The sequence below is a fragment of the Zingiber officinale genome, chromosome 4B, assembly GCF_018446385.1.
Source record: "Zingiber officinale cultivar Zhangliang chromosome 4B, Zo_v1.1, whole genome shotgun sequence".
Taxonomy (NCBI): Eukaryota; Viridiplantae; Streptophyta; class Magnoliopsida; order Zingiberales; family Zingiberaceae; genus Zingiber; species Zingiber officinale.
In genome coordinates this window covers 131,312,218-131,384,306 of record NC_055993.1, presented here as the reverse complement: position 1 = coordinate 131,384,306, position 72,089 = coordinate 131,312,218, and the positions used below count along the sequence as shown (strand labels likewise).

Below are 72,089 nucleotides of genomic sequence, written 5' to 3'. Positions count from 1 at the left end.
AGGAAGTTCGCCGAGTGGCGGCCGGAAAAAGCTACGTCGACGAGGGGGACCTTCTGCGGCTCAGCTACCTGCACGCCGTCGTGAAGGAGATCCTCCGACTCCACCCGGTCGCCCCTCTGATGCCCCACGAGTGCCAACAGCACTGCAAGGTCGGTGGCTACGACGTCGCCGCCGGCACTAGAATCTACGTCAACGCATGGAGCATCGGACGAGATGCAGACGCATGGGATAAGCCTGAGGAGTTCCGGCCCGAGCGGTTCGAGGGTAGCTCTGTCGACTACCTTGGGCAGTGCTTCGAGCTGGTGCCGTTCGGCAGCGGCCGGAGGATCTGTCCCGGGATATCGTTGGCACAGTCAGTTATGTGGCTTACACTGGGCAATCTCTTGCACAGCTTCGACTGGACATTGCCGGAGGGAGTGAGAAGGGAGGATCTGGACATGAGCGAGGTGTTTGGGCTCGTCGTTAGCAAGAAGGAGCCGCTAGTGCTGATGACAACTCCGGTGAAGTTACTTTAATTGTATTACGTCTTAAATAATTAAATAAATATATAAACATATGTATTACGCTAGAATTTACTGACAGAATTTCAATTCCGTCAGAGTTTAAAAAAAAATAGACATGTAGCGGCTTGAATTACGCTAGATCTTGTTTACAATTTTCATATATAAATAAACCATCATAGTTGATCTTAGAATTAATTCTAAACTCTTCAGCAGCTATAGTGAGTCGTGTCTTGTTCCTTTCACTCGTCTTATATTCACTTGATTCAGGACATGATCTATATGTCTGTCCTCACTAGACTAACTATGTCACACCTAGCCCAAGTAATACTTCCTCGTTCTACGAATTCAAATTACTCGTACATGTATATAAGAGTCTCGTACTCTTAACATGTGATGTTTTGGCGAAAATTTTTTGAGTAATAATCCTAACGAGTGACCATAGGGTATACCTCTCCTCACAAGGAGCGTTGAATCCTATGTGAGCTATCCAAACATCTTCGATATTTTGACTTATACCCAATCATCCTGGGTCCACACCTCAATGAGGTGCTTGCTTAAGAAGTCAAAGTATAAGGCTTCATGACCAAAATGACTTGTATACATCAAGTTGAAGGAAACTTATACTCGAACTGCAGTAAGAGCTTCATAAATATATCCATATATATAAATAATCATATGAAGTCTTATAGCGATTCACTCTAATGAATTAGTTGCCATAACTAGCATCCCCATTTAACTCTCGACATCCCAATATCTCCAGCCAGTGAGAAAACAGCTGTTTGGCGAACCAAGGAGTATAACCAGTGCTAGTCTTACAAAATTGATGATGTCTGAATGCATCAATTCGATGACTAGGGAAATTCTAATACGTTCATAATTATACATATAGAGATAATCACTAGTTGTGATTCAATCACAATTTCTTTCATACCATGAATTATATTACAGACATTCAGTAAATGAGTTTAAGACAATCAAACATATAATATGTACTCAAATAATGAATCTATATTTAGTAAAAATCGTAAGGCGATTGTCGTAGGACATCTCTCAAAATCTAACACTCTCACTTGACCTAATGTCAATCGCCATGATGTCCTAAACCGTAAGTATGAACGTGATTCTCAAACTTGCTTTATGGTAGAGTCTTTGTCAAAGGATCTACTAGGTTCCTTTCAGTAGAAATTTTCTCGAGCTGTATTTCTTTCCTACTAATGATATATTAATCATATGATAGTGGCGAAGCACGTATTTTGATCTCTGATGATACCTAGGTTACTTTGCTTGCACAATAACTCCGGTGTTGTCGTAGTAAATAGGTAATGCTTCAACAACAGACGAAACTACTCCAAGTTTAGCAATGAACTTCTTAATCCAAACTGTTTCTTTTGTTGCTTTTGAAGATGCAATGTATTCTGCCTCACAGGTAGAATCTGCAATAGTATCTTGCTTGGAACTTTTCCAACTAACTTGGCCTCCATTTAATATGAATATAAATCTAAACTGGGACTTGGAGTCATCCTTGTCCGTCTGGAAACTTGCATCTATATATCTACGTATGATCACATCACAATCTCCATATACTAAGAACATATCCTTAGTTTTTCTCAAGTACTTAAGTATAACCAGTGCTAGTATAGTCGTCTAGTGATTCATTCCTGGATCAGACTGGTATATGCTCGTAATACTCAGAGCATACGATACATCAGACCTTGTACATAATATAACATACATGATAGATTTTATTGTGGACGCATAAGGTATCTTATCCATGCAAATCCTCTCGTCTTTTATGCGTGGACATATAGATTTCGAAAGGTGAATTCTATGCCTCATAAGTATGAAACATTTCTTGCATTCAGACATGCTAAACCATTTTAGCACTCCATCTATATATGTCGACTGTGAAAGACCAAGTAACTTTTTTTTATCTATCTCTATATATTTTCATCCTGAGGATGTAAGTTGCTTCTCCCATGTCTTTCATAGAGAATATTTTGGACAACCAAACTTTAACTGACTATAGAACTGACACATCGTTTCCTATAAGCAATATGTCATCAACATATAATATCAGGAATACGACTATACTCCCACTAACCTTTTGATACACACAAGGATCGTTTGGATTTTGTGAGAAATTAAATTCTTTAATTGCCTCATCGAAACAGATATTCCAATTTCTAAATGCTTGCTTTAGTCCATAAATGGATCGTTGAAGCTTGCATACTTTATTTTTGTCAATAGATATGAAACCTTTGGGTTGTATCATATACTCGTCCTCGAGCAGATTTCCATTAAGGAAAGTTATTTTCACATTCATTTGCCATATCTCATAATCATGATGAGCTGATATGGCCAAGAGTATATCTGAATGGATTTAAGCATCGCTATAGGTGAGAAAGTTTTGTCATAGTCAATGTCTTGGCTTTGATGATAGCTTTTCACTACTAACCTTACCTTGTAGGTAATTACATTACCATTTATATCAGTTTTCTTCTTGAAAGTCCACTTACACCCTATAGGCGTAATGCCTTCAGGTGGGCCCACCAAATTTCAAACTTACTTTTTATATATGTAATCCATTTCTGGCTTCATGGCTGTAAGCCACTTGTCCTTTTCTGAACTATTCAAAGCCTCTTTGTAATCAGCAGGTTCCTCATCCTCAATGAGTAACATGTCATTCAATTCTTTTACAAGAGATCCATATCTCTGAGGAATATTGCGTGTCCTACTTGATCTACGAGGAGTTTGTGTCATAATTAGTTGTGGTTCTTGACTAGACATCCCGTTAGTGTTTATTGGAGTCTCTTGAACTTCATCAAATTTAACCATACTCCCACTTGCTTCATGTAAGAGAAATTTGACACATTCGCTGGTTCATATGAAATGTATCAAATTGAGAATTTGATGCATCATTAGAAATCAAATATAAGTTGTTTGACACATGTATACTTGTCATGTACATGTTAATTTATGCCTATAAATGTCATGCCATTCATACTAATATTTTATTTCTGCCTAAATTAGAATGGTTAGATAAGGACTTAGGCATGATCGACATTTGATTAGTTAGACCAAAGATTCTCAGAAAAAGGTTAAATGTTCAATTTCCTTAAAAGGCTTTGTCTAGAAGTGGTTGATACTCCAATACCCAAGAAGGGCTCATGCATCGCCACAACTTGAAAGCTGATTATCAAAATAAATATTTAACCAACTAACTGTTAAACATAAATCTAACTTAAATGTAAATCAATCCTTAGATTTTAATTTAAATTGAAGATAAGGTTTTGATAAAATGTTAATAAATTTAAATAATTGGTCAGGAGGTAGAGACCGTACCTAACTTATCTTGTCGATCTTATTATCTAAAGCTCACCTTGTAGTGTTGCTTCCTTCTAACATTGCTCCCGGTTCATCGATGCTTTCGATGCTCATTTCGGATGAGCTTGCATCGTCTTCTTCTTCTTGGTGACTTGCCATTAGCCCAAGTCTGGTGTGGGCTTCGATCTCCGATTCTGATGACGTTTTGTCCCACGTCGCCTTTAGGTTTTTGTGCTTTGTTTGAGTCAGCTTCTTGTCCTTTTCCTTGTTCTTTAATTTTAGACAGTTGTCTTTGACGTGCACTTCTTCATTGCATTGATAACATCTTCCTTTTCTTCTCCTTTTCTTGGATTGCACTTGATTGAAATTATTTAGCTTTAAAAAAAAATTTGAACTTCCTTACCAGAAACGTCATTTCATTATCAACGAGGGATGTCTCGGAATCTGGTTCGTCCATTTTTGCCTTTAAAGCAATGTTGTGCTTGGGCTCCTTCTTCAGATTTGCACATATGATTTTATGTACTTCAAATATAGAAAATAATTCCTCTAAAGTACTTACCTCTAGGTCCCTAGAGATGTAATATGCATCTATTAGGGTTGACCATTCAGATGTTCTAGGGAAAGCATTAACCACATACCTTAGTGAATCTCCGTTTGTTACCTTTCTCCGAGATTCGTGAGTCCGGTGATGAGTTCTTTGATCCTCAAGTGGAGGTGTGCGACGATTTTACCTTCTTCTAACCGGAGGTTGCTAATCTAGTTCTGGAACAGATCCCGTCTCGCAAGGTTCTTTCGTGTAGTTTCAAGAATTTCTCCCAGAGTTTCTTAGCTGATTCGTAGGCTCCGATCCGGTTGAATTTTTATGACGATAAAACGCTCAGCAAATGAAATTTTGCCTTGTCATTTGCCACGAAGTTAGCTTGCTCCTTTTTCGTCTATTGATGTTCTTCTTTGGCATTCCCTTACTAATCCTTTGGTGCTACAAAATCATACTTCATAATTATTAATAATTCAAAATTTGTTTTGAAGAATACCTTCATTTTCTTTCTCCAAGTCGAGAACTCTCCCTCGAACTTAGGCAAATAGATGCTCGATCCGACCATCGTCTTCTATGCTTCGGTTGGTGGTTAGTCCTTTTAAAGCGGTTGGACTCTGTTACCACTTGTTCGTCCCTTAGTGGTCGATAAGAGGAGGTGAATTGCCCTGAGAAAATAATAATACCTTTCTCGACTTTACAACTTTGAATAAGACAAACACTTTACTAAAATAATCTAAAATGAATAAAAGAAGCACGAGACAAAAGGATTTACTTGATTTGCAACCAGGAAGATTGCTAATCTAAGGCAAATGAAGCTCAACTAATCAACTCCTTCTTCGACACAGGTCGGAGGCAGAGAAGCCTCGTACAGAACGCTAAACACATAGATAAATAATGAAGAACAGAGTGAAAGAAATCGAATACTGAAGTGTTGTCTTGACTACTAAGATCAGGGTTGTATTTATAGTCTTGCTCTGGTCACCTGGAAGGTTCGGGCGTCTGGGAGTGAATAAAACTTTATCCACTGTGCAACAGATCGTAACAACTCGATTTGGATAAATTTCTCTAGTCTGGGCGCCTGGAACAGCTCCGAGCTCCTAGACTGCCTTCGCATAGGGGCGCCTCACCAAGGCACTCCGGCTGGACCAAAACTGGTCCGGCCACCCAAAGTAGCTCCAAGCACCCAAACGGACTCCGGGCGCCCAGAATAGCTCTGGGCGCCCAGACCACACTCAACTCCTTGTTGACTTTCTGTCTGAGTCTTCCACTCCAGCTCCGCTCATTTGAGTGATTTTGGCCATCTGGAATAAGGCTCACCCGAATCCATTTTCCGGCCTTCTTGAGCAACCTTCCATTTTGACTTCTCGTCCCTCAGAAATGTCGCGCGCCTCCTTCTAATCCGCAGAGTACTCTTCCGCAGCGCCTTGTGCCTTGGACACACCGAGTCCATCAACTCTCTCTCGTGCCATCCTTGTTAACTGCATCTTTCGCTCGACTTTCTGTACTCATAAGTTCTTGCATACTTAGACACAAGGCATTTTGCATACTTAGACACAAGACATTAAAAAATAATATGACCTAATTTTGACTTGGTTGATCACATCAAAACTACCACAGAGTATTTATACACTTGTCCTAGGGTGCTTGCACTTAGTTATATCTCTTACACAAGCATGTGCATTTCCAAATTGGTTTATATGCCGAGAACTATATCACTCAATCACTTAACATGTTTAATACTCATATTATTATAATCAAGATGTCAACTATCTAAAGCATAAATTTAATTATAACAATTACCATAAAGCATAACAATCACCATAAAAGATATATGTACTATTGACCTACAATTCACCATCATGTCAACTATTTAATTTAATATATATGTAAATGTATTGTTTAAGAAATTATACCTGAAGAGAGTAGCCTAATCAGCAAAGAGCAACAGATGTGGTACACTACAAAATTAAAAACAAAAATAGCTAAAATAAAACAAACAATCACAAAAAAATAACTAAAATTAATTAGAAATTTAGCAAAAGGTTGATGATCGTACAAGCTCCCGGCTACGAGCTAGCGACCGAGCACGCGGCTAGCCACATTTAACAAGTGGTGGCCAACCGCATCCAACAGGTGATGGCTGACAATGCTGGCAACAGGGCCGACAGCCAACAATTGGCAGCCAATAGCTAGTGGTTGGACATGCGGCAAGCGGCCGAACACGCCGCCAGCACGTTGCTGGTGGCCGGACATGTCGCCAACTGTGTGTTGGCGGTCTGTACAGCCGACAACAAGTGGCTAGCAGCCTGCACAGCTGCCAGCATATGGCTAGCGGCCTCCTGCACAACCACCAGCATGTGGTTGCCGGCCTACACAGCCGCCAGCCGCGAGTTGGCGACCGAAAATGCCGCCAGTCAATTTTTTGCAGTCGAAAATGCCACTGCGCCTAGCGGCGTGAACACCGACAGGCACCGAAGATTGAGAAAAGAGGTAAAAAAACAAGGAAAGAAGATTACCTAGAGAAAACGCCGTCAAAGATAAGTTACGCCACGGAAGAGAAACACGCGTGCACGAGAGGAAGGAAGGGCACCCGTGCACTAATAATTTTGGGATTCCTGACGAAATCCTATTTCTGTCTAGAATTACCGAAGGAATATAGAATTCCGTCGGTAATCCTATTTTTTTTTAATTCTGACGAAAATTCATTTCCATCGATAATATCAAATACATATCGGTGGAATATTATTCTGTCAGTAAACCAGGAAATTTTTATAGTGCATATAAAATGGAGTTCATCTAGGGTTTTCAGAGTCGATTCTTACATTCTTGGGGCGTTGAGGAAGAAGTGTTGTTGCATTTCTAACTGATCAAGAGGCATTTCCACACAACAAGATAACAAGTTAAGCAAGATCTCATTATAAAGTGTTTACATTCATTTTCGCTTGTATTTTTATTGTATTTCTCGTGTTCGAGATGTTGGGTTACAATGGTTGCAAACAAAGTCCCACATTGAAAACACATGTAAAGAATCATATACTTATAAGGGAAAGATATCTCCATCAGTATAAGGTCTTTTAGGTAGAACCCAAAAATAAAATCATGAGGGCTTAAGCCCAAAGTGGACAATATCATTCTATTATAGAGATATCTTAATTATTTTGGTCATAACAATTGATATCAGAGTTTAGACTATTAGAAGGACTAATCACCGACTGTTCACAAAAGTCATGGTCAAATCGAGTCATGTAGGTGAAATATTAACCTTTTAACGAAGGGACTCTTATGTCTAGATCAAGATGACCAGACACAAGGCAAAGAAGTTCTAATTTCAGCTAGGCAAGGAAGTCCTAGTAGGTCAGTTGGACCGAGGGACAAGAAAGTCCTGATCAGTCAAGGATCAGATGATATCAAGTAGATAGTCTTGAGTGGGCAGTCTTTCGTCTAAGGGGGTATTGTTGGATTGCAATGGTTGCAAATAATGTCCCATATTGAAAACGCATATAAAGAATCATGGATTTATAAGGGAAAGATATTTTCATTGGTATGAAGTTTTTTGGATAAAATCTAAAAATAAAACCATGAGGTCTTAAGCCCAAAGTGAATAATATCATACAATTTTAAAGATATATTAATTCTTTTGGGCCTACCACGATATTGTACAAGGCTTCTCCACCTCCGAAAAGTTTTCAAGAAGGAGTGTGTTCACAGTGGAGCTGTGTGCACAGTGTAAATTCTTGAATTAGTTACCTCAATGAGATGAAGACCAAGTAAATTGATCGTATTAGCATTGTGTAATCTTCGTTTCAAGTTTTTGTTACAAATTATCATCAAAAAAGCGAACAGAATTATTCACCTCACTCTAATTCTCTATGTGTTCTAACAGATTCACTCTTGTTTCATCCTTCTCGCATGCTTGCATTTTCTACTCTAGCTACATCTGTTTGGGAGACTCCTCATCATCCTGATCCCTTGGATGTCTCATATATATCAATCTTCTCTATAATACAACCCTTGGATGCCTCATATATATCAATCTTCTCTATACTACAACGAATTACTTTGAGTCATCAGGTGTGTTCTTGTGTATTTTCTAAATTGTTGTACACTTAAACGCACATATAAGATAACAAGACAAGACCTAATTTAGACCCCCTTTGGCTTAAGCATCAAAATTATGATCAAACCATTTGAGTACCAACGATATGCCCTCAACCGTTCAGGGTACAAACACAATCAACTATAAATATTATTGTTTTAGTTAATGCTATTTGTAATTGATAAGGGCTTTTTGCGGAACAATTCTAATAATCTATTTTCCAAGTGGGTATTTGAGTCATTAGGATTGATCCTATCCGAACGTTGAATCAACGGACGCTGGGCACGTGGCGCTCTCCAAATTGCTGACGTAGATCTCCGACCGATCGTATGGACTCCGGCGAACCTGCAAGGAAGTCGGGCCGGGAAGGGGTTCCCGGCGACGACCCTCCGACGCTCAAGTCAGGCAAGAGGAAACTAAGAGGTGGCTTCGAATGTATGAGATCGCGTACCTCCGGCGAAGTGTGAGGCTCCTTATATAGAGCTGTGAAGAGGCCCACACACACATACCGAGGCGAATACGTGTCCTCTAACCATACCTCAGTATGGGCTTGTCAGAAGAGCTTACCTGACACCATACTGCTACAGTCCGAGCACATCTCTGATGGGACAGCGGAACCCTCTGTCGTAAGATCCTGCGTATGGCTTGGTCGCTGAACATACCCGCTGTCAGAAGATGTTCCCTTGGTTCTTTTGTCTCTTCTTACCCCCTTCCGAGCGTCTAGCCGGTCGGTAGTCCCCTCACGTCCGGCCGGTCGTATGTGCTAGTCCGCTCGGGAGATTCCCGGTTGTGTGCTCTGTGGAGACTGTTCGCAATATTACTACTTTATGCCTTCGACCGAGCGGGCTACCCGCTCGGCCATACAACCTTGTTCAACATGAGCATCGGAACCCCGACTCCCCGCCGGGGTGTCTTTGCTTCCGTTCGGAACGTTCGACCGGTTGCCCCAATCTGTATCCGCTCGGACAAACCCCTGGTTGGCCTTTTACCTTTCAACCTCCACGTGGCGTTGACTCTGCTTAAAGGGGGGTCCCCCCTCCTTACTACCGGATCACTTGCCTCCCCTTCAAGTCTAGTCGAAGGAGGCGATTAGTCCGACTGACTGGACCATCAGTTGTGCCGAGCGGCGTCCATATGCATCTTTGCTTCCGCTCGGACACACGGGGGCAGCTAAAACGCCAGTCAACGCCAACATTCCTCGGTATCTTTTCGAAGTTTTCGCCAATCTCCATTATTAAGGTCGAGCACGCGCTCTGTGCCTCGTTAAGGCGCTCCTTAAATGCTCCCCCATGATGGAATGCCACGTGGCCTTGCTAACGTCATCGTACGGCGGCGGTGCCGCGGGTGACGAGACCGAGGCGGTTCGAAATGGACGGTGAGATGCGTGCTCCGATTCTCGCGACCTGGATCCGACGGTGAAGGCCGCTCGGGTTCCACCCTATAAAGGCTTCTCTTCTTTCCTTCGCCTCACTTCTGCTGTCGCGTGCTTACCACTGCTTCTCGCGTTCCAGATTTCCGACGATCTTGCTCTTCTATTTTCGGCGATTTCCGATGCGCTTCCCTCAATCCTCCTCTTCGTTGTAAGGTTCTCCTTCTTTCTCTCTTTGGTTCTTGTGTTTTCTTTGCATTTCTTTTCCGAGTTTTGATCCTCGGGGCATCGTTTCGTTTGCTGTCTTCTTTCTCCTATCCTCTACCTTTCTTTGCCTCTTTTGATTTCATCCGTTCGGACAATGGCCCATTCCTCTCAATCCCAAGACCAAACTCTCGGCCCGTGGTATGTTACCATGGAGTCACGCTTCGATCGGCGTGACGCCGATACTTTGATAAATAGCTTTGACATCCCTTCCGACCTTGAAATTATCTTACCCACTCCCTCCGCTCGGCCACACAAACCGCTGCGCGGAGCCTTTTGTGTTTTCCGCGACCAGTTCACTGCCGGTATGCGACTTCCAATTCATCCCTTTATCATTGACGTTTGCAATTTTTTCGACATTCCGCTCGGAAGCCTAGTACCCAACACTTTCCGCCTTCTATGCGGCGTTGTCGTCCTATTCAAAATCCATAACATTCCCCTCCGACCGGAGGTTTTCTACTATTTCTACTACCCTAAACAGTCTGAGCCGGGCACTTACATGTTCCAGGCTCGGCCCAGATTAGTTTTCTTCAATAAACTACCTTCTTCCAATAAGTATTGGAAGGAATTCTACTTTTATATTCGCCTGCCCGAGCGGGCTCCCTTTCGAACCCAATGGCAGGTCGGACATCCTCTCTCCCCAGAACTCAAAAGGTTCAAGACCCGTCCGGACTATCTTCATGCCGCCAACATGTTAGCCGGTCTGAAGTTTGACATCACGAAGTTCCTGCCAGAAGGGGTGATGTACATATTCGGCCTGAGCCCGATCAGAACCCCCCTCCGGAGCGACTTCGGTAAGAATTTTACTTGTACATTTGCTTTGATTGCTAACTGATTTTCTCCTTTGTCCTTTGCAGCGAATATTATCATGGAGTTGGTGATGGCTGGCATTTTGAAGAGGAAGGCGGCGGCACTCGAGGCTGCGACTGCAAAAGAGATGGAGACGCTTGGCATCCAGCCGGTCGGCTCTAATGAAGGGGAGAGCAACACGAACGCGGGGGAGTCGGCCGCTCAGGCTTCTCTCCCGGAACAGGCGGCTGGCGCAACTGCTAGTCGAGTGCCTTCCGTCCGGGAGGAAAGCTCGGCTCAGGAGGAAGAGCGCCCGCTCAGGCAAAAGAGACGCCGAGTGGAGACACCCCTTCGATCGGCGACTTCCGCCGTCCAGCCTTCCGAATGGACCACCGCTGATTCCCGTGGCAAAGCCCCAGCGGTGGAGGCCATCTCGTCCGATCGGACCCCGTCACAATTGGACGCGTTCGCGGACCCTCTCGAGGCCGTTCCAGTCAACGTCCTTTCGCCCGCTGCCCGCCGAGTTCAACGTTCGGCAATTTTGTCCCAGATGTTTGCGCCGGCCTTCGATCCTTCCTCGGCTTCTGCCCAGACGACCCCCGGTCGGCGCCGCACCATCCGGGTCTCTTTGCATCTCCCCACCGAGGAATTTATGCTCGAGGCCGATCGGCCAACCGCGCCCGAGCACATGATCACAATGAAGGGGCCCTTAGCCGAGATGTGGGCTGATGCTCGGGCGCGCGTCGCACTAATTCCCCTAAGCAATTTGGCCAATAGCCACATGCAACAGGCCACGAGGGTAAGTTTATTTTTTTCAAGTCCTTTACGCATTCCTTCCGATCGGCTATTAACAATCTCTCCTTGTCAGAGATGGGTGGAGGAGATTGCTGTCTCCAATCAGCTCGCCATGGTGGACGAGGAGCTCAAAAGGCTACGGAGTTCGGGCGGCGCTCCTTCCCAAGGCCCATCATATGCCGAGCTGCAGAAGGAGCTTAAAAAGGCCCAAGACTTGTTGGCGGCCGAGCAGAAGAAGATGGTTGATTAGGCCCACACTTTGGCCGAACTCGAGCGGCAAGTTAAGACGCTCGACCAAAAAATAAGCCTAGCCACCACTCGGAAAAACACGGCTATCTCCGATATGGAGAAAAAGAATGTCGAGGCTCGGGGCTTGGAGCAGAAAGTAAAGGAGTTGATGGAGCGACTAGCCAACGAGAAGATTGCCCGATCGGATGAGGTGGCGAAGCTCAAGACTGCTTTACAAGAACATCAGGCAGCCGCCGATGCTTCCCGAGCGGCCCTTAAAGAATATCAAGAGGCCGAGCCGAGCCGGGTCGCTGCCCTGAGACAGAATTGCATCCGTTCGGCCGAATTTTCGGAGAAAGTTTGTGAGCGGATGTACACGGCCTTTGAACTGCCCATGACTGCCACGACCGACTACTTGAAGTCCAAAGGGCAACCTTCCGATTGCGCCACCATCCCAGCTCAAGACCAGGCGGCGCTCCTTAGCACCATCCCGAAGGATCTTTATGATTATTTAGAATAGAAGTTTGCATGTTATTCGGCCGCTCGGCCAAAAAACTATCCCTTTTTGTAATTAGGCCGTTCGGCCTTAATTTCTTTAAAGCTATCCTTTTGCTTGCTTTTTCCTTTCGCTACTCAATACGCATGCTGTCCGCTCGCCTCTTATCACACCTTTCTCGTGTTTGAAAAGGAGTTTTTGCGAAGTATTTTGCTTAGCTTGTACGCTCGGCTGAGTATATCCTGCTTCGCAAAGAGGATTTTCGATAGACGTTCGCGCAAAGTACCTTTGGTTCATTGGCCGAACGGCCAAACGACTAACAAGCCGACCTCTTTATTGTATTCCGGCCGGAGGGTTTATAGTCGCTGGCTCGACTCTCAATTTTTAACGTCGGAGCTCGACGGTCTTCAGCTCGGAGTGTTTATAGTCGCCGGCTCGACTCTCGATTTTTAACGTCGGAGCTCGACGGTCTTCCGCTCGGAGTGTTTATAGTCGCCGGCTCGACTCTCGATTTTTAACGTCGGAGCTCGACGATCTTCCGCTCGGAGGGTTTATAGTCGTCGGCTCGACTCTCGATATTTAACGTCGGAGCTCGACGGTCTTCCGCTCGGAGGGTTTATAGTCGCCGGAATGACTCTCGATATTTAACGTCGGAGCTCGACGGTCTTCCGCTTGGAGTGTTTATAGTCACCGGCTCCTCTCTCGATATTTAACGTCGGAGCTCGATGGTCTTCCTCTCGGAGGGTTTATAGTCGCTGGCACGACTCTCGATATTTAACGTCGGAGCTCGACGGTCTTCCGCTCGGAGTGTTTATAGTCGCCGGCTCGACTCGATTTTTAACGCCGGAGCTCGACGATCTTCCGCCGGAGGGTTTATAGTGGCTCGACTCTCGATATTTAACCATGAGCTCGACGGTCTTCCGCTCGAGTGTTTATAGTCGCCGACTCGACTCGATTTTTAACGCCGGAGCTCGACGGTCTTCCACTGAGGGTTTATAGTCGCCGCTTGACTCGATATTTAACATCGGAGCTCGACGGTCTTCCGCCGAGGGTTTATAGTCGTCGCACGACTCTCAATATTTAACGCCGAGCTCGACGGTCTTCCGCCGGAGTGTTTATAGTCGCCTCGACTCGATTTTAACGCCTGAGCTCGACGCTTCTTCCGCCTGAGGGTTTATAGTTGCAGGCTCGACTCTCGATATTTAACGTCGGAGCTCGACGGTCTTCCGCTCGGAGGGTTTATAGTCGCCGGCTCGACTCTCGATTTTTAACGTCGGAGCTCGACGGTATTCCGCTCGGAGGGTTTATAGTCGCCGGCACGACTCTCGATATTTAACGTCGGAGCTCGACGGTCTTCCGCTCAGAGGGTTTATAGTCGCCGGCTCGACTCTCGATTTTTAACGTCGGAGCTCGACGGTATTCCGCTCGGAGGGTTTATAGTTGCCAGCACGACTCTCGATATTTAACGTCGGAGCTCGACGGTCTTCAAGACTAATTTTAACACTGCCGTTCGGCGAAGCTTGGCAGATGCCTCTTTTATCATTTTGCTTCCTGCATTACAAGGACATAGGCGACCAAAAGATACACAAAATGAGTTACATCAGTGCACCTCTCACCCAGCTCGGTACGGCTGGAGATGATTCGCGCTCCATGGTCGATCCAGCCGTCGTCCATCTTCATCCTCCAAATAATAAGCACCCGAACGGAGCTTTTCGGTTATTTTGAAGGAGCCCGCCCAAGGAGCCTCCAGCTTGCCAACGTCCCCGACCGGCTTTACCTTCTTCCAGACTAAGTCGCCGACTTGGAATGCTCTAGGGATCACGCGCCGGTTGTAGTTCTGCTTCATTCTTTGTCGGTACGCCATCAGCCGGACGGACGCCTTGGCTCGCTCTTCGTCGACCAAATCCAGCTCCATGTTCCTCCGCTCGGCGTTATCATCATCATAATTCTGGATCCGGACGGACTCGACGCCGACTTCAACCGGGATAACCGCTTCTCCGCCGTACACTAAATGGAACGGCGTGACGCCCGTTCCCTCTTTTGGAGTCATGCGGATGGCCCATAGGACGCCTGGCAGCTCGTCCACCCAACTTCCTCCTATGTGGTCAAGTCGAGCTCTGAGAATTCTGAGTATTTCTCTGTTGGTTACTTCTGCTTGGCCGTTACTCTGGGGATATGCTACGGAAGTGAAGTGTTGTTCAATGCCATAACTTTTGCACCATTCTTCGAGCTGCTTCCCGACGAACTGCCGCCCATTATCAGATACGAGCTGACGAGGAATGTCGAACCGACAGATTATATGCTGCCAGATAAATTTTTTGACCATTTGCTCTGTGATCTTCGCCAACGGCTCGGCCTCCACCCATTTGGAGAAATAGTTAACTGCCACCGATAGAAACTTCCGCTGACCGGTCGCCATAGGGAATGGACCCACGATATCCATTCCCCACTGATCGAACGGACAGGCTACCGTAGACGCTTTCATCTCCTCTGCCGGTCGGTGGGAGAAGTTGTGGTACTTCTTGCAGGAGAGGCACATCGCGACGGTCTGAGCGGCATCTGTTTGCAGGGTTGGCCAGAAGTATCCGGCCAGCAAGATCTTCTTGGCCAGCGATCGTCCGCCCGGATGTCCCCCACACGATCCTTGGTGAACTTCGTGGAGGATGTACTCCGCATCCTCCGAGCTTACATACTTCAACAGTGGGCGAGAGAAAGCCTTCTTGTAGAGTTGGTCTCCAATGAGCGTGAATCGACCGGCTCTCCTCCTTAATAGCTGGGCTGCTTCCCGATCGGATGGTGTTACCCCCGATCGAAGAAACTCCATGATGGCCGTCCTCCAATCGCTCGGAAACGCGAGACCCTCCATCCGGTCGACGTGAGCCACCAAAGCTACTTGTTCAATTGGCTACTGGATGACGACCGGTGATATTGAACTTGCTAGTTTGGCTAATTCATCTGCCGCCTGATTTTCCGCTCGGGGTATCTTCTGGATAATAACTTCTCTGAAGTTGGCCTTGAGCTTTTCGAAGGCTTCAGCGTAAAGTTTGAGCCGAGCTTTGTTAATCTCAAAAGTGCCCGAGAGTTGCTGAGCGGCCAACTGGGAGTCCGAATGGATTGTCATCCGACCAGCTCCTACATGCCGAGCTGCCTGCAAGCCGGCTATGAGGGCTTCCTACTCCGCTTCGTTATTTGTGGCTCTGTAGTCCAGCCGAACTGATAAGTGCATCCTTTCTTCTTGGGGGGAGAGTAATAGCACGCCAACCCCGCTCCCGAGCCGAGTGGACGATCCGTCCACAAATATTTTCCACATAGCTTCGGGTTCTAGCTTTTGCACTTCGGTGACAAAATCTGCCAAGGACTGCGCCTTTATCACCGACCGGGGTTGATACTGAATGTCGAATTCGCTCAACTTCGTGGTCCATTTGATGAGCCGTCCGGACGCTTCTGGGTTCAATAACACTCTTTCCAAGGGGCTATTTGTCTGGACGATGATAGTATGAGCCAAGAAATAGGGACGAAGTCACCGAGCGGCGAGGACCAAAGCAAAAGCCAGCTTCTCGAGCCCGGTGTAGCGAGATTCAGCGTCTTTTAAAATATGGCTCAAGAAGTACACTGGTTGTTCTTCTCCGCTCATCCTTACTAGTGTCGAGCCTACTGCCTGCTCGGTTGAAGATAAATAGATACAAAGCGGCTCACCCACAGCTGGCTTGGCTAGCACAGGCAAAGAGTTCAGATATGTCTTCAGTTATTTGAACGCCCGATCGCATTCTTCATCCCAATGAAACTTAGTGACTTTGCGCAAGATTTTGAAAAACGGGAGGCTCCGATCAGCTGTCTTCGAGATGAATCTGGACAATGCTGTTATCCGACCGGTCAAACGCTGTACTTCCCTCAGATTTCTTGGGGGCGGCATATCTTGTAATGCTTTCACCTTGCTGGGATTTGCCTCGATGCCCCGCTCAGTCACTATATAACCCAAGAAACGCCCACCTTTAGCCCCGAACAGACACTTTTGAGGGTTCAGCTTAACTCCATACTTCCTCAACGTTCGGAAAGTCTCCTCCATGTCTTTAAAGAGATCGGCCGCTCGGACGGACTTGATGAGAATATCATCCACGTACACTTCCAAATTTCGCCCGATCTGCTCCTTGAACACTTTGTTCATCAAGCGCTGGTAAGTTGCTCCCGCGTTCTTCAGTCCGAACGGCATCACATTGTAGCAGTAAGTGTCGTCGGCTGTAACGAAGCTGACCTTCTCTTGATCATCTCGGGCGAGCGGCACTTGATGGTAGCCCTGATAGGCGTCGAGCATGCAATCGGGTCGGGTGAATCTGCACTTCCTCTTTTTCTTCATACACCAAAGAGGGTGGTTTTTCGGTTATGGCGTTTACCTCGATCCGTGGCGCCTTCCGAGCGGAATTAGCTTAAGCCCGGACCATCTCAACGTAGCATCGCCGAGCTGCTAGCTGGTCTTCTCGTACTTCTCCCACTTTATCTTCCACCGAGAACTTGATTTTCTGGTGGAAAGTGGAGACGGCCGCTCGGAACTCACTGAGCGCCGGTCGCCCCAAGATAACGTTGTATGCTGAGGGAGAGTCGACAGCGACGAAGTTTGCAGTCCGCGTCCTTCTGAGCGGCTCCTCTCCCAGCGAAATAGTCAGTCGGACATGTCCGACCGACAGAACTTCATTGCCCGTAAACCCGTAGAGGGGGGTTATCATGGGCAGCAGCTCGGCTCGATCTATTTGCAGTTGGTCGAAGGCTTTCTTGAATATAATATTGACCAAGCTTCCTGTATCGATGAAAACGCGGTGAATAGTATAGTTAGCTATTACCGCTTTGATGAGGAGAGCGTCGTCATGTGGCACTTCGACTCCCTCCAAGTCCTTGGGTCCGAAACTGATTTCAGGACCGCTCGCCCGTTCTTGGCTGTAGCCGACCGCATGGATCTGAAGCTGTCTGACGCTCGCCTTTCTTGCTCTATTGGAGTCACCTCCGGTCGGCCCCCCAGCGATGATGCTGATTTCGCCTCGGGAAGTGTTACTTCTATTTTCTTCTTCCCGAGCGGACGACCTAGGCCGCTCCCTAGACACCCGGGGATTGTCCTCGTGCCTTTGAGGGTAATGTCGTTCGGGAGACTGATGCTGTCGCCTATCGGGTATCCGCCGATCGGCCTCATGATGTCGTTGTCTCCTGTCGGATGATGGTGATCGACGGTGGCCACCCCGGGGCACGGGGTGGGGGATCAGGGGAAGGCTCCGACAATCTCTTGTATTATGCGTGTCCGTCCGGTGAAATGAGCAAAACATTGGGGTCCATACCTTCTTTTTAGGTTTGGGCCGCTCGGCCGATATTTCTTGAATGACGTGGGATCTTGCATGTTGCTGGGGGCGGACTGCTTCAGTTCGCGGTCCTCTGGACGGCTGATGAGCAGTGTGCGGCTTCCGCTCGACAGTGGGCGCCCGCTCAGTTGGAGCTTCCTTCCTTCGGGCCGCTTGGGCTTCCTCCACATTAATGTATTCATTGGCCCGGTGTAACATATGATCGTAGTCTCGGGGCGGCTTCCGAATGAGCGAGCGGAAGAAGTCCCCGTCCACGAGGCTTTGCGTGAACGCATTCATCATCGTTTCTGAGGTGGCCGTTGGAATATCCATGGCCACCTGGTTGAATCGTCGTATATAAGCTCTGAGCGACTCTCTAGGCTCTTGCTTGATGGAGAACAGGCTAACACTTGTCTTCTGATAACGACGACTGCTTGCGAAATGTTGGAGGAAGGCTGTGCGGAACTCCTTGAAACTTGTAATGGATCCGTCCGGCAGCCTCCGGAACCACCGTTGCGCCGATCCCGAGAGGGTAGTAAGGAACACCCGGCACTTTACTCCATCTGTATATTGATGAAGGGTAGCTATGTTGTCGAACTTACCCAGATGATCATCCGGGTCGGTGGTTCCGTTGTACTCACCGATCGCCGGGGGCACATAGTGCTTTGGTAGAGGGTCCCGCAGGATGACCTCTGAAAATTGTCGGTTGATCCGCTCAGGGGAGGCGTCCGCTCGGAGGGCCTTGCCTTTTCTGTTGTCTCGTATTGGCACTTCGTCTGATGAAGATCCTCGATCACGATTAACTGCTGCGGCTTCAGGAGGCGTGCGGAATAGGGCCCGATGAAACGGAACTGTGGCCGCGGGTGCTTCCGCTCGGCCTCCCGATGCGGACGTTGCTTGCTGCTCAATCCGCTCGGCTTGCGACTTCTGCCATTGTTGTTCCACGAGCTTGGCTGCTCTTGTTTAGATCAGAGCGTCGAGCTCCTCTGTGGAGAGCATCACCGAGTGCGGTCGTCCAGCTTCCTCCATTGCTTTCGCTCGGATGCAGGTGCGTTCCCACAGACGACGCCAAATTGATCCTGTCCGAACGCTGAATCAACGGACGCTGGGCACGTGGCGCTCTCCAAATTGCTGACATAGATCTCCGACCGATCGTATGGACTCCGGCGAACCTGCAAGGAAGTCGGGCCGGGACCCTCCGACGCTCAAGTCAGGCAAGAGGAAACTAAGAGGTGGCTTCGAATGTATGAGATCGCGTACCTCCGGCGAAGTGTGAGGCTCCTTATATAGAGCTGTGAAGAGGCCCACACACACATACCGAGGCGAATACGTGTCCTCTAACCATACCTCAGTATGGGCTTGTCAGAAGAGCTTACCTGACACCATACTGCTACAGTCCAAGCACATCTCTGATGGGACAGCGGAACCCTCTGTCGTAAGATCCTGCGTATGGCTTGGTCGCTGAACATACCCGCTGTCAGAAGATGTTCCCTTGGTCCTTTTGTCTCTTCTTACCCCCTTCCGAGCGTCCAGCCGGTCGGCAGTCCCCTCACGTCCGGCCGGTCGTATGTGTTAGTCTGCTCGGGAGATTCCCGGTTGTGTGCTTTGTGGAGACTGTTCGCAATATTACTACTTTATGCCTTCGACCAAGCGGGCTACCCGCTCGGCCATACAACCTTGTTCAACATGAGCATCGGAACCCCGACTCCCCGCCGGAGTGTCTTTGCTTCCGTTCGGAACGTTCGACCGGTCACCCCAATCTGTATCCGCTCGGACAAACCCCTAATTGGCCTTTTACCATTCAACCTCCACGTGACGTTGACTCTTACTTAAAGGGGGATCCCCTTCGTTTGTAAAGCCCGAAAAATTCCCGAATTTATTTTAGAATTATTCTATGATTTTTCTGAAATTTTTAGATATTTTTCCGGAATTTTCCGAGTAGCGGAAGTAGCAAAAATAATTGGAACCGTAAAATAGCTTAGGCGGGAATCGAACCCGAGACCTATGGTTTACGGATAAGTTTAGTAACTGGTGAACCCAGCAGGGCCGTGCTGAAAGAAAGGAGAACCAAATATATTTATATTAGAGTTGGGTTCATTAAACCACTTAATATAAATAATAAACTTAAGTTGGAGTTGGGTTATTTTATTTTGGTTCGGCAATTTCCTCTTCACCGAGACCATTCACGTCGCCCCTCCTTTTTCTTCCTCCTTCTCTCGGCGCCACAGCAAGGAAAGGCTAGGGCTTTCTCCCTAGGGCCCCAAGGTTACCATCTGGCAACGATTTCAACACAAGGAAGTTCCCTCCGCGAGTAGAGCACGTGGACGCGAACGAATCGTCGAGAAATCGTCTTCACTGGAATTTCTAGCGAAAAGAACTGTAAGAAATTGCATATACGAGGTAAGAAACCCCTCACCTGCAGTATAATTGCTCTCGCTTGTTAGTTTTGGCGTTAGTTCAGTAGATTTACAGTTTTCAGTTTTAGGGTGTGCTTTTAGTGCACACCAAGCATTCGGTAGAATGCCCAGTTCAGAAGGATGCACTAATAGGCGTCCTAACAGCATGTAAAATGTATTAGAAATATTTTACTCAGTTTATTATCAGTTATTACAGCTATATGGATCAGATATCCATTGGGTGGGCTCCCACAGTAGCCTCTAGGTTCAGATAACCTAGCTCTAGGTTCAGATAACCTAGAACAGCAAAGTAAAATAAAATAGTATTCAGTATTTTACTTTTATTCAGTTGGCACTGTATTGGATCAGATATCCATGGGCTGGACTCCCACAGTCGTCTCTAGGTTCAGATAACCTAGTAACCCTGCTGGATTCGGAACTTGCAATCCCGGGTCTCGTAGGGATGCGCGCACAGTAAGTACAGTTGCCAGGGCCCAACAGCATGTTTAGTATTTTCATCTATTATATGTATAGTTTTCAAATTTGAAACTAGTGATGAGAACACTAATTTAGCTTTAAGTTCAGTTCAGGTTCAGTTTACATGATTTGGGTTCATGTACAGATTTAGATATATGCATGACTAGTTCAGTTTCATGTTCAGTTTATATGCTATGCCATGTTTCAGTTCCCGTTTATGCTTTGTATGATACCATGCCATGCCATGCTTGCATATTCAGTATGTTTCAAATAGCATGATTTAAAATCATATTTGCATCGTATGCATGATTTAGTGAGGTGGATGGTTTCTTACTAAGCTTTAAGCTTACAGATGCTACTTTTCTTATACTGCAGATACCGGTAAAAGAAAAGTGGACTAGCGGAGGCTGGAGGGCGATGCTACGATGATGTGTGTGTGCAAGGGGTCTGGAATAAAGATCCTTGGGATCTATACGCTTTTATTTCAGTTTTAGTACTTAACATGTCTAGTTTTATGACTTAGTCTTGTTACTAGGTGTTACAGTTTCGTAAACTATGTCTTGCTTAGTTTATCATGTTTAGAATCTTAGTATTTACATGCTAGAGTGTTTTTCATGTATCTAGAACTTGTGTATGCGATTTTTGGCACGAATCAGTGCTGGAAATCAGAAACTCTGATTTCGTTTCAGACTTTCAGAACCTGGATCGGTCAGCAGACCGATCCAGTGTCATTCCTCTTCCTGGATCGGTCAGCCGACCGATCCAGATGGATACAGTAGCCTACTGTATCTCCCGGGATCGGTCAGCCGACCGATCCATCCACGAACAGAGAGTTCGGGACGAAATCAGCAGTCACTGATCGGTCGGCCGACCGATCAGTGATCCACTGATCGGTCTCACCGACCGATCAGTGAGCAGCTGGATCGGTCGGCAGACCGATCCAGCCAGTGTTCGCGTGGGTGCCAGTGGATCGTTCCACGGACCGATCCAAAGCTCCAGTTTCACCTCCCCAGCATAGCTATGAATATCTAGAAGGTAGTTGGATATGAAATCTCACTCTCACAGAGTTAACATAGGCAACTACAATAGTTTAGTAAAATTTTATTTTACCCAGTTTCCGCACAGTACACCACAGTAGCTTCAGTAGTTAATGTGGTCTCGATCCAACAATTAGTAGTTAATGTAGCGATCCGGCTCACAGCTTAGTACCCAGAAGTCGGGTCGTTACAGAGTGGTATCAGAGCAAGTTCCTTACTTCCTACACACACATCAGCATTGTGCCTACAGCTTCCAAGTAAGAACATCTCTCACTCAATTTTGTTTTCAGCTTTCATATCAGTTATATGTGCTTTCATGTTTGCTCTCATGTTGGTAGTTTATTAATTCATGTTTACAGTGATAGTATTTAACATGTTACCAGTAGTTATCTATAACATGATAGCCTAGTTATATATATGTGTTCTCTGCTATTTAGAAAATGGTGCGAGGACGTCCAGCTAAGAAAGCATCAGCGGCTGAGCCCCAGCATGAGGCAGGCAGTTCAGTGCCTCCCCCAGACCTTACAGCACTAGTGGCTCAGCTATAGCAGCAGTTAGCTGATCAGCAACAGGAGATAGCCTCCTTAAAGGCTAACTAGCAGACTACTCCCCCAGTCACTCCAGTACCGAACCTCACGACTCCAGTAATATCACAGAGGTAGTACCAGCTCAGCCTGCAGTACCAGTCCCAGTGGCCCCAGTAGCAGGGGCTAAGAGAGAAGCATACCTTATCCAGTGGTAGAGAATTAAGCCCGAGAACTTCTCAGGCACCAGCGAACCATGGGATGCTCAGGCATGGTTTAAAACACTGGAAAGCACGATGGAGCTTCTAGACTGGCCAGAGCACGAAAAGGTGAAGTGTACCTCCTTCTGTTTAACAGGAGAAGCACGCATGTGGTGGGAGCGGATTAGATCGAAGTGGCCAGTAAACCAGATGACATGGGCAACTTCGAGAAAGAATTCTTCGAGGAATTCTTTCACATGCAAGTCACGAACCGACACTATGACGAGTTTACAGAATTTCGTCAGGGCAACCTATCAGTTCAGGAAGCCGTGAAGAAATTCACCAGGTTGGCCCGTCTCGAACTAGTCAGCTCGGAGAAGGAACGAATACGCTTGATGCTGAAGATGCTCAGCCTGAGATCGCGATGAATGTGGCTGGTGGCTCATAGGCCACAAACCACGGAGTAGTGAGTAGTGCTCGATCACCGAGCACTATCAAGACAATAACAGAAGCGTGTTTCCACAGAGCCCAAGGGACAAGCTAGCTCTGTACTCGGCAGAAACAACAGGACATAGCTCCAACCGAAGGGAAAGCAAGGCAAGCAAAGTGACCCAAAGGAGGACCACCTGGAAAACATTCCAGACATCCCAAGTGTGCTACTTGTGGAAACATCATCCAGGAGTTGCCGTAAGGGTACGCGAGGTTGTTTTGAATGTGGAGTGAAGGAACATGGCTAAGCAAAGAACAAAAACGGTCTTCCTCGACCTCGATCGATACAAGATGGAGCTCACCGGTGCAACTACACGGATGTATGCCTTAGATGGTCCATGCACTCAAAAGGCATTAGAAGCCCCCACTGTCCCAAATGCCGTGATTTTCTCACCGACCCAGAGGACGTAGCAAATGCCTCGGTTGTCACAGTCGATCAAGATTTTACAAAGATAATGCAACCTGTCTTATTCGACATCGAGCAACCCACTCTTATGTATCCGTGGCATTTGCCGAGAAATTAGCAACACCTCGAGAGGTACTCAATAGTCGGTTTCGACAACACTACCTCGGGAGACATTATGGCATCTACGGCTCGGGCAAAGGTCACCATTATAGCAGACAGGAACTTTTGGTGATCCGTAGTGCTAGAAATGATCGACTACGATGTCATCTTTGAATGGATTTTCTGATCGATACGGCGCTTCTATAGAGTGCCGTAAACGGAAGGTCATATTCCAACCTGAAGCAGGAGTACAGTTTGAGTTCAGGAAAACCAAAGAGAAAAGCCGAAGTTTCTCTCAGCATTGAAAGCACAGCAGCTATTGGATTCAGGATGCATGGGATTTTTAGCAAATGTAGTCAACACCAGCCAGGACAAGAACCAACAGCTATCAGAGGTTCGAGTCGTTTGTGACTACCCAGCAGTCTTTCCTGAAGAGCTACCAGGCTTAGCACTAGACAGGGAGATTGAATTTGAGATAGAGCTCATTCCCGGCACAAATCCAATTTCCAAGGCACCATACTGCATGGCTCCAGCAGAACTGAAGGAACTTCAGGAGCAATTACAGGAGCTTCTTGACAAGGGTTTCATACGCCACAGTCACTCACCATGGGGAGCACCTGTGTTGTTCGTGAAGAAGAAGGATGGAAGCATGCGCCTATGCATAGACTACCGTGCCTTGAACCAGGTCACAATTAAAAACAGGTACCCTCTTCCCAGGATAGATGACCTGTTTGATCAGCTAAAGGGAGCCACAGTGTTCTCTAAAATTGACCTCAGATCAGGATATCACCAGGTTAGAGTCAAGGAAGGTGATATACCTAAAACAGCTTTCAGGACCAGATACGGACATTATGAGTTCGTAGTCATGCCTTTCGGCGTGACAAATGCTCCAACTACTTTCATGGACCTCATGAACAGAGTATTCAGAGAATACTTAGACAAGTTTGTCATCGTGTTCATCGATGACATTCTTATCTATTCAGGCACTCAGGAGGACCATGCAGAGCATCTGAAGACAGTTTTGCAAATCCTTCAGCAGAACCAGCTGTACGCCAAATTCACGAAATGTGAATTTTGGCTAGACCAGGTAGCCTTTCTCGGTCACATCATCTCCAAGGATGGTGTTATGGTAGATCCCAGCAAAATAGAAGCAGTAAGTAACTGGAAGAGACCCAGGAACGCCAGTGAAATCAGAAGCTTTCTGGGATTAGCAGGCTACTACAGGAAATTCGTAGAGGACTTCTCCAGGATAGCCTCCCCACTGACAGCTCTCACCAGGAAGAACAAGAAATTTCAGTGGACAGAGGACTGCGAGAACAGCTTCAGCGAACTAAAACGGAGATTGACCAGTGCTCATATTTTAGCTTTACCAGAAAACACAGACAGCTTCGACATCTACAGTGACGCCTCTAAATTAGGATTAGGCGAGCATCGCCGAAGAGGGTGATCGCCATGCCTCCAGACAACTCAAGGATTATGAGAGGAACTATCCTACTCACGACCTTGAGCTTGCGGATGGTGTTCGCTCTCAAGATTTGGAGACATTATTTATAACGAGCTCAAGTGCATAGTGTATAGATCATCAAAGTCCAAGTATTTCTTTACTCGAAGGATCTGAATATGCGACAATACAGATGGTTAGAGCTGGTCAAGGATTATGACATAAATATCCTCTACCATCCAGGGAAAGCTAATAAGGTAGCAGACGCACTCAGCAGGAAGTCCAGTGCTACCTTATTATCTTTAGCAGCTATGTCACCACCCCTAAGGAAGGAGATTACAGCCTTTAGTCTCGAGCTTATAGTCGGACAGCTTTCCACTATGTCCTTAGCATCTACCTTGCTTGATGATATCCAGACAGCTCAGGAGTAGGATCCTGAAATCCAGAAAATCAAACAAGGGTTAGCAGAATCAGAAAATGGAGAGTTCAGAGTGTCTGCCAGTGGGGTAGTGTACTGTGGTGACAGACTTTGTGTTCCAGATCAGGAGGAACTACGAAAATAGATTCTAGACGAGGCTCACAGGACTCCCTATGCGATGCATCCTGGTTCCACCAAAATATATCAGGATCTAAAGAAACGATTTTAGTGGCCTGGGATGAAGCGAGATATCGCCAGATACGTCAGCATCTGTCTAACCTGTCAGAGGGTTAAGGCAGAACATCAGAGACCAGGAGGAGTTCTGCAGCCGATCCAGATTCCAGAATAGAAGTGGGAGGATATCTCTATGGACTTCATAGTGGGATTACCCAGAACCACGAATGGTTTTGATGCCATTTGGGTAATAGTCGACAGGTTGACTAAATCAGCCCACTTTTTAGCTATCAGAATATCCTATTCCATGGAGCAGCTAGCTCAGTTGTATCTCAAGGAGATAGTCAGGCTGCATGGAGTCCCACGAACCATTATATCAGACAGAGACAGCAGATTTACATCACACTTCTGGAAGTGTGTACAGTCAGCTATGGGCACCCAGTTAAAATTCAGCACAGCTTTCCATCCTCAGACAGATGGTCAGACGGAGCGAGTAAATCAGGTACTCGAAGATATGCTCCGGGCTTGTGCCCTGGATTTCAAGGAAAGTTGGTGCAAATATCTGAGTCTAGCAGAATTTGCATACAACAACAGTTATCAGGCCACTATCGGCATGGCACCTTATGAGGCACTCTATGGGCGGAGGTGCAGATCACCAATCTGCTGGTATGAGAGTGGTGAACAGAAGGAACTAGAGCTTCAGACAGAGATACCACAGCAGCCATACAGCAGATTCGCCAGAGGATAGAGACAGCACAGAGCCGTCAGAAGAGCTATGCCGATACACGACGCAGACCCCTAGAGTTTTCAGTTGGGGATACAGTTTTCCTAAGAGTAGCTCCCATGAAGGGAGTCATGCGTTTTGGGAAGAAGGGCAAGCTAGCCCCCAGATATGTGGGACCATACCTTATCACGAAGAGAGTGGGCAAGGTAGCATATGAGCTAGAATTACCTCAGGAGATGTTAGCTGTCCACAACGTATTTCATGTCTCCATGCTGAAGAAGCATATTCCAGACGCCACCCAGGTGATTGAGCCCCAGTTGGTACAGGTCCGTGATGATCTCAGCTATGACAGTCGGCCTATTCAGATAATAGACCGAGCAGTAAAGAAATTACGGAACAAGAAAGTATCATTAGTCAAAGTCAGTTGGCAAAATCACACAGCAGCAGAGGCGACTTGGGAGACAGAGGCCAGCATGAGACAGAAGTACCCAGAATTGTTTTAAGTTCGGGGACGAACTTTTTATAAGGTATGGCGGATTGTAAAGCCCGAAAAATTCCCGAATTTATTTTAGAATTATTCTATGATTTTTCTGGAATTTTTAGATATTTTTCCGGAATTTTCCGAGTAGCGGAAGTAGCAAAAATAATTAGAACCGTAAAATAGCTTAGGCGAGAATCGAACCCGAGACCTATGGTTTACGGATAAGTTTAGTAACCGGTGAACCCAGCAGGGCCGTGCTGAAAGAAAGGAGAACCAAATATATTTATATTAGAGTTGGGTTCATTAAACCACTTAATATAAATAATAAACTTAAGTTGGAGTTGGGTTATTTTATTTTGGTTCGGCAATTTCCTCTTCACCGAGACCATTCACGCCGCCCCTCCTTTTTCTTCCTCCTTCTCTCGGCGCCACATCAAGGAAAGGCTAGGGCTTTCTCCCTAGGGCCCCAAGGTTACCATCTGGCAACGATTTCAACACAAGGAAGTTCCCTCCGCGAGTAGAGCACGTGGACGCGAACGAATCGTCGAGAAATCGTCTTCACCGGAATTTCTAGCGAAAGGAACTGTAAGAAATTGCATATACGAGGTAAGAAACCCCTCACCTGCAGTATAATTGCTCTCGCTTGTTAGTTTTGGCGTTAGTTCAGTAGATTTACAGTTTTCAGTTTTAGGGTGTGCTTTTAGTGCACACCAAGCATTCGGTAGAATGCCCAGTTCAGAAGGATGCACTAATAGGCGTCCTAACAGCATGTAAAATGTATTAGAAACATTTTACTCAGTTTATTATCAGTTATTACAGCTATATGGATCAGATATCCATTGGGTGGGCTCCCACAGTTGCCTCTAGGTTCAGATAACCTAGCTCTAGGTTCAGATAACCTAGAACAGCAAAGTAAAATAAAATAGTATTCAGTATTTTACTTTTATTCAGTTGGCACTGTATTGGATCAGATATCCATGGGCTGGACTCCCACAGTCGTCTCTAGGTTCAGATAACCTAGTAACCTCACTATGAACTTGCAATCCCGGGTCTCGTAGGGATGCGCGCACAGTAAGTACAGTTGTCAGGGCCCAACAGCATGTTTAGTATTTTCATCTATTATATGTATAGTTTTCAAATTTGAAACTAGTGATGAGAACACTAATTTAGCTTTCAGTTCAGTTCAGGTTCAGTTTACATGATTTGGGTTCATGTACAGATTTAGATATATGCATGACTAGTTCAGTTTCATGTTCAGTTTATATGCTATGCCATGTTTCAGTTCCCGTTTATGCTTTGTATGATACCATGCCATGCCATGCTTGCATATTCAGTATGTTTCAAATAGCATGATTTAAAATCATATTTGCATCGTATGCATGATTTAGTGAGGTAGATGGTTTCTTACTAAGCTTTAAGCTTACAGATGCTACTTTTCTTATACTGCAGATACCGGTAAAAGAAAAGTGGACTAGCGGAGGCTGGAGGGCGATGCTACGATGATGTGTGTGTGCAAGGGGTCTGGAATAAAGATCCTTGGGATCTATATGCTTTTATTTCAGTTTTAGTACTTAACATGTCTAGTTTTATGACTTAGTCTTGTTACTAGGTGTTACAGCTTCGTAAACTATGTCTTGCTTAGTTTATCATGTTTAGAATGTTAGTATTTACATGCTAGAGTGTTTTTCATGTATCTAGAACTTGTGTATGCGATTTTTGGCACGAATCAGTGCTGGAAATCAGAAACTCTGATTTCGTTTCAGACTTTCAGAACCTGGATCGGTCAGCAGACCGATCCAGTGTCATTCCTCTTCCTGGATCGGTCAGCCGACCGATCCAGATGGATACAGTAGCCTACTGTATCTCCCGGGATCGGTCAGCCGACCAATCCATCCACGAACAGAGAGTTCGGGACGAAATCAGCAGTCACTGATCGGTCGGCCGACCGATCAGTGATCCACTGATCGGTCTCACCGACCGATCAGTGAGCAGCTGGATCGGTCGGCAGACCGATCCAGCCAGTGTTCGCGTGGGTGCCAGTGGATCGTTCCACGGACCGATCCAAAGCTCCAGTTTCACCTCCCCAGCATAGCTATGAATATCTAGAAGGTAGTTGGATATGAAATCTCACTCTCACAGAGTTAACAGAGGCAACTACAATAGTTTAGTAAAATTTTATTTTACCCAGTTTCCGCACAGTACACCACAGTAGCTTCAGTAGTTAATGTGGTCTCGATCCAACAATTAGTAGTTAATGTAACGATGCGGCTCACAGCTTAGTACTCAGAAGTCGGGTCGTTACATCCTTACTACCGGATCAAGGATAAAATCTTCTGGAGAACTTTTTGGCACTTAAAGTGCCCAATTTCATAACTTACTTTTGGCGCTTATCTTCGTCAATTAAGTTTGGTAATCTTTCTTCTCTCTTCAGGTTTGCATTCACATCTTTGTAGAGTGCGTGAGATTTCATTTGTTAAGAGTTTTATGCCCATAGTAGGACTTATGATATTGTCTACTTAAATCTAATCTTTAGGAGAAGGTCTTATATCATTAGAAATATTTTTTATCTTGTAAGTTTAATATTTTCGATATATTTCAAATGTAAAATTTTGATTGTATTCCAATGTCATGGTAACGTGTGATTACATGCTGTCAATATTTAAATAGACACCATGATTATTCCCGAGTGTTATCTAGCATGTGGTCGCCCGTAATAAGTATATACTTAATTAGCGCAAGGTTTTATTGTTCTATTATAATATATTTTATTTGATGTTTTATAGACGTTGACGTTATAAGTTGGATTAGTGGATGACTATATAGATGCTCCTAGATTGATATTAACCAGTTTTTCATCATACGACTCTAGATATTTGATGTAAAATTATTTACGGGTCTTGATTATTTTAGATTTCTGTTACCTCCGTAAATGATTAAATTCATGCATTCATTTTCTGATATATCCACTGAGTAAATTTGTACTCACCACTTATTTTCTTTGACCTCCAAATTAAATTAGCAGATGAAGGAGTGTTGTTTTCTCATAGTTAGATGATATATTATCCCTAGAGCTTCTCAGATTTCATGGTTTGTCGGTCCTTTTTGATCTCTAATTATTTGGTTTCTTTTTGTCGTTTTGATTTTTTCAATTTTTGATGTTTATTAAAAATATTTACCTCATTGGGTTTTAGGATATACTCTGGTCAATGCATTAACATTTAGTAATTTGTCCTAATTATTTATTGCTTTGAGATTTGTATTGGCATAAATAGTTTTAATAGTTTGTTTTTCATATTATATTGTCAGGGATATCCGAGCTTCGATGGAGTTTTAAACCCGGACTTGGCATGGTTAATACAGTGAGACCATTAATATCTACTCCAAGTTAACTTGAACTCTCAAGTGCCCCGCAAGACTTGACTTTTCAGTTTTTCATCCTACTTAGTTTTTCAATTTCTCTTTAAGCATAGCTTCCGATTGGTCAACTGGTGGAGGATAAATAATCTACCATTAAAGTTAACATTTTTTTTACCCTTGTTTTTTTTTACTTAGAAGGGTAAACATACATTAGTTAATAAAAAATAATAACATAAAAAATACTAAAAATTACTTAATTTACAATCGAAAAGATTACTAATCTAAGACAATTGAACACACACTATAAAACTCCTTCTTTCACAAAGTCAAAGGCAAGGCAGAATAGCCCTTTATTGCCTTTAAGAACAAACAAAATTAAAACACGAATTTGGAGATAAAAGTATAGTGTGTTGTATTAAACTTCAAAGACCAGGATTCTATATATAGTCCACTTATCGCAACTAGTCATTTGCTAACGTGGTAGCTCCCAGGCGCCTAGACTAGGTCCGGGCGCTTGGACGTGATCGCCTTAATCCATTCTGCAATGGTTCTTCGTCGATAGTTTATCGGGTCCCGGGTGTCTGAAGTCTTGCTGACGTGGACTCCAATATGATCCTCACTGCAACGAGTCACTGACATGGTCGGGACATCCTAGGCACTTGGACCTGGTCCAGGCAGTTAGACACAGTCAACTCATGTTAACTTGTCCGTTCGCTTGGGTGATCTTTGTTGGTGCAGCGGAGGTCGGCAAGAGGGGGGTGAATTGTCTGCACAAATTAAAACTACCCTCCTCGGATTTTTCAACTCGAAAGTGCAATAGCAATAATAATAAAATTAAAACAATAAAGCTAGAGACTCGAGAGTTAACCTGATTACAACCAAGAAGGTTGTTAATCCAGGGCGATGAAAAGCGCGCACTAGAAAAATCTCCTTCTCTGAAGGCGGAGAAGCATTTTACACTCTTACAGCTCAGAACTATTGCTAGGAATTGATTACAGAGTTGATGGAACAATTGATATCTAATTCCTAGTTCCAGAGGCCTTTATATAGTCTCTGGAAATCCTATTTCGGATGTCCGAGGCGCCTCCAATAGGGGTCTAAGGCGCCTCCATCGAGAGAGTGGATAAAACTTTATCCAAAATCCCAACGTTCACTTCTGTCAGGTCCGAGGCGCCTCCAACAGGCATTGAAGGCGCCTTCAAGCTGGAGGCTCCTCCAAGCCTGATGGAGGCGCCTCCAAGCTGGCTGGCAGCTTTTTCCAGCTTGCTTACTTCTTTGCTTCGTCTTCCGAATTCCCGTTCTTTTGGGTGATTCCGGCCAACCGAAATAGGGCTCACCCGAACCCAATTTTCGGCCTTCTCCTCGACAGTCTTCCTCCCGTCTTAACGTCCCTCGAACGCCGCACATGTTCTTCTCACCCACTGGTGTACTCTTCCGCAGCTCTCTCGTCCTTCGGACGCATCGAGTCCGTCGGCTCCCTTCCCGTGCCATCCTTCTCGCTAGCTACGTCTTCCGCTCAACTTCCTGCACTCCTAAGCTCCTGCACACTCAGACACAAGGGTCAAATACAAAGTATGACCTAACCAACTTGGTTGATCACATCAAAACAACCACGGGATTCAACAATCTTCCGACCATCCAGAGTTGAGCTCACATGAACTAGCTCGGGCCTTTTTCTTGAGCAGTCTTCCTCCCCGATTTCATGTCCTTCGGAAGCGCCATGCACGTCCTTCTCGTCTGTCGATGTATTTTTATGTGCCTCCTTGTCTCTCAGATGCACCGAGTCCATCGACTCGCTTCTTGTGTCATGCTTCTCACTCGTTATGTCTTGTAAGTACCCGAAGATGGTTTTGATGTGATCAACCAAGTTAGGTTAGGTCATGTTGGTTTCTAACCCCTATGTCTAAGTGTACAGGAACTTACGAGCACAGGAAGTTGAGTGAAAGACGCAGCTAGCAAGAAGGACGGAACGGGAGAGAGCCGACGGGTTCGGTGCGTCCGAGGGATGAGGTGTTGCATAATAGTACGAGGGCAGACGAGAAGGAGGCGCGTGGTATTTCCGAGAGATCACAAGTCAGAGCGGAAGACTGTTCAAGGAGACGAGCAAAAGACACGGCTAGCGAGAAGGATGACACGGGAGAGCGCCAACAGGCTCGGTGCAACCGAGGACGAGGTGCTACAGAAGAGTACGCTGGCAGATGAGAAGGAAGCATGAGGCGGTTCCGAGGGACGAGAAGCTAGAGTGAAAGTTTGCTCGAGAAAACTGGAAGTTAGGTTCAGGTGAACTCTATTCCGAATGGCCGAAATCACCCAAGTAAGCGGATCCGGAGCCGGAGCTGGAGTGGAAGACTCAGACCCAAGCGAGCAGAGCCAGAGCAAGAACCCGTACCAAATAAGTTAACACAACGTAAACTTGGTCTGGGCGCCTGAACCATGAAAGTTATCCAGATCATGTTTAACGCAATCCGTTATGACGGGGATAAAGTTTTATCCCCTAGAGGCACTTGGAACCCTTACAGGCGTCCTGACCAGGGCTATAAATACAACCCTGGTCTAAATGGTTTAAAAACAACACTTGCGATTGATTTCCATTCAGTTCCGTTTTGTAATCTAGTGCTTTAATTGCTGTAAAGAAACTTCTCCGCCTGAAGGAGAATTTAGTGGGCGTTCAACTTCCTTTGCTTATCAACCTCCCCGGTTGTAACCAAGTAACCCCTTTTGTACCTCTTATTTTTTCAGTATTTTATTTTGTTTATGCAAGTATTGATTGTTATTAAGCTGCAAAAGTTCGAGGAAGATTCGTTTTATTTTGCAGGGTTATTCACCCCCTCTAGACGATCGCCAAGGGTCCTACAATTAGTATCAGAGCGAGGCCGCTTTTCACCAGACTAATCACCGAAAGAAACACAAGCTAGAGCCATGATCTATGATCGAACCATGTGGGTGAAACCTTGAACAAATTAGGGGGACTCTTAGTAGGTCAAGGTGATCCGATGCTCGAGGGGAGGCTCGGAGCAGGTCAAGAGTGACTTGATACTTGAGGGGGACCCTATGGTTTTGAAGGAGAGATTGCTAGGATTGCAGTGTTGCAAACATGGTCAAACACTGAAAACACATGGGAAAGATCATGAGTTTATAAGAAAAAGATATCTCCATTGGTATGAGGCCTTTTGGGTAAAGTCCAAGAGCAAAATCATGAGGGTTTAAGCCCAAAGTGGACAATATCATATCATTGTGGAGATATCTAAATTCTTTCGATCCTTCAATTGGTATAAGAGTGAGGTCATTTCAAAAAGACTAACTGCCAACTGAAGCACAATAAATGGTCGGTGCAAGCATCTACCCACCAATATTCGAGGGGGAGTTCGCATTTTGGAGACGTCGAATAGAGGTATATTTTAAAATCGATTTTAATATTTTACTAACAATTAAGTATGATTTTGATATGCCGAAAAGCAAAGAAGGAAAAGAATTTGAGGAGCGTCAATGGAATGAAGAGCAGCGCAACAACTTCATAGCTAATGGTAAGGCTGAGTTCCACCTTCTAAGTGTTCTACCTATTCAGGATCTCGATAGAATAGGCAAATATCAGAGTGCAAAAGAGCTTTGGGAAAAATTCTTGAAACTCTACGAAGAACCTAAAGAAGATAAATCTGACTCCTCGATGGACACTGAATCATCGTCAAGAGAATCCGAGAACGAGGAAATTATCGAACGACTCTTATAGCCGAGTACCTACCTGAAGAAAAAGAAAGCTCATCCGAGATGAGCATCGATGAAAGGGGAGATTCTTCGGAAGAAAGTATCGATGAATGGGGAGGAACATAAGAAGAAAACAACTCTACAGGGGGAATATCAGATTCTGAGATCAATAAGGTATGTCAGGTATGATCTCTACCTCCAGATAAAATGTTTAAATTTATAAAACTATTATCGAAAAATTACTGTAAATTAGAGAAATAAAATAAGGATTTAAAATCAACCTTAGTCATATCTTGTCGATTAGAAGATCATGACAAAATTAAAACTGAAAATAAAAAATAGAAAATTGAGAATACAAATTTAAAGGATCAAATAGAAAACTTATAAAATTCTACATGTTTAAATTTGTCAGCTTCAACTTTTAGGAACTATAAAGGTTAATTGGAAATTTAGATATTACAAAGGAAAAATTAGAAAATTATCTAGAAAGTATATTCCTTGAACATTTTTAATTAACACAGTAGGAAGGAATCTATATTGAGTTCTAAAAATATGCTTAAGTTGATTATTTTTTGACTTAGGGCTTTCAGAAAGAAAATTAAATAGTCAATTTCTTTAAAAGGCTTTATCTAGAAAGTAGTTGTTGTTCTAATATACAAGAAGTACTAGTACCTCACTAGAGCCTGGAAGTCGATTATTGAAATAAGTATTTAATTGACTAACTGTTAAGCATTTAGTAGTTATAAATATACTTTAAATTGTCTATCAAATTTATAATCATTAAAAATTTAATTAATAAAAATCATATTTGTTAGAGTCATTTTAGTAAATTTATTTTTCTGTGAAATTTTATCTAAATAATGTCACGCCCCCAAAAGAGTCTCTATCCGGCAAACAGATAACATCTCTCCTGTAACTGTGACAATATAAATCATGAATACAACAACAAGCTACTCACAAACTATATTCATCAGCCCACATGGCTCGAACATACACAACCACACAGTTATATACACAACCCACTCGGTTGGAACAAAATGATCACAACCACGGAGTCATATAATAAACAACTCACACGGTTGTGCTAAAAACATAGCGGAAAAACGAAAGGAAAGCCCAAACAAACCAAAATGATACAATGCATGCCGGCACGACTTAAACACAACAAAATACTAAAAATGGTAAAGAAGCCACATGGCTAAACACCAATACAACACCAATACCATAAAGAAAATATGTAAGAAAACAAGAGCAAAATAAAGACAGTCTTCTAATGTGACGTGTGACCAATAGACATGATACTCCAAGCGACTCCATAATCACTACCCGCTACTTGAGAAAACAGACAACACAGAAATGCGGTGGTAAGTGTGGGTCACTCAGCGGGTAATAAATAAGATAGTGCATGGTCTAAATAAAATATGGAGATCAAAGTATACGATCTCATTAAGGAAATAAGAACATGATCATAAACTGACATAATGAATGTGCATACCCAATCTAGATCTAACACATAATATCATGATCATAATATCATAGTAAATGAATCTACCCAATCATATAAGGTTAAAATCGTAAATGACATAATAAATGCACATATCCGAACGGGTCGAATACACATGGTGTAATAAACAGTAAACTCACCATAGATCACCAACAAATCTGCTCGTAACACTTGAGCAATATAACCGATAGCATGTACATGTATAAAAAATGACATGTATGAAACATGACAACTATATACAATAATTATAGCTCAAACAAGTGCAACATATCACAATCTCATGTAGATAGTATGTACTAGACATGTATGCAGATATATCTCCCTAGATGCACCGCGCATCATATGCAAAAATGCACATGCATGCTCCATGGTCACCCCAGCCGCCTCTCAAGACACCACGACCCTTGTATGGCCGAGAGGTTTGGATCCGTGACAATTGTACTACCCTTCAGCCACTATATAGCGGCTAAGGCAGACAGTTTGCTAAGTAGTTCTCTAACTACATAACATCAGGGTCTCTGACTACTCACAACGTCGGATATCACTCCAACCGCTGAGTGGCCAGGTGGCATGACAGGACTAGCGGTAACTGCTCCAGCTACCACTATCCATGAGTGGTCGAGTGTGCGGCACTTAAATGACTGACAACTCTCTCACACCACAGGGGAGATAATGGTCGTCAGCATACAATGTCATGATGAATATGATGTAAATAATCATAATACCGACATGATCATCATCAATGCAGCAACCTAATAAACATAAGTATCCCCAATACATGATCCATCAATCACCTATATCTATAGGTATGGGTAGATCCAACAAGTGTCCTCTAAATAGCAAGTACAATAAGTAATCACACTAGACACGTGCTCACCACACATGTACGCACCCTACAACGTAGGTATAACAATAAGAACCTCCAATAGTCATACCAAATATATATGCATAGAACTACATAGGTATAATCATGATACCTCCAATATCACACCAAACACATACAATCACTAACATAGGTATTATCGACATGATCCTCCAATAGTACACATCAGACATGTGTACACATACAATATATAAATGCACTGTTAACATGATAACTCCTATGACATACCAAACATGTGTACACATAACATCATCTACATAATCAGCATGTTAACTCAATCAACAAGATGTATCCTACCATACATACTCTACATGTGAATATACAACAGAGTATAAATATTCAAAGCTTAAGATTGTATATAAAATAAATAGATCATCTCAAAGTTCAAGCATAAGTATCAAGCAGGATAACAATACAAATGAATTTAAGGTAAAACAGCATAATCCATTGAATAGTAACCATGCACTAAGTTCAAAGAACTATATAGAGGTCAAGGAAGAAATACCCTCCTTCATTTGTAGATCGTATCAAAATAAATCTCATGTCAAGACATTTATCACCAAACAGAGTCCTGCAAACACATGGTGCATAGTATAACTAGGTCAATATGAACTAGTTAGCTAAACCCAAAACTCATCCTAATTAGGGAAAACCCTAATTGAGACAATTAACCTTGATACACCCAAATCCACAGATTGATTAGGTTTAATCCCCAATTAACCTTAATTATGTCATATTATCAACCTAATTAATCTATTTCATCATCAACCAATGAATCAATCCATTCCATCACCTTCACATATTCTAATCAAAATCCAGCTAACCAATCCTCCAAACTAGATCTATATTAGCATCAGATTCAAACTCATACCAAACTACTGACCCAAATATGAGTTTCAAACAACAAGCTATGGATCCAAGCCAAATTCATGAAATCAACTACATATCGTATAGACAAGCTTCTCCAGCAATCCCCCACCATTTCGGCAGCCACCCAATGATTAGTACCCCTTGAACAAATTTGGCTGGAACCTTCTCCCTGGAATAGAAGATAGGATCAAGCACCAGTCATAGAGAGAAATGGTGGTCGCAATATGGTAGAACACTCGATTTCCACAGCTATGGATCTGCAACCAAACATGGTGGTCAGATAACATCAACGACCGACGATCTAACAAAAGGAAGGGTAGAGATAAAGAAACTGACCGTACCCTTTGTGAACTAAGAAACTCTTATAGTGGTTGCGATTTAGGGGATTCTGGCCGGGAGCTTCACATTGAAGCAGAGGGGAAAAGATCTAATAGAAGTAGTGCAGTCCGATGGTCGGAGACGCACAGCGCAGACATGCGACAACAAGGAGATTGAGGCTATGGCTAGGATCTCCCCTCTTGGCCGGAGATCTGCCCACACGGGGCGACGACTCGAAGAGGGTAGCATTGCGTCGTCGCCATGTTTGACTCCACGGAAGGGGCGACGATCCGGTGGTGGCGACGGGATCGATGACTAGATCGCGACTCCTTACCTTGGTCAATGACTTCATCGTGTGGAATGGCTCGAATGGCGAAGAAGGGGATGTGGAGGATCGAGGCAGTAACTCTCAGCCAGTGGAGGATTGGGGTCACAATATTCGGCGATCGGAGTGGCGCGGCGAGATCGCGATGACGAAAGGGAGAGAAGGCCAGCGGATAAGAATCAAGTAGGATAGGGAAATGAAGAGAAGAAACTAGGTATTTATTTTTATACCTAAGTTTATTAATCTCAAGCATAGGTTTATTAAATCAATTAACTTCCACTTAATGGATATTCCAAATAGGCCTTCACCTAGCCCAACTGATTAATCCCCTCAAAATGAGTCTACAGACTCCGTTTAAATCTCGAAAAATTTCTTTCTAAAAAATCTAATAAGAATATTTCTTCAATAACCCTTATTATTTAATTGTCGTATCTTACAAATAATTTTTGAATTTTTTGTTAGAAAATTTTCTATGAATTAGTTATCAAAGTGCAAAAATTTCCTTTTGAAATTTTACTTAAACTTAATTTTTTAAAAAAAAAAAATTGCTTGTTCAACCCTTGTTAAATTTATCAACAATTAAAAAAGGTTGTTTTTCAATAAATCAAAGTTTTTAAAACTTAACCTTCATAATTTTTTTTGTTTTCCCTAAGACTTTAAACTTAGACTTTCCAAAATTATTTTAAAGTACCCTATTTAATGTGATCAAAGGGGGAAAAGGGAATATTAAGTCTAGGGATAGGGTAATTTAATTTTTTTACACATTATTGAGTTGTAAATTTATTACTTGATTATTTCTTCTTTATGTTTGTTTACCCTAACTTAATTTGGGTTGTTTACATCAAAAAGGAGGGCATTGTAAGTACTCCAAGGTAGTTTTGATGTGATGATCAACCAAGTCAGGTTAGGTCCTGTTGGTTTCTAACCTCTGTGTCTAAGTGTGTAGGAACTTAGGAGCACAGAAAATCGAGCGAAAGACACAGCTAGCGAGAAGGATGGCACGACAGAGAGCCGATGGGCTCGGTGCATCAGAGGGATGAGGTGCTGCGGAAGAGTACACTGGCAGACGAGAAGAAGGTACGCGATGTTTCTGAGGGATGAGAAACTAGAGCGAAAGACTGCTCGAGGAGACGAGCGAAAGGCGCAACTAGCGAGAAGGATGACACGGGAGAGAGCCGACGGGCTTGGTGCGTCCGAGGGACGAGGCGCTGCCGAACAGTACGCTTGCGGATAAGAAGGAAGCATGCGACAGTTCCGAGGAATGAGAAGACAGAGTGAAAGTTTGCTCGAGAAGGTCGGAAGTTGGGGGTGTTGGGGTTGCAAGGTTACAAACATAGTCCCACATTGAAAATACATGGGAAAGATCATGGGTTTATAAAAGAAATGATATCTCCATTGGTATGAGGCCTTTTAGGTAGAGCCCAAGAGCAAAACTATGAGGGCTTAGGCTCAAAATGGATAATATCATACCATTGTAGAGATATCTAAATTCTTTTTGATCCTACAATTGGTATCAGAGTCTGGACTGCCAAAATGTTTAACCACCAACTGTACACAAGAGCTATGGTCTGATTGAGCCATGTGGATACAATATTGTCCTCGAACAAAGAAAGTGGGGGTTCCTATATTCGGATGGACCAGATACCAGGTAGGAAATCCTAGTTGCGGCTAGGCAAGGAGTCCTAGTAGGTCGAGTGGACCAAGGGATAGGAAGACCTGGTGGGTCGAAGATCGGACGTGGGAAGCCTATGGTCCTTTATTTAAGGGGGGATTGTTGAGGTTGCAAGGTTGCAAACATAGTCCCACATTGAAAACACATGGGAAAGATCATGAGTTTATAAGAGAAATAATATCTTCATTGGTATGAGACCTTTTGGGTAGAGCTCAAGAGCAAAACCATGAGGGCTTAGGCCCAAAGTGGATAATATCATACCATTGTGCAGATATCTAAATTCTTTTCTATCCTACAAGGGGTGAGCCCTATTCCAGATGGTCAAAATCACCTAATCAAGCAGAGTCGGAGTGGAAGACCTTGACCCAAGAGAGTAGAGTCGGAGCAAGAATCCGAACCAAACAAGTTAACACAAGGTTAACTTGGTCCGAGCCCCTGAACTTAGTTCAGGCGCCCGGACCATGAAAATTATCCAGATCGCGTTTAACGCGTTTAACGTGATCCGTTGCGACAGAGATAAAGTTTTATCCCCTTAGAGACGCCTGGAACCCCTTCCAAACCCCCTGCTCCGAATGGTTTAAAAGTAACACTTGTGATTGATTTACATTCAGTTCTGTTTTGTAATCTAGTGTTTTAATTGCTATAAAGAGGCTTTTTCGCCTGAAGGAGAATTTAGTGAGCGTTTAACTTCCTTGTATTAACAATCACCCCGGTTGTAACCAAGTAATCCCTTTTATGCCTCTTTTTTTTTGTATTTTATTTTTGTTTATGCAAGTGTTGATTGTTATTAAGTTGCAAAAGTTCGAGAAAGGTTTGTTTTATTTTGCAAGGCTATTCACCCCCTCTAGCCGGCCGCTAAGGGTCCGACAAGTCTGTCGTTCGACTTCTTGTGTTTCTAAGTTCCTACACACTTAGATACAAGACATCAAAATTATATAACCTAATTTAACTCGGTCGATCATATCAAAACTCACCTAAAATACTTATATATAGTTTAGCCGTTAGCATACCTTATGCCATTTGATATTCAAATTTCTTAGTCAATTCAATCCCTAGATTAGAGCTCCTTGAACTCTCCCAGGACCGGCCCTAGGGTGGTCAAGGTGGGGTCGGCGCACAGGGCCCCACCTCGGGTAATACCCCACTTCTATTAGTAAAAAAATATTAGTATTTATTGAATAACAAATTAATTTAAAAAGATATAATTATAAAATCTAAAATGATTATAGATTTTTTTTTTTATATAAAAGTGTCAATAATAAAAGAGAGCAATACTTATGGGAGGGAGCTTGATCATATCTTTTCTTCCTCTATTTTGTTCTAATTCTTTTTAAACTCTAAATTTACTTTTGTTCCCTGTCTCACACTCAAACTCTTCATTTTCGCCCACTTTGTGTAACACCCATAGGGTTCTTAGCAAAAATTTTAGAATAATTTTTATCATGAATAAAAATATGCCTTAGTTAAATTTTTGCTCCTAGCCGAACACTTAAACAAACAAAATAGAAATAAAAATATATATAAGGTCTAGGATTTGAACTCTAGACCTCCCACTAGATGCATGAATAAGATAACCATTAGACCAAGAGTAATTGTGGTTGAAAAGAAAGGGAAACTATAGTTAAAGGTAAAGAGGTAAAAGCTCTTCTCTTGGGAAGAGAAGTTAGAATTGTCTTCTTCCTCTATAATGAAGAGATGCTCTAGAATATTCTTTTCTTGCTCTCTAAGAAGGGATGCATCTAGACAATGTTTTCATTAAGAAGAGAGTAAAGGAAAGGAGGAAGAAAAATATAGTTTTTCCTCCTCCTCTCATGATGAATAAAAGGGAGAAATGAAAAATGAGTTGGCATTTTGCTCTCATTCTCTCCTACTCTCTCTTTCACTGTGACTCTCCCTCCCTCTCCTCTTCTTGCCGAGACCAAGGAGCAAGGAAGCTCTCCTCTAGGAAGGATTCACAAGCAAGGTTCCCTCCTTAGAGAATTTAGTGAAGGATGTGAGTATCCCCTCACTGCAGTACAAGTAGCTTCGATCGGTTTCAATCGTAAACGTTTTCTTTTGAAATTTTAAAGATGTCTCTCTTGTAAATTTCAGTCAAGGTAAATATGGGCAGTCACTTAGGGCATGATAGAAAAAAAAAAAGAAAACTAAGGCCCTACTTATCATGTTTCGGCCTAGGACACAAGAAGGGTGAGATTAAATTTTCTTGTGAGAACATACTTGATTTTAGGCTTCCATGAGGTGTGGATTTTATATGTTGATGGCTTAGTTTCATAATTCGTGTTGTGAGAAAAAAAAGGACATACTTACCATATGATTTGGCCAAAATGATTTTTAGGCCTTAAGTTAAGAATTTTGGATAGAAATCATGGTAGTTGTACTCCTTCATGATGTATAAAATTTTTACATGTTGATAACCTAAGCTTTTATGTTTTATATGAAATGAAAGCCATGAAGACCCTACTGATATGTTTCGGCCTAAACAAAATAAATGGTTTAGGGTTAGAGTTTTGAACTCAATCATGCTTATTCATGAAGTATAATGTCTTGTATGTGCTTAGATCAAGTTTGCATGTTATATGTTTAAGTTTTATGCTTCATATGGAATAAAATGATATGAAATCCTACTGATATGTTTCGGCCAAATTGAGATAAATAAGTTAGGGTTAGAATTTTGAATTCAAATAATCTTATTCATGAAGTATGGTGACTTGTATGTGCTTGTACAATGCCTTGTATGTACTTAGATTAAATTTGCATGTTATATGTTTAAGTTTTATGCTTCATATGGAATAAAATGATATGAAACCCTACTGATATGTTTCGGCCAAATTGAGAAAAATAGGTTAGGGTTAGAGTTTTGAACCCAAATAGACCTATTCATGAAGTATAATGCCTTGTATATGCTTAGATCAAGTTTGCATGTTATGTGGTTAAGTTTTATGATTCATATGGAACAAAATGATATGAGAACCCTACTGATAGGTTTCGGTCAAATTAAGATAAATGGGTTAGGGTTAGAGTTTTTGAACTCAAACATGCGTATTCATGAAAAATAATGTCTTGTATGTGCTTGGAACAAATTTGCATGTTATGTGTTTGAGTTTTTATGCTTCATATGGAATAAAATAATGTGGAAACCTAATGATGTGGTTCGGCCAAGATGGATTAATTGGGTTAGGAAAGAGTTTAAACCTAACTAAACATGCTTATGTATTCTCATGATATGTAGCCTTTGATATATGAGTAGATTAAGCTTTCATGCTTCATGATATGATGGAAATATGCCTTATGATATGTTGCATTGCTTTGTCTTATGATATGATAGACTTATGACATGATGTGCCATGTTAATGATATGATATGTTAGACTCATGATATGATATGTCATGTTCATGATATGTATGCCAAGTTCATGAGATGATATGCCATGTTTGATGATTTGAAAATAACATGTTATACTTTATGTTATGATAGGACCATGTTATGTTTCATAATGCATGTATGAATGACTTATGTAAGAGGAAAAGCCTAAAGAGTTGCTTCCCTTAAGTTGGGACCAAGAGCACCTTCATGTTATGAAAAAGAGTTGCTTCCCTTAAGTTGGGACCAAGAGCACTCTTCATGTTATGAAAAAGAGTTGTAAGTTGGGACCAAGAGCACTCTTCATGTTATGAAAAAGAGATGCTTCCCTTAAGTTGGGATCAAGAGCTCTCTTCATGATATGACAAGAATTATGACAAGTATGATATGATATGACATGCATGATATTTTACTTTGTAAGGCTTGTACCAAGGGTGGGCTTCATAAGCACCCCGGGGTCGACGGACTATGAACGAATCTCGTTAAGGGATGGGCTCCTTAGTACGCCCCTAGGTCGACGGACTATGAACGGACCTAGATCCCTAGTAGGTTCGGGGCTAGCTACCCTGTCCTAGGGATTGCGCGCATTTATGTTTACATGTGGTACAAGCCGGGGCCCTTCTCATGTTGATGATATTATGTTCAAGTATATGTATACGATATGTTTTACAAGAAGCATGATGCAAACGTTCATTCCATGATGCATGTTTTGAAAATCATTCTACATCTTGCATCTACATGTTCACATGATATGAAATCCTTACATGAAAATAAAAAGGAGGTATGATATGCTCACCTGACATGATATATGTTTTGATAGGTGTTTCTATGATATGTTTCATGATATGAATTCACATGACATGATAGATTTTCATGATACATGCTTATATGATATGATATGTTATGATGTGTACTTACAAGCTATGACACATTTTATGCCATGCTATGTTATGTTCCTTATATGATAGGAGACGATTATGTTATGTTCTTCCATACCATTTCATGATATGATATGTTTGATTTCATGTGTCACTTTATGTATTATTGTGATTTGGATTTATGAGTAGAAAAGGAGCTCACTAAGCCCTTTGGCTTATAGCTACACGTTTTCCTTGTACTGCAGATAAAGGCAAGGAATGGATCAGTTAAGGGGAGCAGCAGGAAAGACGATGAAGATGTGTGTGGAAGTGCTGGTGGATAGATCTATTTATGCTTTTGGGTTATCTAAGTTATGCATGTGAACAATGTTGGACCTATGCTTATGAAAATGTTCAGCTAATATGATATCCTACTCATGTTATGTTGGTACGTTTGATTTCACATGCCATGTTAAGTGAATTAGATGCATATGGTAGATGTCAAAAAAAAATATATATATAAGTCTTCCGCTGTCATGAATCCATATGCATTAGTAAATAATGTCTATGTTAAGTGACGTCCGTCCCTCTAGGGTAGCCTTAGGGGTACCTGGAAGGGCGGGCGTTACACTTTGACAGCCACCGACAACTACTTTTCTAGTTCTCACACTGTGATTTTCAGTGTCGTCGTCATTGCATCGTTGTGGCACCACCGATGCCCACTAACACTACACACGCGCTTAGACCCTTCAAGGCTTCAATTTAGGTAGAGTTTTTTTGTTTGATCCATGATTAAATGAAAAATGATTTTAGATTACTCAATTAATTTGTTTGATTTCTTTTTATTATAGTAAAATCTTTATTCTGTTAATAAAATTATTTTTATAGTATTGATTTTATTATTATTATTATTATATAAATACAAAGAAATTTTTTTTTACACTAGACCTTTTAAAATCTAAAGTCGGCCCTAACTCTCCCTTCCGGACACTGAGAGTTCCTTTGAGATTCTTAAGCTTTTCTCTCCGGAAGCTCCCTATGTTGAACTTGATCTCTCGAACTCCCCATTCTGCCCAATTACGTGTAACTCTTGCGATTATGAACAATAATCGGACATTGCCCCTCAACTTTCACAACCCATGATCCATATTGCTCAACAACCTCAGAGTTTATGGTTTGAATATTGATGGGTGAAATTATATTTTCAGTCCTGTAATTTACATCTTTTTCAATTTTAGTCCTGTTATGAGTTAATTTACGTTTTTAGTCCTATAACTTGTAATATTTTCTAATTTCAGTCCTTTTTCCTCCAAAATTGAAGTTTTTCAACGGAAAATGTCTAGTTTGTGGTTGGAATATAAAAAGCACATGGGTCATAAAAAATTAAAATCCCCAAATTCAATTTACAACTCATCATTTTCTGTTAAAAAATTTCAATTTTAGAGGAAAAAGGACTGAAATTGAAAAATATTACAAGTTACAGTACTAAAAATGTAAATTGATTCATAACAGGACTAAAATTGAAAAAAGTGTAAGTTACAAGACTAAAAACGTAATTTTCTCAATATTGATGCTTTATAAATATTAAAATCGGCGACTGTATGATTCTCTTAATATAATCCTACTTTCTGCTCTATTATAATTGTTCTATTGTAATTTAGTTATAATAGTGATTTAAACATCACAAAGATTTTGTTGAATAACTTTAGTGTCTTCTCATATATGCACTTACTTGGTTACCAGAATTCATAAACTCTAGTACTTAAGTTTGGAGGTCTAGAGTTCGAATCCTGGGGGAGGCAAAAATCCACTGGGCAGAGGTGGAAAGTCCTAATGAGTAACAGCACGGTCAAAGGTCGTCGATCGACGACATGAGAGGTCGTCAAATGGACCGACGACATAAGGGGTTATTAGTGGGCCGCCGCAAGGACTGCCCAAGAGACCAAAGGGCCGAATCGTTACAATAAAAAGAAGCACCGTCCACGACAGTGGTCCAAGCTTTTAAAATGAATTCATACATCTGGATTTATAGAGTAATTTATTTTAGAATATATTATCTATATTTAAAATTTAATATTTTAAAATTTAATATTTTAAAATTTAAGAATTAGATTATAATGTAATTATGGGATATATTATATGTATTTAAAATTTAGAAATTGAGTTATAATAGATTTAAGTTAATAATTTTTTCTTTTCAGATTTTTTAGCTATAGTCTTAGGATTAAAAGTTTTAGATGGATAGAGTATTCCTCTTTTCAAAAATAATGATTGAAAAAAATTAAGTCCAACCGACACGCACAGTCACAGGGGGTTTCATCCGCATCAGTACGTGTATATATATAGACATGCTGTAACATTTTTTGAATAATTACAAAAGCCATAAATTCTAATTGATGGTCCATCTAAAGTATAATAAATACGATGGTCCACTCGTTAACTCTTCTTGTAATTAGGAGGGTCAATCAGCCTTACGGAGAAGCAACCCAAACTTAAAAATAAAGATATTTATTATTATTATTATTATTATTATTATTACTTATTAATTCTAAAGTTGATCGATGAGATTCCACATAAATTTTTTGTCACCATTAAGATAAGTTAAGGAGTACATATGTGTTTTTAAGAATGGCCCAACTAACTTTATAAAATTTTCAAATTATTTAAGTGAAATGTGTCTTCATAAAATTTAAACCTTTATTGCTTAAGAAGCTAATACTATATTTTATCATCATTCATGATGTGATGATAAACGAAGTTTATACCGAAGATAAGTCAAAGGTGGGAAAAACACTTAAGTGCTAGTCTAACCAGACTGCCAATCCAACCGTACGAGGATCAACTTATCGAGCTGAGCAATGGTGGAGAAGAGCAACTCAGAGTGATTGGACGGGGAATCTCGACCAAGCAGCTCCCCAGCTTGGCCAAACAGTGAGACTCCTTGCTTAGCTAATTGTATTATTTAGGGAGTTAGTGCCGCTGACAGGAGGACATGATCAACAGGTAAATCGTATGACGGAAGCTTCCATTGTTATGTCAGGGATTTACATGTCCTGTTAAAGAATAATGTCAGAGATATTTTTCTGACCTATCTTTTCATAGTGTACACATGCTTTGAGAAGCGTGCACGTACAATATAGGACAACTATATAAAGGGGGTCCATGTACTGGAAGAGGTATGTATTATTCTGTGATTAAGTTCTTGTTGCCATAGTTTCTACTATTCTTCTACTATTCTGATGACTGACTTGAACGCCAGAGAGACAATATCGAGGATCCCTTCGCTCTAGCCCGACACTAACATTCTTAGTTTTGTAGGACGAAACAAAATCTTCACATAATCAACAATTAAATTATATCTCCAACTAACTGTCTTTACCATTTTCAAATAGACCAATACCATACATGAAAATAAAGACATTTAGCCATTATTTAACATAGTGATAACAATTGAATTTAACATCAATTCAATTCATTGAGGTTTAAATCATTAAATATATATTTTAAAGTTTTAAAACTAATTTAAAAGATCGTTCATTCATCATTTTGGGGGCATGGCCATGCATGCTCTACTTAATATTCAACGGAAAAAGCTAAAATCTCGTGGAGCTGAACTTTTATATTCTCTTGTTTTTTAATAAAAATAAAACTCTTGATCAATATTTTTTTTTAATTAGAAGTATTGATCCGATTAATTTTAAAATAGACGATTGAATTTTATATTCCACTCACTAAATAAATATAAGAAGTGTGATGACTCTTAACGTAACATCTCAATTTTAACTATCATTACGTGAAAATTAAATTTAAATTATTTAATAAATAAATTTAACTTTTTATCATCCTATTAAGCCAGGTTTTCGAGGCAATTGGAAATGATAGACTCTCTAATGAATAATTAAAGAATCTAAGATTTAATTTTTAATTATGATGTACTATAGGAAATATTTCCTTCAATAAAAAATAGGCCTAAGAATATAATGCTAGATAAATCTCTATCGGTATTTTTCCAATTTATCTGATGGCCAATGAAATTTTTATTTAGAACTGAATCAGCCATCTCAAAGTTAATTGATTCTAAAATTTGAATATTTCTGATATCAACTTAAAAAATTATATTAGTGAATTTGTGATAATGCTTATTGAAGTTTGAAATATTAAAATTAAGTTCCCTTGTAGATTTATATATACCTTCCTCTATATCCATGGGATCAGTATTAGAAGATCGTTAATATAGTGGATCTATATATATTTTTTGAAATACTAAAATTAAACATTTTAATAATTATTAGGGAACATTTAACTTTTTAAAGAATTTAAAAGAATCAACATAAGTACATTTCTTAATAAAAAAATATAAAATAATAATAAAAGATAACGGTCGCTATGGACTATAATTTTGCAGCTAGAGGCTGCGATCGGCTCCATTATAATTTTGCAGTTATTAATTTAATTTAATTTTATTTTTAATTAGAAGAGTGTTTAAGAAAAGAAATGGATGATAAATGAGTCAAATTAGATTTGTGGTGTTTAAATTTATTTGCTAGAGTAATCGAGTTAAATCAAGTCAGTTTAAAAATAATTATTATTGGATTTTTTTTAATGAATTTAAGCTGGGCTGAAACTTGACTCAAACTGAATTGAAATTCAAGGCATTAAGTTGATTCACAAATTACAAATCCATCCATTTTTTTCTTTTAATTTTTCCTTTCTCTTGCACGCTCATTTTTTTTTAACATTACAAGTGTTATTAAATTATATACAATATATATTATTAAATTATATTATAAATTCTAAAGAAAATCAGAGTCTTCTTTTTTATCCATGGCTCTTTTAAAAATTATTAAAATAATATCCCATCTATAATTTTTTATTTAAAATATTCTTATATACCGCATCTTAAAATTATTTTATTTAAAATTGTTTGTTTTAACAAAGAGAGTGGCTTCTCTTAGTTTAGTTTTTTTTTTCGTTTTATATTTTTTGTGCAAAAGTTCTGCCCAATTAATTTTGGCGGTAAATGTCTTTTCTAGTTCGCCTTATGTATGATAATTTATAAATACTTACCAATATTTAGAATATTAATTTATATTGGGTTTTTAATTACTTAACCACTACAAATGTCACATGGGGATGTTTGGTTGGAATGAGATCCTCTAGATCATTATTTGATCCACTCCTAGAACAAGAAAGATGGGGGTCATTGTCTTCCATCAATATAAGTATTCGATCAGGGGATGGTCCAATATTTCATTCCCGTTTGGTTAGATGAAAATGGAGAATGAAAAAGTGATTGAAAGTTAATGTTTAATTTAGTAAATTGATGGTAAATTTTATGAATTCAATTCTCTATTTCATCAATCAATCCATTCCATCATCTTCACAGATTCTAATCAAAATCCAGCTAACCAATCCTCCAAACTATATCTATATTAGCATCAGATTCAAACTAGAGAGGGAAGAAGAAGAGAGAGGGAAGAAGAAGGAGAAGAAACTGGGAAGGTTATCGACAATGTCTGCTGTTCCTTCGGCCGCCCAAGAGGAGTCCCCGCGGAACCTCCAATTCCATGCACATGCAACCTCCACCTTCTTCACGACACTCCTACTCATCTCCTTCACGTTGTTGCTGCTCTTCTACCTCCGCCGCCGCCGCCAGAAGGTCAACAGCAGCCTCCGCCTCCCACCCAGCCCGCGGGGCCTCCCCATCATCGGCAATCTCCACCAGATCGGCTGATGTATGCCCAAGGGCTGAAGATAGGAGAGATCAGTTATCACTTCCAGAAGGCCCAATTACAAGACTACGGGCAAAGCGTTTCAAGGAAGCACTAAATGGGCTAATCAAAAAACATTGGGAGGACTATGAGCAAGGAGAAACCAAGATAATCGCAACTGCTAGTCGTGGCCTAATTCACGTAATCGGGCATAACCATCCATGACTGGCTGCGCTTAACGGAAGAACGCTAATAAGCATGCAAAGCATGGGAATTCGTTCATGCATGAAGACTTAAGTATTTTAGATTGTTTAATGAAGCATGCAACTTGGGACTCTAATTGTGCATGCATTTATTTTGTTTTGGGTTTCTAGATAGCTTGCATGAGACATGCAACATTGAGACTCTAATTGTGCATGTACTTATCTTGTATTTTTCCTTGTTCACTCCCATTATAAAAGGGAGGGACATCTTAGTATGAAGCAACTTAGTTTTTGGTGAGATTGTGTGCTCTCTTAGTTCTTGAAGAACTTGCTGAACTTATCGAGTCTACTCTCGTGGCGTTCAACCGATCGAAACTTATCACCCCAAGGTGTGGCGTTTCTTTTCTTCGTAGGCTTGGTTCGTGCCAATTCTTGGTTACGGGTCAAGGCTCACACTCTTGTCGTTTAGTTCTTGGGGTTCTATCCACCCTTGTTTCGGGTTCCATCACATTTGTTGGTGGGGTTCGTATCATCTGGTATCAGAGCTTCGGTTCAAAGGCAAGTGCAAATTTATCTTTACTTGTTGTTCAACCAAAAGCAAAAAAAAAAACGTGGAAAAAAAAAGAAAAAAAAGGAGCGCATTGAAAAGACAAAAAAAAGGAAGAAGAAAGCGCAAAAAAAAAAAAAAAAGAAGAAGAAGAAGAAAAGTGCTTGTGTGAATCGAAGTAAATTGTCTTCAACAATTCTTTTCTTGTTTTCCTTATTCTCAAACTTCTACTCTTTCATTTTCTCTTAAAATTCTGCCATCATAAGTTTCGGTGGTATCTTTTGAATTGCTACGTGATATTCTGATTTGTTCTAGAGTTTGATCAAGAACTGAGAGAGATCATCAATTGAGAGCTGCCACCCAAACGTGAGTTGAGTGCTTGTGAGGTTTTCTTTCATTTTGCAGCCATGTCGAACAACCAGGAGGATGGAGCAAATGAGGGGGCTAGGCCACTTCCGAACCTGCAATTACAAGCATTGATGGGGGAGATGCAACGGATGATGAGGGCGGAATTAGATGTTGGTGCAATCGACCTAGGTTTTGATCGGTACGATCATAGTTTTGATGTGTGTGTCAAAGAGTTTAAGTTAGGTTCATCCTTGTATTTGATATGTGTATTTGAGTTGTGCAGGTTCGCAAGATACACATGCGACTCAGGTTGATGGCTTCGGGTCCGGTAAAGGATAAAGCATCCGAGGGACCGTGGACAAGGCAGCGAGGACAAGGGCCGAGGGAAGTAATTTCGAGGCATACGCGAAGGATGGCATTGGGGACGAGCTGCAGGCTTGAATGCATCCGAGGGACGAGAGCCAAAGAAAGTATGCTTGAAGGTTCTGGTAAAGCTGCAAAGGAAGCGTCAAAAGAGTCGTAAGGGTGAGGGTACGAGTACACGAGAGATTGTACTCGGAGTAAAAACATAAATTCTAGGGGTTTACTGTAGCAGTACTGTAGCGTTACTGTAGCAGCACTGTAGCAGTACTGTAGCAGTCGAATGCATGTTTTAGCAGTCGACTGGTGCAGTCGACTGGGCGCGAACAGAATGGTTCTGTTCGTTCGGTCGGTGTAGATCAGTCGACTGCAAGTTTTAGCAGTCGACTACACCAGTCGACTGCTAGTTTTAGCAGTCGACTGGTATATGACCGTTGGTGCTGGAATGTAGCCGTTGGCTACCTCCAACGGTAACACCAGTCGACTGCATGTTTTAGCAGTCGACTGGTGCCGAGATGAGTTGATATGATGATCAACTCTCTCCTCTTATTTAAGGGAAGCTTTGGGGCTTGAAGGAGGTTACTCATGCTTATTGAATAACTCCTTGTCATTGCCCAAAAGCTTCCAAGCCTACTCTCTTCCTCCTAAACCTAAGTTCATCATTGTAAAGAGGAAGAGATCCTTTGTGAGAGGTTTGCTCCACCGAGAAGGAGAAAGCTCTAGCCGGAGATTGCCGGGGACTGATCCACCGAAGGATCAAGGGCTCGTCCACCTCAAGGACACGCCGTGGAGTAGGAGCAAGCAATCTCCGAACCACGTAAAAGAATCGTGTTAGCGTTTGTGTTCTTACTCATTGCTTTCTTGTTTTAGTTTCATTTCCGCTTGCGCAAACTAACCGTGTAGAGAAGAAATCAAAGTTGGGGGTGACCTAGCTATCCAACCCCCCTTCTAGCCGGCCACCGATCCCCTACAAGTGGTATCAGAGCAAGGACGCTCTTCAACGGACTAATCGCCAAGAAGAACAACATCATCAATGGCCGGCTCAAACATTCATCCACCAAAATTCGAAGGGGACTTCTCTTGGTGGAAGAAGAGAATGGAGGTATTCTTCGAAACCGATTTTGATATTATGCTAATCATGGAAAATGGTTTCGAAGTACCTAGGGATCAAGACAATAAGATACTTGAGAAAACAAGGTGGAGCAAGAAGCAAAGGGAAGAACATTTAGCAAATTCAAAAGCCATCCATCATCTACTAAATGTTCTTCCCCAACAAGAAGTAACAAGGGTGGGAACCTACTCAAGCGCCAAGGAGTTATGGGAAAAGCTAGTGGAGCTTCATGAAGGCACATCGGAGGCAAAATTGGCAAGAAGAGATCTTCTCCGAACTCAACTCAACAATGTAAAGCTTGAGAAGGGAGATAAGGTATCTACACTTCATGCTAAAATTAAAGAAATTTTAAGTGGACTAACAAGTGTAGGTGAGAAACTCTCCAACCGAGACATCATAATGAAAGCCATCAATGCCTTCCCAAGAAACTCGACATGGAGCTCTATTGTAGATTCATTCTACATTTCAAAGGATCTAGAGAAGAGCTCTCTAGATGAATTCTTCTCAACAATGGAGCTTCATGAAACAAGGGTGGAAGGATTAGAAGGAGAAGCAAATAGATCAAGAGGAGTAGCCCTTGTGGCAAACAAGGGAAAGGGTAAGAAGAAGAAGTCTTCATCCCCACCATCCTCCGACTCCGAAGAATCAAGTGCCTCAATGGATAGTGATCAAGAGGCATATATGGTAAGAAAAATGAGAAAAGCATTTAAATCTTTTTCTTCTAACAAATCACATGCTAGGAGAAGTTCAAGGGGCACGAGTAGAAGAAGAAAGATCAAATGTTACAATTGTCAAGGAGAGGGACATATGAGAGATGATTGCCCTCTCTTGAAGAAGAAGGAAGGGAAGAAGAAGGAGGAGAAGAAGACAAAAGAAAAGGGGAAGAAGGCTCAAAACCTAAAAGCAACATGGGATGATCCTTCATCATCATCGGAGGAAGAAGAGCACCATGTAGTAAATTTTGCTTTAATGGGAATTGATGATGTAGCCTCCACCTCATCCGAGCAAGAAGAAGGAAGGAGCTCAAGTGAAGATGAAGAGGGGAGCTCAAGTGAAGGGGGAGGTCAAACTTCGGATTCGGACTTCTCGGTAAGTGAGGTACATAATCTTCCTCCTCATGTCTTAATTAAAATTATTTCAAGCACAAATGATGATTTGTTTAAGGCAAAAAGAAAGAACAAATCCTTGAAAAATGACATTTGCATGCTTAAAGAAAAATTAGAATCCATGCATATTAGGGATGATGATTTGCATGCTTCCTCTACAAGTTCAAATGATTCATGTTTAGAAGAGGAAAATAGGAAATTAAGGGAAAAGGTAGAATACCTCACCATAGCCCTTAGAAAATTTGAAATTGGCTCAAATACCTTAAACATGATTATTGGGAGCCAAAGGGCAAGTTTTAAGAAAAATGGGCTAGGATACAATGAACCCAATAATGAAAAGACTTATCATTGTCTACTTGCTAGGGGGAAATCAAAGACAAAGACCATAGATAGGAAATGGATCCCTAAGGAGTACTTGGTCAACCCAATTAGAGATAACTTCTATTGGGTGCCAAAATCAATCCTCAAGGGTTAGAGGATTTTAGGTCAAGTCAACCATAGAAATCATAATTCCAATTTTTTTTTTTTTTGGTTGACTTGAGACCTTAAGGGGGAGTACTTAGCCTTGATAGAAATTCATGATAAAAAGGGCTAAGTAGAGATTACCTTTATCTCACAATGACTTGCATTATTTTCTAACAATAAATGTGAGATACTAGGATGATACAAATAATTCACATATGCTTATGGCATTTTGATGAGTTATGAAATGTATCAATTTTTAGTGATCATAGACCAACTATGGGGAAAGCAAATGTTTAATTAATGGACATCTTGCCCATAGATCATAGTTGGACATTTCAAATGTTTTGAAAACAATTCTATGTTTTATTTACTGTGGTTTAGCTATTTTGAAACATATGATTGCAAAACAAGGTTTCAAATTGATACAAACTTGATTGATTTTTAAAGTGTTTGAGTTTTTATCAAAACTTCAAAAATATGATGAATTTTCATGAAAACATATTTTTTCTTGTTAAATAACATTATAAGAAATATGTGTTCAAAATTTCATGATTTTTCGAATTTTCTAGAATTTTCTATGCATTTCTGAAGTTGGCTGTAAAATGCTGAAATTCGAGCTGGTTTGTGCCAGTCGACTGCGACATATAGCAGTCGACTGGTAGCTGTCTTCCAGCACTTTCAAGAGCTGGTTTTGGGTACTTTTAAGTCCACATTGATACCATAGTATGTATACATGTTTGGTACAATTTTTGATGGTGTCAAAGGGGGAGAAATGCAAAGGTTTAAGTTAAAAACCTAACTATGAGCAAAACTTGAAAATTATGGTTGAGAGTATATGTTAAGGGGGAGCTTGGGTACTATGCTTCATGTTTACATATTGCTTCTAATTTTCATGTTGATATTTATGCCTAACTTAAACATATTGCCACACATCAAAAAGGGGGAGATTGTTGGTGCAATCGACCTAGGTTTTGATCGGTACGATCATAGTTTTGATGTGTGTGTCAAAGAGTTTAAGTTAGGTTCATCCTTGTATTTGATATGTGTATTTGAGTTGTGCAGGTTCGCAAGATACACATGCGACTCAGGTTGATGGCTTCGGGTCCGGTAAAGGATAAAGCATCCGAGGGACCGTGGACAAGGCAGCGAGGACAAGGGCCGAGGGAAGCAATTTCGAGGCATACGCGAAGGATGGCATTGGGGACGAGCTGCAGGCTTGAATGCATCCGAGGGACGAGAGCCAAAGAAAGTATGCTTGAAGGTTCTGGTAAAGCTGCAAAGGAAGCGTCAAAAGAGTCGTAAGGGTGAGGGTACGAGAGATTGTACTCGGAGTAAAAACATAAATTCTAGGGTTTATCTTGTAGCGATCTTGTAAGCGCATCGACTGCATGTTTTAGCAGTCGATGGTGCAGTCGACTGCGCAGTCGATTGGGCGCGAACAGAATGGTTATGTTCGTTCGGTCGGTGTAGATCAGTCGACCGCAAGTTTTAGCAGTCGACTGCTAGTTTTAGCAATCGACTGGTATATGACCGTTGGTGCTGGAATGTAGCCGTTGGCTACCTCAATGGTAACACCAGCCGACTGCATGTTTTAGCAGTCGACTGGTGCCGAGATGAGTTGATATGATGATCAACTCTCTCCTCTTATTTAAGGGAAGCTTTGGGGCTTGAAGGAGGTTACTCATGCTTATTGAATAACTCCTTGTCATTGCCCAAAAGCTTCCAAGCTTACTCTCTTCCTCCTAAACCTAAGTTCATCATTGTAAAGAGGAAGAGATCCTTTGTGAGAGGTTTGCTCCACCGAGAAGGAGAAAGCTCTAGCCGGAGATTGCCGGGGACTGATCCACCGAAGGATCAAGGGCTCGTCCACCTCAAGGACACGCTGTGGAGTAGGAGCAAGCAATCTCCGAACCACGTAAAAGAATCGTGTTAGCGTTTGTGTTCTTACTCATTGCTTTCTTGTTTTAGTTTCATTTCCGCTTGCGCAAACTAACCGTGTAGAGAAGAAATCAAAGTTGGGGGTGACCTAGCTATCCAACCCCCCTTCTAGCCGGCCACCGATCCCCTACATTAGAATCTATCCATGAAAGGTTGGATCGGGTGGAGGATGGGACACCAAGAAGACATCAACAAGACCGTATTACTAGACCACAACGAAGACATGCCAAGGGATTGATGTCGAAGAAGATGAAGAGGTTATTGTGGAAGACTTTGATGAGCAAAACTACAATTGAGGCAGGATTGGACATCGAGGAGATAGGAACGGAACTAGAAGAAATAATGATTTAGGAGGGATTAAGATGAATATTCCAATCTTCCAAGGGAGAAATGACCCAGAAGCTTACTTGGAATGGGAAACTAAGATGGAAATGGTGTTTGACTGTCATGAATTCTCAGAGTTTAAAAAGGTGAAGTTAGCTGCCATTGAATTCACTGATTATGCTATTGTTTGGTGGGATCAAGTGGTGATGACTCGGAGAAGAAACAGAGAGCAACCTGTGTCCACTTGGGAGGAGATGAAAGTGCTCATGAGAAGGAGGTTTGTACCCAGCCATTATTATAGAAGCTTATATCAGCGGCTTCAAAGGTTATCTTAAGGCTCCAAAAGTGTGGATGAATATTTCAAGGAGATGGAGTTGTCCATGATCCGAGCTAATGTCAATGAAGATCGGGAAGCCACTATGGCCAGGTTTTTACATGGTTTAAACCCAGAAATTGCTGATATTGTTGAATTGCAGCATTATGTTGAGCTGTCGGACATGGTCCACCAAGCACAAAAAGTGGAAGAACAACTCAAGAGGAGAGGATTGGCTAGGAAGGGACAACCAATGACTACTCACGGCCCATGGCGAACAGCTCCAAGAAAGGAGGAACAACCTCAAAATAAGCCAAAGTTTGAACCCTTCAAGAAGCCCAAACCTACACCATCTACTACTCAAGGTAATCGCGAGCCCATTTCCTCCAAAACTCGTGATATCAAGTGTTTTAAATGTCAAGGGCATGGTCATATAGCTAGTCAATGTGTGAACAAAAGGGTGATGGTAATAAATGCTCAAGGTGAACTTGAGTCGGAAGATGAGGATAAAATAGTTGAAGAAGTGCCACAAAAAGAGGACAGTGATGATGAACAACATGCTGTTATTGGAGACTTATTGGTGGCCCGACGAGTTCTCAATCTACAAGCTAAGGAGGAAGAAGGTAATCAAAGGGAGAATTTGTTTCATACCCGTTGCTTTGTCAATAACAAGGTTTGCAGTGTTATTATTGATGGGGGGAGCTGCACCAATGTGGCAAGTACTGATTTGGTGGAGAAATTATCACTACCAACTTGGAAACATTCACGACCTTATCGACTCCAGTGGCTAAATGATTACGGAGAAATCAAGGTAACAAAACAAGTCTTGGTAGCAATCTCCATTGGCAAATATGAAGATGAGCTGTTGTGTGACGTGGTTCCCATGCATGCATGCCATCTATTGTTGGGAAGACCTTGGCAATTTGATCGAAAGGTAACACATGATGGCCTCACAAATAAGTATAGTTTTACTTTGAAAGGGCAACCTATTATTCTTGTACCGTTGACTCCAAGACAAGTTATGGAGGACCAGTTGAGACTACAAAAAGCAAATGAAAAGAAGAAAGAAAAAGAAATTGAGAGAAAAAAAATTGAGAAAAAAGAAGATGAGAGGAAAGAGACAAAAGGAGTGGGCAAGGAAAAAAAAGGAGAGAGAAAGAAAAATACTTTTTATGCAAAAAAAAGTGAGATTAAGCGACTTTGTTTTCAAATCAGCTGCCCCTTATCCTTTTGTATAAGGAGGCACTCTTGAGCACTAACGACCTTAACAATTCTTTGCCTAGTGTTATTGTTTCTCTCTTACAGGAATTCGAGGAGGTCTTTCCTGAAGAGGTTTCGCATGGTTTACCTCCCATTAGAGGAATTGAGCACCAAATTGACTTCATACCCGGTGCCTCCATTCCGAATCGACCTGCCTATAGAAGCAATCCGGAGGAAGCAGAGGAACTTCAGAGGCAAGTTAATGAATTATTAGAAAAGGGGTATGTTCGAGAAAGCATGAGTCCTTGCGCTGTGCCTGTGTTACTAGTTCCCAAGAAGGACGGAACATGGAGGATGTGTGTGGATTGTCGAGCCATCAACAACATCACGGTAAAGTATCGCCATCCAATTCCTAGGATTGATGATATACTTGATGAATTGCATGGTTCTTGTGTGTTCACAAAAATTGATCTTAGGAGTGGATATCATCAGATTAGGATGAAGGAAGGTGATGAATGGAAAATTGGTTTTAAAACCAAACATGACTTATATGAATGGTTAGTAATGCCTTTTGGCTTAACTAATGCTCCTAGCACTTTGATGCGTTTGATGAACCATATTTTGCGTGCTTTCTTAGGAAAATTTGTAGTTGTATATTTTGATGATATTTTGATTTATAGCAGAAGCTTAGAAGAGCATGTTACACATTTAAGGTTAGTTTTGAGTGTGTTAAAAGAAGAAAAGCTTTTTGCTAACCTCGTTAAATGCTCCTTTTGTACGGAGAAAGTCGTGTTTCTTGGTTTTGTTGTTAGTACTAAAGGCGTTGAGATGGATGAGGAAAAGGTGAAAGCAATCCAAGAGTGGCCAACACCGACAACAATTAGCCAAGTGAGGAGTTTCCATGGTTTGGCCAGCTTCTATCGACGGTTTGTTTGTGATTTTAGCAATATTGCAGCTCCTCTTACTAAAGTCATCAAGAAAAATGAGTCATTCAAGTGGGGAGAGGAGCAAGAGAGGGCCTTCAACACTTTGAAAGAAAAGCTAAGTTATGCTCCTTTACTAATCCTACCAGATTTTTCTAAAACCTTTGAAATCGAATGTGATGCTTCTGGTGTTGGTATAGGTGCTATGCTTATGCAGGAAATGAGACCCATTGCTTATTTCAGTGAGAAGTTGAGTGGAGCCACTCTCAACTATCCCACATATGACAAGGAAATGTATGCATTGGTGAGAGCATTGGAGACATGGCAACATTATCTATGGCCAAAAGAATTCGTGATTCACACAGATCATCAATCTCTAAAGCATTTGAAGAGCCAACATAAGTTGAACCGACGCCATGCTAAATGGGTAGAATTCATTGAGACATTTCCTTATGTGATCAAATACAAGCAAGGAAAGGAGAACGTTGTTGCTGATGCACTATCTCGAAGGTATGCTTTACTGTCCACTTTAGATACGAAGTTACTTGGATTTGAATATATCAAGGATTTATATACTAACGATACTGATTTTTCTGAGGTGTTCAAAGCATGCGATAAGGTTGCATTTGGTAAGTTCTATAGGCATGATGGGTTTTTATTTCGTGAAAATAGATTGTGTGTGCCTATGTGTTCGTTACGTGAATTATTCACTAGGGAAGCCCATGGTGGTGGATTGATGGGTCATTTTGGTGTTACTAAGACTTTAGGGGTTTTACAGGATCATTTCTTTTGGCCTCATATGAAACGCGACGTGGAAAGAATTTGTGAGAAGTGTATCACTTGCAAACAAGCAAAATCTAAATTGAAACCCCATGGCTTGTATACTCCTTTGCCTATACCTAGTGAACCTTGGACTGATATCTTAATGGACTTTGTTTTGGGATTACCCCGGACCAAGAGAGGGAGAGATTCAATTTTTGTTGTGGTAGACAGATTCTCTAAAATGGCGCATTTCATTCCATGTCATAAAACCGATGATGCATCGCATATAGCTGAATTGTTCTTTAAATAGGTTATTAGGTTGCATGGCATGCCTAGGACTATTGTCTCTGATAGAGATGCAAAATTTTTGAGTTATTTTTGGAAGACTTTGTGGGGGAAATTAGGAACTAAATTGTTATTCTCTACTACTTGTCACCCCCAAACTGATGGGCAAACTGAAGTGGTCAATTGAACCTTGACCTTTTTACTTCGTGCGGTCATTAACAAGAATTTGAGAATATGGGAAGATTGTCTACCTCATGTTGAATTTGCTTACAATAGGAGCATACAATTTGCGACTAAATTTTCTCCATTTGAAATTGTTTATGGTTTCAATCCCTTGTCACCATTAGATTTGATTCCTTTAGCTGTAAGTGAGCATATAAACTTAGATGGTAAGCAGAAGGCCGAATTCGTAAAGAAGATTCATGAACAAGCACGGCTGAATATTGAGAAAAGAACTCAGCAATACATGCAACAAGCTAACAAGGGGCGCAAGAAAATTGTGTTTGAACCAGGAGAATGGGTTTGGTTGCACCTTCGAAAGGAGCGATTTCCGGACAAACGTCGTTCTAAACTTCTACCTCGAGGGGATGGCCCATTTCAAGTGTTAGAGCGCATCAATGATAATGCCTACAAACTTGAACTACCAGGTGAGTATGGCGTACATTCTACTTTTAATGTTGCTGACTTATCCCCGTTTGATGCAGGTGATGATTTGAGGACAAATCCTTTTCAAGAAGGGGAGAATGATGTATGCCCAAGGGCTGAAGATAGGAGAGATCAATTATCACTTCCAGAAGGCCCAATTACAAGACTACGGGCAAAGCGTTTCAAGGAAGCACTAAATGGGCTAATCAAAAAACATTGGGAGGACTATGAGCAAGGAGAAACCAAGATAATCGCAACTGCTAGTCGTGGCCTAATTCACGTAATCGGGCATAACCATCCATGACTGGCTGCGCTTAACGGAAGAACGCTAATAAGCATGCAAAGCATGGGAATTCGTTCATGCATGAAGACTTAAGTATTTTAGATTGTTTAATGAAGCATGCAACTTGGGACTCTAATTGTGCATGCATTTATTTTGTTTTGGGTTTCTAGATAGCTTGCATGAGACATGCAACATTGGGACTCTAATTGTGCATGTACTTATCTTGTATTTTTCCTTGTTCACTCCCATTATAAAAGGGAGGGACATCTTAGTATGAAGCAACTTAGTTTTTGGTGAGATTGTGTGCTCTCTTAGTTCTTGAAGAACTTGCTGAACTTATCGAGTCTACTCTCGTGGCGTTCAACCGATCGAAACTTATCACCCCAAGGTGTGGCGTTTCTTTTCTTCGTCGGCTTGGTTCGTGCCAATTCTTGGTTACGGGTCAAGGCTCACACTTTTGTCGTTTAGTTCTTGGGGTTCTATCCACCCTTGTTTCGGGTTCCATCACATTTGTTGGTGGGGTTCGTATCATCGGCGACCTCCCCCACCGCTCCCTTCACCAACTCTCACTTGCCTACGGCCCCCTCCTCCGCCTCCAGCTCGGGAGCGTCACCACTCTCGTCGTCTCCTCCCCCGCCATCGCCCGCGACGTCCTCAAGACCAACGACCTCTCACTCTGCTCCCGCCCCGACATCGCGACCTGGCGCCGTTACTCCTACGGCAGCCTCGAAGTCGCTCTCTCCCCCTACTCCCCCCGCTGGGTCAGTGCGCGCCGGCTCTTGGTCACCCACTTCCTCTCCCCGCGCCCGGTCCGAGGCCTCTCCGCCGCGAGGGAGGAGGAGGTACGGACCCTGATGAACACCGTGGCCGCTGCCGCCGTGTTCGGCCACACGGTCGACCTCAGCAAGAGTCTGATGAGTTTGGTGAGCTGCATTGTATGCCGGGCCGTGTTTGGGAAGAGGTTCGCGCCGGCGGGGGAATCCTCGATGAGCGAGATCGGGGGCGTGTTATGTCTGACGGCGGAGATCTTGGGGGGGTTCGTCGCTGGGGACTACTTCCCGTGGGCGCGCCGCTGGCTCAACGCCGTCACGGGAGTGCATGGAAGGCTTGAGAGGAGCTTCAAGGAGTGGGACGACTTGTTCGAAAGGGAAATTAAAGAGCGGGAACGCGCCGGCACCGGCAGTAGTGACGACGGCACCTATGCCAGTGTTCTGATGCGCTTAGTCAGAGAGGAACAGAGTAACAAGGAAGGCGGCCTCACGAGGGACGCCGTGAAAGCTTTTCTCTGGGTAAAAACCACGTACCGTCCAAATATTGGCGAATTACGGAATCCTATATAAAACTTTGATTTAGAGATTTGTGTTGATCTAAAAGGATTAATTTCCTCTCAATTAATCAATCCCCATCTTTATCAGGACTTGATGTTCGGCGGAACGGACACAACGGTTACGACATTGCAATGGGCCATGGCGGAGCTAGTGAGGACTCCTCGAGTGCTCGCTAGAGCCCAGGAGGAAGTCCGCCGAGTGGCAGCCGGAAAAAGCTACGTCGACGAGGAGGACCTCCCGAGGCTCAGCTACCTGCAGGCCATCGTCAAGGAGATCCTCCGACTCCACCCGGCCGCCCCCCTGATGCTGCCCCACGAGTGCCAGCAGAGTTGCAAGGTCGCTGGCTACGACGTTCCCGCCGGCACTAGAATCTACATCAACGCGTGGAGCATCGGGCGAGATGCGAACCTATGGGATAAACCCGACGAATTCCGGCCGGAGCGGTTTGAGGGCAGCTCCGTCGACTACCAGGGGCAATGCTTCGAGCTGGTGCCGTTCGGCAGCGGCCGGAGGATCTGTCCCGGGATCTTGATGGCAGAGTGGGTTATCTGGCTTACACTGGCCAATCTCTTACACGGCTTCGACTGGGCATTGCCTGCGGGAGTGAGAAGGGAGGATCTGGACATGAGCGAGGTGTTTGGGCTCGTCGTTAGCAAGAAGGAGCCGCTCGTGCTGATGGCAACTCCGGCGAAGTTACTTTAATTGCATTATGGCGGAGGGGAATGCTGATGGCAACTCCGGCGAAGTTAAATTGTATTATGGCACAGGGGAAGGAGCCGCCTCTGGTTTAAATAAAAATAAACTTTATTAAACTTAATATTAATATAATTTTTTTACAGGAGCCCTAAGTCTTAGTTAAATAACTTAAAAAAATAAGAAAATATCACAAAAAAAATAGAAAAAGAAAAATTTTAAATAACTAATATTAAAAAAAATAAATCTAAACTAACTTTACGAAAATAAAATTAATCCTTTTCAAAAGAGACAAGATCTCAATTAAGTTTTAAAAAGAAAAGTAATTCTAAAAATTTGAAATAAATAAAAAAAAAATTAAAAGATCTGATCTAGAATTTTGATGACTTAGTTAGTCAATTCCGTCTCCTCTAAACTTTGAATCGAATGTAATTATATCAGAAGGTTACGAACTAATTATTTTTCTTGTAAGTAGCATCGATTGTCCTTCTTCAATATCCAGAAGGGAGGTTGGTAGTCTCATTTTCTTTTCGTAACAACTTGAAGGTTAATATAAACCACGTTGGATGATATAAGATGATTATATCCCTAGATGCTCTTGCATCAGACGCCCCAGGTTGAAAAGTAGTCCTTTAGTTTAAAACAACGTCTTCAACATCCATAGTGTTAGGATGTCTACTAAAAGCCTAACTTTTTATAAACATTTATTTTGAAATAAGAATTATATTGGTCAAATGTCTACATTTATGTTAAATGTAGTTGTCCATTTAATTTATATTGTAGATAACATGGTGCGTGGTGCCACACAGAAGATCATGTTATCAGTTCCTTATAAATTATAAATAGTAGCTCACAACTAAGATGGAATGGGGCAAACCATTGGAATAGTTGTAGTGTAATTTGATATTAATTTATCTTAACTATAAAATTACACTAGTACACTATGTGTGTATTGAGCAGGACCATTTGAGGAAGTTTCTTTTTATACTGACTACATAAAAGAATAAAACCTCTGTTATTATAGATGTGTGTACTCTTAATCCTGATATAATAACAAGCACATATACTTAGTATGTATTTCTTTAATTTATCAATGAGTGAGATTTAGTTCGTTAAATCAATAGGCCTGATAAGTTGGAAAATAATATTATTTATATGGTGTGTTGTTGATTATAGAAGGAAACTGTATCCTAGTAGTCTAGGTTGATGATGTCCCCTTGAGGAGCTCATAAGGATTGTTATGTAAATCCTGCAGGTGGACCTAGTCCGGCATGACAATGAAGTTAAGTGGTACTACTCTTAGAGCTAGATATTAATTAAGTGAGTTGTCAGTAACTCATTTAATTAGTGACATTCGATATCTTAAACATAGGAAAATTAATGCACTCATGATAAGAAGGAACCTATAATATAATTTGGGATTGGTACAGTAGTTCAATAATAACTCTTTAGTGGTATGAGTTATAATCGATGAACTTGAGTTGGGTGTTCAGGACGAACACAGGAAGCTCAAGCTCATCGGGAGACCAAAACCAATTTCTATTCTTGGTCCCTGTTGTAGCCTCTATAAAGTCTTGTATCCACCAAGTCCACTTCTTACCCAAGTAATGGGTCGGACACATCCTTGCTTGGAGCAAGGGGGTTGGCCAAGTATTTGCTTGGAGCCCAAGAGATGGCCTACCAAGCCATGCTTGGTGTCCAAGCATGGGGCCGACCACACCATTAGAACTAAAGGGAGATTTTATTTTTTGTTAAAATCTTTCCTTTTGTAGTCATTCATGAAGGGATTTAAAAGAAAATTTTTAATTTTAAAAATTTTCTTTTATAGTTGTTGACCTCTGCAAGTGTACGGAAATATCGCAAGTAATATAAAAGATTATCGTATCCACAGAGACTGGAATAAGCACTAAGAATGTCTCAAAGCGAATTAGCTAAACAGCAAATCAATGGATTGACAAAATCTAAGTGTAACTATGAAAAGTAACAAAGAAATAAAAGAATAGGAAATAAGGAATATAGCAATGATAAGGGATATTTTAGGAGTTTCGGTTTCTTTGTAAGGTTCTTCAATGTAAATGATCTACCAAATCCTTTTTCTCAATTGTCCATCATTTGTAGAAGGTTGTCAGTTATCTCTTGCAATAGAGAACCGACCTAGGACTAAAATCCATACCTAGATTGATCAATTATGAATGAATCTATGTTGTCCTTACACGAGCTTGCCTGTCACGTGCGTCCCTCGGAAAATCAACATATGAATCCATCACTCATCAATCCATCGAGATATAAAGATTAATTCAATCTATCTATCCTACCTTCTTGAAATACCTAATTTCTCTTTCAAGATTACCCCTCAAGCATCCTTACACGGGCATGTTCCTGTCATGAAGATCCCTCAGAAAATTGAATGAGGAGCAATCCATACAAGATCCATAAGATATTCAAACATTCAATCAAGCATGGTAATTAAGCCCTAATCACAACAATCCACACAAGAAAGAATAGATACAAAACAGGGCAAAATCATAGAAATAGGAAATTGGCATATCCACAAGAGTTTTACATCAAGATTTCCTTACAAATACTCCCTCCATCCTAGAACAAGAGATCTACTCCATAAATTGAAGAAAGAATCCGAAAGAAATAAAGATTACAAGCATTTCTAATCCCTCAAATCCAAGAAAGGAGAGAAAGAAAACTTATCTACGGAGAAGAATAGTCTTCGGATCCAATCCTTCGATCTTGGAGTCGAATCGGTGAAGATGCTCCCTAGAATCGCCGAAAAATCACTCCAAGATGGGGGGAAAATTGCCCAAATCTTCCTTTCTCCCAAAGGGGAGAAGATTCCCTCTCAAATCAAGGAGGAAGGCTTATATAGAGGTGAGGTTTGGGCGCCACATGGCCCCGAGGCACGGCCGTGTGAGGTTCACACGGCCTGCCTCACTTCCCTCTCTGCACAACTCACACGGTCGTGTGTGAGACACGACCGTGGCACACCCTGCATCTGCTACCTTCACATGGCCGTGTAGATCTACACGGCCTAGGCATTCTTTGGCACTGGAGATCTCGCACGGCCGTGTAGTGTACACGGCCAAGCCCTTCATGGTCTCTGAAAACCTCACACGACCGTGTAGATCTACACGGCCATGTAAGTCTTCAACATTGGAATGCTAGTATGACCATGTACTGCACACGGCCTGCTCCTGCTGGCTTCATATCTTAACACGGTCGTGTGAGGTTCACACGACCATGGCAACTTCCTTCTCTATTTCAGCCACATGGCCAGAAATCTCCACACGGCCAAGGCAACCCCCCATGGCAGGGCCGTGTGAGGTTCAGGAATGATGCCTTCCTCCTTTGCTCTGCTTGCAGATTTGGCCTTGAACATGAAATCTTCACCAAATTCGACTCCTGTGTACAAAAAATGCACAAAAGCAAATCTCCGAACAAAAAAAGTAAATATGCTAAAAGGAAAGCTGGAAGTACAAAAATACGTAGACAAAGCATGTATAAAGTATGTGAATGTGCATCAAAACATGCTAATAAGTGTATACAATCTACGCACATCAATAGTCATCCTCATGGTTTTAAAAGAGAGTTTTAAAATTTTAAAATCTTTCCTTTTATAGCTATCTACAAAAGATTAAAGAGAGATTTTAATTTTGTTAAAATCTTTCCTTATTTGTAGTTATCTATAATGTTTAAAAGAGAGATTTTAATTTTTGATAAAACTTTTCTTTTTTGTAACCATGATTTAAAAAGAGAAATTTTAATTAATCTTTCATTTTTTTTAGTTGTCTACATGTTTTTAAAAGAGAGAGATTAATTTTAAAACTTTTCTTTATTGCCATGTACAATAGGAAATTTAGAAAAGAGAGATTTTAATTGTTGTTAAAATTTCCTTTTTTAAGGGGAGGCCACAAATAAGGAAGTTTTAATTATGTTTAAAACTTTCTATTTTTGCCATGACCATGGATTATAAAAGAGAATGAGAGGGTGCCTCATGGGATACACAACCTAAGCCTTGCCCCCTCTCCTCTCTTCCTTGTGGTCGTCCCTCTCCCTTCTTCTTCCTTTTTTATTTTCTTTCCCATAAGGGTCGGCGGCACCTTTCTTCTTGTCTCCTCTTTTGTTTCCTTAGGGCCGACGACATCAAGGATTGGAAAATCCTTGTGGCCGGTTGCTTGGAGAGGAAGAAGAAGAAGAGGAGAAGCACTTGGTGGTCGGTTGCTTGGAGGAGAAGAAGAAGAAGGAAATTTTCTATTTTGGCATCCCTTGGTGGCTCGAGAGTCTTGGAGGAGAAGAAGTGGTTCGGGTGGTTTTCATCTTGGTAGATCGTCGCCCACACGACGTCCAAGAGGAGGAGAGGAATACAACAGAAGATCAAAAGGTCTTTTGTCTACAAAGAAAGGTACAACTAGTCTATTATCCCGCTGCGTACTAGTTTATTTTCTTTGTATGGATTCTGAAATACCAACACAAGAGGCTATCGTTTTTAGGTTTTTGATTTCATGTTTTGATTTCATGTTTCGATCTTGTGCTTTCTATTGAGGTCTCTTTAGTTAAACCTAGGTGATCCTGTCCGAACGCTGAGTCGACGGATGCTGGGGACGTGGCGCTCTCCTCCATCTCCGACCAGCTGCACAAATCTCCGGCGAACCTGCAAGGAAGTCGAGCCGGGAAGAGGTTCCGGCGACGACCCTCCGACGCTCAAGTCAGGCAAGAGGAAAACGATGAAGTGGCTCCAAAGATGAGAGATTGTGTACCTCCGGTGAAGTTTGTGGGCTCTTATATAGAGCTCTAGGGAGGCTTGTGCACACCTGTCGAGGTGTACACGTGTCCTTTACCATACCTCAGTATGGGCTTACCAGCGGAGCATGCCTGACACCATATTGCTATAGTCCGAGAACCTTTCTGATGGGACGGTAGAACCTTCCGTCGTAAGATTCTGCGTATGACTTGGTCGTCGAACATGCCTGTTGTCAGAAGATGTTCCCCAATGTCCCCTTGTCCTTTTGTCTCCTCTCTCCCCGCGCCGAGCGTCCATCCGCTCGGCAGGCATCGGTCCGACCGAGAAGATTCTACTCCATCGAGTGCTCGGCTGAGATTGTTCCTTCACACCATTGCTGCTTTATGCCTCGGCCGAGCGGGCTGCCCGCTCGGCTCGGCGACTCCGTTTACCATGAGCGTCGGAAACCTGACTCCCCGTCGGGCTGTCTTTGATTCCGCTCGGACCCGTTCGGTCGGTCAACCCACTCCTTCTCCGATTGGTCGGACCTCATGCTGACCCTTTTGACTTTTGACCTCCACATAGCGTTGACTCCCCTTCAGAGGGGGTCCCTCGACCTTACTACCGGATCACTTGCCTCCCCTTCAAGTCTAGTCGAAAGAGGCGATTAGTCCGACTGACTGGACTGCTAGTCACGCCGAGCGACGTCTCTGTGCAACTATCCTCCGCTCGGCCCCCACGGGGGTAGCTATAACGTCAGTCAACACCAACATTCCTCGGATCTCTTCGAAATTTATGCCAATCTTCGACATTAAGGCCGGGCATGTGCTCATTAAATGCACTCCAGTGGTCGAATGCCACGTGTCGCTGCTGCCGTCATCGTACGGTGGCGGCGTTGCGGGTGACGAGACCGAGGAGGTTTAAAAGGGGCGGCCCGATGCGTGCTTCGGTTCCCGTGACCTGCATCCGACGGTGGAGGCCGCTCGGGCTCAACCCTATAAAGCTTTCGCCTTCTTCCTTCGCCGCATTTCTGCTTTCGTGTGCCCAGAAGCTTCCTTTGGCGTTTAAGTTCTCCGGCAGCTTCGGTTCTCCTTTTTCCGGCGATTCCGTGTTCCTCGTCGATCCTCATTCTTCTCTGTAAAGTTCTTCTTCTTTTCTATCTTTGGTTCTTGTGTTTTCTTTGCGTTTCTTTCCCGAGTTTTGGTCCTCTGGGCACTGTTTCATTTGTCATCTTCTTCCTTCTATCATCTGCCTTTCTTCATCTTTTGTGGTTTCGTCTGCTCGGACAATAGCTAGTTCCTCTCAGCCTCAAGACCCAGCCCTCAGCCCGTGGTATACCACCATGGAGTCGCGCTTCGATCGGCGCGACGCCGATATTCTGATGGACAATTTTGACATCCCCTCTGACTTCGAACTTATCTTACCCTCCCCCTCCGCTCGTCCACACAAACCATCGCGCGGAGCTATCTGTGTTTTTCGCGACCAGTTCATAGTCGGTCTACGCTTTCCAGTCCATCCCTTCATCGTAGAAGTTTGTAATTTTTTTGGCATCCCGCTCGGAAGCTTAGTTCCTAACACCTTCCGCCTTCTATGTGGCGTCGTTGTCTTGTTCAAAATCCACAACATTCCCCTCCGACCGGAGGTTTTCTACTATTTTTATTATCCTAAACAGTCCAAGATGGGTACTTATATGTTCCAGGCTCGCCCGATTTAGTCTTCTTTAATAAACTTCCCTCTTCCAATAAACATTGGAAAGAGTTCTACTTCTCTCTTCGTCTTTCCGAACGGGCCTCCTTCCGAACCCAGTGGCAGGTCGGACCGCCAATCTCCCCTGAGCTAAAAAGGTTCAAGACCCGACTGGACTATCTTCACGCTGCCAACATGATAGCCAGTCTGAAGTTCGACATCAATAAATTCTTACCTGAAGAGGTGATGTACATATTCGGCCTGAGTCCGATCCAGACTTCCCTCCCGAGCGGCTTCGGTAAGAATTTTACTTGTGCATTCGCCTTGATTGCTAACTGATTTTCTCCTTTTTCCTTTGCAGCGGGCATTGTCATGGAGTCCGTGATGGCCGAGATTTTGAAGAGGAAAGCGGCGGCGCTCGAGGTCGCAGCTGCCAAGGAGATGGAGCAGCTTGGCATTGAGCCGGTCGGCTCACACGAAGGGGAGAGCGAGACGAATGCGGGGGAGTTTGCCGCTCAGGCTTCTCTCCCGGAGCCAGCGGGTGACGTAACTTCTGGACGAGAGCCTTCCGTCCGGGAAGAAGGCTCTGTTCGGGAGGAAGAACACCCTCTTTGACAAAAGTGGCGCCGAACGGAGACACCCCTTCGATCGACCACTTTCGCGGTCCAGCCGTTCGAGCGGACCACCGCCGATTCTCGCGGCAAAGCCCCAGAGGTGGAGGCGATTTCGTCCGATCGGACCCCATCCCAACTGGACACGTCCGCGGACCCCCTCGAGGCCATACCTGTCAGCGCCCTTCCGCCCTCTCCCCGCCGAGTCCAACGCTCGGCCATTTTGTCCCAGTTCTCTGCCCCGGCCTCTGATCCTTCCCCAGCTTCTGCTCAGACGACTCCCGGTCGGTGACGCACCATCAGGGCTACGCTGCATCTCCCTACCGAGGAGCTTATGGCCGAGTCCACTCGGCCAACTGTGCCCGAGCACATGATTACAATGAAGGGGCCCCTAGCCGAGATTGTTGGTTGCTACTCGGAAATCCTAATGGTTCCACTGTACAAAAATTTTGTACAAAGGTCTGAACCTTTTCCTAGCTACCATGAGTTCTTTTAAATTAAACTTGGATCGCCTGCGGAACTTAACACGTTTGATCCAAAGTTTAATTTATTTGTTCTTTTAGGTTTAGACTTGGATCTCCTGCGGAACTAAACACTTTCGATCCAAATCACCTAGGTTATTAATTCCATTAAATATTAATTTCCAAAATTGGCTTCCAGGACTGCATGGCGAGGCACATGGCCTTCTTGGATATGGGAACAACCACCACCGCCTAGACAAAGCCTTTTAAGGAAAGCTAATATTTAATTTCCTTAAATAACTTTAGGTCAACCGAAAAGAACAATCAAATCACAAGGAAAAGAAAAATAAAAGAACACAACATCGAAAATAAATTCGAAATACTAGAATTGCATGCCTCTTGTATTTGATATTTTTACATGGAGATAAAACTAACATGATGCGGAAAACTATATTAGTTATACCTTCCTTTGTGAACTTTTAATGACCTCTTGATCTTCTACCGTATTCCTCTTCTAATCCCGGACGTTGTGTGGGCAACGATCTTCCGAGACGAGAACCACCAAGCACCTTCTTCTTCCTTGCAAGTTTCGGCCATCAAAACTTCTCCTAGGATGAAGAGGTTCAGCCACCACCACCATGCTCCAAGGAATGCTAGAAACAAAGCTTTCTTTCTCTCCTTCTTCTTCTTCCTCTCTAAACTTGATCTGGCCACCATATGAATCTCCACAAGAAGGATGAGGTTCGGCCATCAAAGAGAAGAAAGGAGGAGAGGATGGCCGGCCACACCAAGGAAGAAGTAGAGGGAGAAAAATAGAATAGAGTTCTTGTTGTGAAGGCACCTCTACCCCCTCTTTTATAATCCTTGGTCTTGACAAATAAGGAAATTTTAATAAAAACTTCCTTAATTCCTTTGCTATGAAAAATAAATTTAATTGATATAAAATCAATTTCTCTTTTATTAATCAACATGGCCGACCACAATAATCTAAGTAAAGGAAATTTAATTCAATCAAGAATTAAAACCTTCCTAATTTGTTTCCGGAAATTTATAAAAATTTCTCCAATAATTTTTATCACTTCATGATTGGTTTATAAAAAGGAAATTTAATAAATTAAAATCTTTCTTTTAAACATGTGGATAAAAAGAAAGTTATCTCTAAAAATTAAAATCTCTTTTAATCTACAAATAAGGAAAGATATCAAATCTTTTCTTAATCTTTTGTAGAAACTTATAAAAGAGAATATTTAATTTTTAAACTCTCTTTTAAATCATGAACATGGTCAAAAAGGAAAGTTTTCTTAAAATTTAAAATCCACCTTTTAATCAACAAATAAGGAAAGATTTCAAATTTTAATCTCTCTTTTAAACATGTAGATGATTTACAAATAAGGAAAGTTTTTACCAAAAATTAAAACCATCCTTTTAATCTACAAATAAGGAAAGAGATTAATCTCTTCTCTTAATTTTTTGTAGAATGCTATAAAAGGAAATTTTTAATTTTTAAACTTATTTTAAAACCATGATATCCACATAAGAAATAATTTTAATAAAAATCCTTTTTAATATTCTAGTGGTCGGCCACCTAAGCTTGGGACCCAAGCTTTGGCCGGCCACCAACTTGACTCATCCACTTGGTCTTGGCCGGCCCTAGCTTGGGTTCCAAGCTAGCTTGGCCGGCCCCATTGGATGGGTAAGAAGGTGGGTATGTGGTGGGTATAAATCTCTATACATAAGAGGCTACGATAGGGACCGAGAGGAGGAATTGGTTTTGGTCTCCCGATGAAATTAAGCATCCCGCGTTCGCCCCGAACACAACTTAATTTCATCAATAATAATTCATTCCACTAAAGAACTATTATTGAACTACCGCACCAATCCCAAATTACATTTTGGGCTCCTTCTTATTATGAGTGTGTTAATCTCCCTGTGTTTAAGATGTTGAATGCCCACTAATTAAGTGAGTTACTGACAACTCATTTAATTAATATCTTAGTCCAAGAGTAGTACCACTCAACCTTATCGTCATATCGGACTAAGTCCACCTGCAGGGTTTAACATGACAATCCTTATAAGCTCCTCTTGGGGACATTATCAACCTAGATCACTAGGACACAGTTTCCTTCTATAATCAACAACACACACTATAAGTGATATCATTTCCCAACTTAATTATCGGGCTTATTGATTTATCGAACTAAATCTCACCCATTGATAAATTAAAGAAATAAATATCAAATATATGTGCTTGTTATTATATTAGGATTAAGAGTACACATTTCCATAATAACTGAGATCTTTGTTCCTTCATAAGGTCAGTATAAAAGGAACGACTTCTAATGGTCCTACTCAATACACTCTAAGTGTACTAGTGTAATTATATAGTTAAGATAAACTAATACCTAATTACACTACGACCTTCCAATGGTTTGTTCCTTTCCATCTTGGTTGTGAGCTTCTGTTTATAATTTATAAGGTACTGATAACATGATCCTCTGTGGGTGACACCACACACCATGTTATCTTCAATATAAATTAATTGAGCAACTACATTTATCATAAATGTAGACATTTGACCAATGTGATTCTTATTTTTAGATAAATGTTTATACCAAAAGCT

The 72,089-nt window shown here is 42.2% G+C and overlaps 3 protein-coding genes across 3 annotated transcripts in view; all 3 read left to right on the top strand.

Moving 5' to 3' along the window:
• The window catches only part of LOC121976785 (cytochrome P450 71A1-like), a 2,377-nt gene extending 1,683 nt beyond the window's left edge, over positions 1-694 (top strand). Inside the window, exon 2 of the mRNA XM_042529129.1 lies at positions 1-694. This exon is cut by the window's left edge and continues 97 nt beyond it. Within this exon, the coding sequence (XP_042385063.1) occupies positions 1-515 (515 nt within the window). The 3' untranslated portion in view covers positions 516-694.
• Positions 695-48,949: 48,255 nt separating this feature from the next.
• LOC121978698 (cytochrome P450 71B34-like) lies at positions 48,950-61,301 on the top strand. Its single transcript, XM_042531004.1, has 2 exons — positions 48,950-49,096; positions 60,561-61,301. The coding sequence occupies exons 1-2, from the start codon at positions 48,950-48,952 to the stop codon at positions 61,299-61,301; spliced, it is 888 nt and encodes a 295-aa protein (XP_042386938.1).
• Positions 61,302-61,363: 62 nt separating this feature from the next.
• On the top strand, positions 61,364-61,991 carry LOC121978697 (cytochrome P450 71A1-like). The gene has a single exon (XM_042531003.1). It carries the CDS (start codon positions 61,383-61,385, stop codon positions 61,989-61,991), a length of 609 nt encoding a protein of 202 aa, XP_042386937.1. The 5' UTR covers positions 61,364-61,382.
• Positions 61,992-72,089: the final 10,098 nt, after the last annotated feature.

What these genes read in the sequence shown, in the direction of transcription:
- LOC121978698 (XM_042531004.1), top strand. Translation starts at nt 48,950, where the DNA reads ATGTCTGCTGTTCCTTCGGCCGCCCAAGAGGAGTCCCCGCGGAACCTC. An exon ending in TCCGCCGCCGCCGCCAGAAG is followed by an intron (nt 49,097 to 60,560) that starts GTCAACAGCAGC and finishes CTCCGCCTCCAG; the next exon opens with CTCGGGAGCGTCACCACTCT.
- LOC121978697 (XM_042531003.1), top strand. Translation starts at nt 61,383, where the DNA reads ATGTTCGGCGGAACGGACACAACGGTTACGACATTGCAATGGGCCATG.